The sequence below is a fragment of the Salvelinus fontinalis genome, chromosome 21 (genome assembly GCF_029448725.1).
Source record: "Salvelinus fontinalis isolate EN_2023a chromosome 21, ASM2944872v1, whole genome shotgun sequence".
NCBI classification, from domain to species: Eukaryota; Metazoa; Chordata; class Actinopteri; order Salmoniformes; family Salmonidae; genus Salvelinus; species Salvelinus fontinalis.
The window spans coordinates 27,171,503-27,243,591 of NC_074685.1; the positions used below are offsets into that span (position 1 = coordinate 27,171,503).

General features: G+C 43.1%; 2 protein-coding genes across 2 annotated transcripts; both read right to left on the reverse strand.

Moving 5' to 3' along the window:
- Nucleotides 1-278: 278 nt before the first annotated feature.
- On the reverse strand, nucleotides 279-12,635 carry bnip3lb (BCL2 interacting protein 3 like b). Its single transcript, XM_055874522.1, has 6 exons — nucleotides 12,348-12,635; nucleotides 4,516-4,768; nucleotides 3,731-3,818; nucleotides 3,230-3,333; nucleotides 2,903-3,052; nucleotides 279-1,920 (listed from the first exon to the last, which is right to left on the reverse strand). Exons 1-6 carry the CDS (start codon nucleotides 12,478-12,480, stop codon nucleotides 1,872-1,874), a joined length of 777 nt encoding a protein of 258 aa, XP_055730497.1. The 5' UTR covers nucleotides 12,481-12,635; the 3' UTR covers nucleotides 279-1,871.
- A 946-nt stretch (nucleotides 12,636-13,581) lies between these two features.
- On the reverse strand, nucleotides 13,582-27,285 carry ppp2r2ab (protein phosphatase 2, regulatory subunit B, alpha b). Its single transcript, XM_055874521.1, has 10 exons — nucleotides 27,107-27,285; nucleotides 24,867-24,944; nucleotides 18,588-18,685; nucleotides 18,247-18,412; nucleotides 18,031-18,143; nucleotides 17,559-17,736; nucleotides 17,258-17,422; nucleotides 16,855-17,024; nucleotides 16,417-16,508; nucleotides 13,582-16,318 (listed from the first exon to the last, which is right to left on the reverse strand). Exons 1-10 carry the CDS (start codon nucleotides 27,111-27,113, stop codon nucleotides 16,039-16,041), a joined length of 1,347 nt encoding a protein of 448 aa, XP_055730496.1. The 5' UTR covers nucleotides 27,114-27,285; the 3' UTR covers nucleotides 13,582-16,038.
- Nucleotides 27,286-72,089: the final 44,804 nt, after the last annotated feature.

Consider the following 72,089-nt stretch of genomic DNA (forward strand, 5'->3'; position numbering starts at 1 on the left):
ATTTTAGTCCGTGTGTGTTTCTAGGTAATCAGTCAAAAGTAGAACCAACGCAATACATCTTTTGGCCTTCTTCAGGTAAAAAACGCTGAAGGCCAGAAGCCTTTCATGTTGTTTCTACTTAATACACTTAAAGCATTCAGCAACTCTTGTCCTGCAAGAGTTGCTGAATCTCCTATCCACTTTTTTTCCTCAACTCATGCACCTTGGTGGGAAAGAGGTGATCCCTTCCCTTTGCATAGTTAAGTGAAACTAATACAAATAATTCTTAACAATTCAGCTTGATTGAGGAAATTTTAATGACAAAACCTTTTTCCATTTTACAATGAGGGGAAAAAACAAAATTAAATCAAAAGGATGTGTATGATTACAATAACTATTGTTATCATAGCAGTCTGAGGGGAATCATTTTTAATCTTTCCTTTTCAAAATGGGCCCTGCAAAGTGTATATTTCTAACAAAATCTTCATTAAATCTCTGATGAGTTCAGTCTTATCATAGCTATACCTCCTGCTCTGTGCATTCAGAATCCAACGTCACAATACAGACAATAAAACTCACTGAAACAAACCATAGAGTAGCCCCGGTGTCAGATCACAGACATACACTGACCAACAGAACCACAATGGAGTCTTGGGAACAGAGGTGAGGCACGTGGCTACTGAGAAGAGTTGAGGTTCAAGGTGGACCTCAGTTCCTTTTGGCAGTTGTGTAGAGGGAAATAAAGAGGTTGATATCAGCAATATCCAGCGGTGGAGTGTTAGTACAAACAGACCCATTTTAAGTTAATCTTAAATCTCAACTTTGAAACACTGCGGCCCCTCTTTAAGCACTGTGACGTACTGTAGGTCGGAGTGACATTCAGAGCATGCTTGAATTTGTCCATGTGGTTGTGCCTCTAAAACTAATCTGCCTCTGGACTCCAACTATCAGTGTGGTGAAACATCAGGGTTAATCTCCAGCTGGACTAACAACCTACATAAACGTCTGCGTGTATGCTGTACAAGTGTGTAAGGTGGTAAGATGACCTGTCACAGTTGCGCAGGCATATCAGAGGTTTACCCATTGAACCAGGCCTAAATGACTAGGCCCATGATATGTCGTGAAGACCTCAAGACAGAAACAAGACAATGACATGTACTGGATACATCTCATCTGGCAGGCCAAGCACTCTCTCCAATGCACAGCATCTGGTGGTTGTGGATTTGACATGGCCACAATGGTAACACCCTTAATCAAAACTCCGGCTTTATTATGGTGGTAAGAATATTTTTTTAAAGACCATAACATCTACAGTAAATTGTATTTATAGTTATAGACAAAATGATTACTTTCAAAGGCATGCTCACATTTTCAGGTTAGCTTCTTTCTTTCTGAAATTAGTTAGACCCTTTCAGGGTCAAGTGACGGGCTTGAGAGATTCACCCAACCACCGTTGTAGATGGCACAATCTTGGGCTACTTCTATCTTGTAAATCTGTGGGGCAGACAGCTCTTTCTTGTACCAGGCATGACAGAGTGCTGGAGATAGTATGTAGAAGAGTTTGGTTTGGTTTTATGCTTTGCCCACTTCCCCCCAAAACACCCTTTATAAACAATTACACCCAAAACAGGAGAAAAAGGGAACATGACCTCACTTTTTCCTTGAAAAGCTAATACAAATGAGGAAGGAGGGGGAGGGGGCTGGAGGCAACGAATCTGTCCTGAGAACACAGCACGTTTCAGGTCCGCGTAGGTTACAGGAGGAGGAAATGCTTTAGGTGGGAGAAAGCAGAGAGAGAAAGAGGGGGAAAAGGAGAGGTATAGTTTGAGGAGAGAGGGCATTCTTCATACAGCAGCGTAATTTTTCCCGCAGGCACTCGTTCAGCTTCTTGCTCAGAAAGAGCTCGTAGGGGGGGTGCTCAACCTCTTCCCAATGTACACCCTGAGGGGGAGAGAGAGCAGTTACACCCAGAGTCATTAACTAGTCGGCTGATAAGTGATAGATGGAGTTGTGGATTGTCCCTGCCGTGTCATGTGTGCTGTCAAAGTGTGTGTTAAGGGTGTGGTGCAGCAGGTGTCCATCCATCCCAGCAGCAGCTGTTCTACTATCTAGACCCAGGCATATACACAGGGCTCGGGCATTGCAGCTGCCCACTATATGCTGCCACCACAGAGCCTCTGCTGGTTTATACAGAAATATGCATGGAAGTGCGCGTATACACACACGTATATATACAGTGGGGAGAACAAGTATTTGATACACTGCCAATTTTGCAGGTTTTCCTACTTACAAAGCATGTAGAGGTCTGTAATTTTTTATCATAGGTACACTTCAACTGTGAGACGGAATCTAAAACAAAAATCCAGAAAATCACATTGTATGATTTTTAAGTAATTAATTTGCATTTTATTGCATTACATAAGTATTTGATCACCTACCAACCAGTAAGAATTCCGGCTCTCACAGACCTGTTAGTTTTTCTCGGCAGTGTATCCAATACTCGGCAGTGTATCCAATACTTGTTCTCCCCACTGTATATATATATAGTGGCTAATAATTTTCTGTACATGCAGTTTTGTTCCAGGGATATCTGATTCCCAGGAAACAAAACAACATGATGTATTGGATCTGATTGGGGTTCTTCTAATTGTATGTAAACAACTATAAACAGAAGGACATTGAGAGCTGTTCAGGAGATTCCATGTAGGAATTGTCTACATTAATCTGAGAAGGAAGTGTTTACTTAGCCAGCTAATGGCTAAATAATGGAAATGTGATTCTCAATGCAGGGTTGAAACAAGCCTTCCATAATGTCATCACCTGTCTTTTTCACTTCCATAAAAAAAGTGCTATTATCCTACTTATAACACAAATGATTGCCAAACTGAGGTTGATCGCAAATGTGTCCAAGGTTTGCTCTTACCCCAGTCCCAGGACCAGGATGTGTGATAGTAGCAGTGAGGGGATGAACACTTTGAGGAACTCCGCAGAGAAGACACCTCCTTTCTTCATCGCCCCGGTCTTTCTCATGCTGAGTGTATCTGAACGCCGGGGGTGGCGGAAATGGAACTCCCTACAGGCAAAGAAATGTGGATTCATTACAGTATTATTCATCTTCTCCTTATCATGTGGAAATATTTAGCCATAAGTAGTTTTACTAAATGCACAAACACACTAGGATTTACCTAGAAGACCAGATACACTAAGACTTGTATGTTTTAGGGGCAATGGGACTGTGTACATCACTCACTTAGGAGGAATGTTCTCGGGCCGACTGGACCAGTCTGCTACCCAGTCTGAGTCCTTCATCAGGATATCCATGTCCCTCTCCTTCTCCAGGGTATCCTCCTCTGACTGCAAGGGACACATGCTGCGCATTAGGACACTGATCTCAGTACAGACAACAGGGGGAGGCAGAGACAATATGGCTGACCGCCCATACAATACAATAAACTCTGTGTGAGGCTGCCATGGTTACAGACACAGAGTCAGTCGTCAACATAAAAATGTGGCTTTGCCATGTCATCCACTGACAGAGTTTGTGTGTGTGTGTGTAACGGAACCTAAAGCTGAGACTACTGCCGTGTCCATGGATTCAAACCCACCGGGTTAGTGTTTCCTGTCGCCATCGCCATTGTAACAAAGGTTATGGTTGTCATTCACAAGAGACTGAGAGAAGCAGCAGGTTATGTTATCATGGAAACATACATGTGACGTAGGTAGCTCAGGCACACTGAGTAATAACTCTTACTTGGCCATCTCTTCTGCTGCTCACGTCCACATCAAAGATGATCTGTCCATCATGATCATCCTCCTGGGGACTCGGAGGCCGGGGAGGACTGTGGGGAGGATCAAACAACAAAATAAAAACAGTCACAGCGAATCACTGCACTCCAAGTCTTCTCTCCCTTGGTGCATAGGAATGTACACTTGTATGCAGTAACCAGGTTGAAGATTTGGGGCTTGTTCAAATTCCCAATGCATTAATCAAGAGACCTCGCCTCTGATGGCTCAATGTGCACATGAATCATGCATCTATTAGGCTTTCACTTTGCCGTCAGCCTGCAACCTCAAAGTGGATGGATGAGTCTGTCTGTGAACTCTACCATTAGTAGGCTGTTGTAGAAACACTCCTGGTAAACATTCTCAGGTGACTCATTGACAGCTGACGGACTCAGCTGACCGGGCAACCAGATAAGCCTGTGTTTATGGCAGGCAACCTCATGGCTCAGAGGGTAGGGAAAGCAGAGGTGTGAGTGGATTTAAGTCCAATGACCTCACCCTGTGCACACACAGGTGATGAAGATGTTTACTATTGCAAACGGATTATATTTACAGCGCCATAACAGCATACAGTACTATATCAATCCAGAGATTAAATCTACATTGATTTTGGGCTAGTATGTGACCTCAACAGTGAATTGAAAAGAGTTACAGGTGATTTTTAAGAATGGTTCTAGATTTTTATTATTATATGTACCTAGTTTTTTCAAGGCCAAGCTGAACTGTGTTCTTCCTCATTGTAGCACCCCCTACCTGTCACAGGAAGAGTTGCTGCGGCTAGACTCATGCTGAGCGTCCAGTAGAATCTTTTCCATGTCTCCGTTATGGATGGAAGATGAGGAGGGCACATGCTCTAGGCCCCCCACAATGGCCTCCACCACCTCCTCCTCCACCACCTGAGGCAAGGGGAGCAGACCCAGAGCCTGGCCAACGGTGGAGGTAGACTGGGACAACCCCGCCGCAGCTGCGGCCGCAGCTCTGTTCATCTCCAACTCCACCCAGGACCCTGCAGGACACGTACATACAGTACATGACATTGGTCACATTTGTCAGTTGGGATACTTAGCGAATATATCAAACTTCACAACTTATTACATATACATGATTACTTTCCATGTTTTTGTATATATTGTATGCTTTCTGTCAAAATGTTTTGCAGACCATGGCAAATTGTGCCTCTATGCTGAACTAATAGCCTAATGATTAAAAAACATCCTTCAAAAGACATTATACCTAGAACGATATGACGAGGGGGATAAAGAAACACACAGTCAGAGAGACTGGCAGAGACACACAACCACAAAGTTTAAAAAGGCCCAGAGTAGTCAAAAACTTGATTATCCTGTTTTACAAAAATGTTATGTATATTTCCAGGTTAGAGTTATTGTGAATTATCACCATGAAAATGATAATGCCCTTTAAGTGTAAGAGCTGTTTGAAAAGACCACCTGAAATGTGTCTGTTTAGGTGGAATGGAGTTTTGGCCTGCCTGGTGACATCCCCTGGCGATATACACTAAAAGTATGTGGACACTTACTTGTCGAACATCTCATTACAAAATCATGGGCATTAATATGGAGTTGGTTTCCCCTTTTCTGCAATAACAGCCTCCACTCTTCTGGGAAGGCTTTCCACTAGATGTTGGAATATTGCTGCGGGGACATGCTTCCATTCAGCCACAAGCGCATTAGTGAGGTCAGGCACTGATGTTGGGCGATTAGGCCTGGCTCGCAGTCGGTGTTCCAATTCATCCCAAAGGTGTTCGATGGGGTTGAGGTCAGACTTTGTGCAGGCCAGTCAAGTTCTTCCACACCGATTTCGACAAACCATTTCTGTATGGACCTCGCTTTGTGCATGGTGGAAATGTCATGCTGAAACAGGAATGGGCCTTCACCAAACTGTTACCACAAAGTTAGAAGCACATAATCGTCTAGAATGTCATTGTATGCTGTAGCGTTAAGATTTCCCTTCACCGGAACCAAGGGGCCTAGCCAGAACCATAAAAATCAGCCCCAGATCATTATTTCTCCTCCACTAAACTTTACTGTTGGCACTATGCATTGGGGCAGGAAGCGTTCTCCTGGCTTCCGCCAAACCCAGATGGTGAAGCGTGATTAATCACTCCAGAGAACACGTTTCCACTGCTCCAGAGTCCAATAGCGGCTAGCTTTACACCACTCTAGCCGACACTTGGCATTGCGTATAGTGATCTTAGACTTGTTTGCGGCTGCTCGGCCATGGACACTCATTCATGAAGCTCCCGACGGACAGTTCTTGTGCTGACGTTGCTTCCAAAGGCAGTTTGCTGCAACACAACAGTTCCAGAGGACAGACGATTTTTACGCGCTTCGGCATTCGGTGGTCCCGTTCTGTGAGCTTGTGTGGCCTACCACTTCGCGGCAGACGTTTCCACTTCACAATAACAGCACTTACAGTTGACCGGGGGTAGCTCTAGCATGGCAGAAATTTGATGAACTGACTTGTTGGAAAGGTGGCATTCTATGACGGCGTCACGTTGAAAGTCACTGAGCCCTTCTGTACGGGCTATTCTAATACCAATGTTTGTCTATGGAGATTGCATCGCTGTGTGCTCAATTCTATACACCTGTCAGCAACGGGTGGCTGAAATAGCCGAATACACTAATTTGAAGGGCTGTCCACATACGTTACATGGCCACAAGTAAGTTAATAGACCAATAACAGAGTTTCAAACCTTTCTGCCCGAAAAACAGCTAGTTCAGGTTACATATCCCTCCCATTAAGCCCCTCATTCAGACTACTTCCAAACAGCTAGCAAAGTTCTTGCTTGAGAAATTGGTCCTTGCTATGAAGGTTTTTGTTTCTTTTTGACCATTTAAAAAAATTATAATAAATCACAGTAAGGTACTTAATTGTTACCCAGAAATGATTTCATATTAAGATAATGCATTGGACTTTTACCCCTGCCTAAGCCAGTGGTTCTGTTAGTCTCGATTACTGCATGATGACAGGATAGTGAATACCTCTTTGTGCTGTCAGTTTACAGCACCTGCTGTGATATACAAGCCATGGCCTAGCCTGGCTGATCCATGTTACTACATGAGCCCAGGCAGGGGAGACTGCCAATCACAACTAGGATACAAATTATAGGGAGTCACAGACACTGGAGAGACATCCAGTCTCTTTCTTGCTCTGGTTTCCCCATCTTAAAATGTCTCACATACTCCCAGAAGTTAGGAAGCTAGGGTTCACAAGCAGAGCATGTGATCTCATAGCAGAGAGAGTAATTACACTGGTCATGTGACTGTCAGCCTTGCTGACTTAGTCTCTGTCAGTTTCACTGGCCAGACATTGAATGACAGCAGCCCCTACCCCTCCCCCAAGTCCAACTCAGCACCCCAGACTCATCCCGAGGATTACACAGCAGCCTGAGCAAAGCCACTGTCGACAGTCCATTGTCAGTGCTCCATGGCCTAAACAAGGTTGTCATGACGCCAGCGGTGAGCCGAACATTCTGGCTGCTGCTCGCTCTGCTTTCGTGGAGCTGTTATCAGCTGTTGTATGGAAACAAATATCTTATAGTAATAAGAACCAGTATGTATAGCCTAACCAATGGCTCCAAAGACTCACATAATCACCAGAGAAGAGTAAGGTAAACTGAATATACCCATTGTGTGGATGGGACTGAGATATCCTATCCAAGACAATGACATTGCAGTAGACATAAAGCTTTCCTCAATTCTGAGAATTACACAGCAAAAATGGGTATCTACTTATTTATAGGCAGAGTGAGTAAGCTCTGTCTAACAATAACAAACCTTGTTCCCTCCCTGGCTCGCACTGCAGCTGGAATGTAACTGACTCAACATGTACGCTCAAACTTCCCAATGAAAGGCCCCTGATCCTCACCCTAACTTTCCTACTCCATCCTACTGTGTCCTGAAAATCGTTCTGCACTTTCCACATGTCACTGTGTCCAGAAATAGCACAGCATGCCAACTCACTCAGTTCAGGGCTTGGCAATGCTCTAGCACATCTGCCCATACCCAGCAGCCCCCATAAAGGGAGGTCAACACAGTGCTGACTGTGTACTTCCTCTAGAGGCATTGTATGTGTGACACTGATAAACATGCCTTTTGCTCCCCTTGCAACCCACGCACAAGGCCTTGCCTTGTCAAAGCAGAGGCTTTCACACTGGGTTGTGGATGTCACTGCTCAGGCCTACAAGGGTGTAGGGCTCCCTATCCCAGAAGTTTTGATAAGTCACTCGGTCCTCTGGGCCTCGCTGAGAGACATCCCCTTGAATGAGATATGTGCAGCTGCTACCTGGTCGTCACCACGCACATTCTCAAGATTTTACAAGGTCAACATCGTATCTAGTCATACCATGGGGTCTACCATTCTTCCAATGGCACTGGCGCATTCAGGTTAGTTGTGCTATTCCTCACGACCTTGTTGGTATGAGTCATCCATATTTTCAACCGTACTGACGGTCTGAAAGGTATGAATTAGAACGGAAGTTACGAATGTATAGTTGACGTCGGAAGTTTACATACACTTAGGTTGGAGTCATTAAAACTAGTTTTTTCAACCACTCCAAAAATTTCTTGTTAATAAACTATAGTTTTGGCAAGTCGGTTAGGACATCTACTGTGTGCATGACACAAGTAATTTTTCCAACAATTGTTTCACTGTATCTCAATTCCAGTGGGTCAGAAGTTTACATACACTAAGTTGACTGTGCCTTTAAACAGCTTGGAAAATTCCAGAAAATGATGTCATGGCTTTAGAAGCTTCTGATAGGCTAATTGACATCATTAGAGTCAATTGGAGGTGTACCTGTGGATGTATTTCAAGGCCTACGTTCAAACTCAGTGCCTCTTTGCTTGACATCATGGGAAAATCAAAAGAAATCAGCCAAGACCTCAGAAAAAAAAATGTAGACCACCACAAGTCTGGTTCATCCTTGGGAGCAATTTCCAAACGCCTGAAGGTACCATGTTTATCTGTACAAACAATAGTACGCAAGTATAAACACCATGGGACCACGCAGCCGTCATACCACTCAGGAAGGAGACGCTTTCTGTCTCCTAGAGATTAATGTACTTTGATGTGAAAAGTGCAACTCAATCCCAGAACAACAGCAAAGGACCTTGTGAAGATGCTGGAGGAAACGGGTACAAAAGTTGCTGTCCACGCGCTGAGGTGTTATACATGCCCTCATAGTGCAGGTGTTCAAAGCCAAGCCAATAAAAGGTGACCTTTTAGCTTGGTGTGAAGTTGCTCTGTTCGTTGTTCACGTTAAGACCCAGTGTGGTGACGTGTGTCAGTGTCAACGTTGTGCCACCGGCCGCACTCTCTCGAGAGAGGGAGTGCAGATCCCCTGCAGGTGAGGGCTGCGCTCACACATCTTGTGAAGATGCAAGGAGCCAGGGAAAGGCCAAAGGATAATACCACAAACTGGTATGTCTGGCCTTGGAAGGCAAACCACAAAAAATGCCTGTGTTCCTTTAACACAGGAATGTGAACATAAGTATCCTTTAAAATTGAGGGACGTGAACCATTCCCCTGCGGCTACGGTCTGGAAAGCATAAACCATCCGCAACATGTGAAAGAACTTTTAGGAAAACATTGACCAGTTTTAAATCCAGAACCAGGAAATAGGTTGAGAAAAAGCCATCTTCCTGTTCTGATACTTTTACTTTTCTGATCATGCCCTTCTCCAGGAGAGATGTCATCTCCTGGTTGAGGATGCAACCTTTCAGGAGGTCTGTGACTGAAGACATTCTGACCTCTGAGAATGGTGGGGGTCGGTTGTCGGAACTGCAGCCTGTACCCTTGTGAGAGGGTCATCACCACCCATGGGTCTGAGGAGTAGGATGCCCAGTAGGTCAAGTGCTGCTGGGTAAATCGGCAGACAGCCGACCCCCGCCAGTGGGGAAACGCCACAGCCGTTTCCCCACGCCTGTTTGTGGTGTTGGGGGTTGGCTGCATTGCCGTCTGGGGCTGGCAAGCACGTGTTAGGCTGGTGGTAGGGCCAAAGGCGTGAGTCGGGAAGAGCGGCGAGGTTCACACGCGTCAGGCCTCCCTCTGCCATGACTCTGTGATGCCTGGTTTCTGGGTTCCACAGCAGTGTAGCCTGACTCAACTGTTTTCTATGTTTGATGGCCCACTCTGCCGCAGGGTCAAAGAGCAGTCCCGGGACCACTGGGAGCTTTCTCATAGTCCGTCTGGAGTTATTGGACATTGGGGCTTGGGCAAGCCAGACCTGGTGACGAGTCACAACTAGGGTGAACATCAGTCTGCCTAGCTCTCTGGTCATGAACTCAAAAGCTTGATGCAATGCATCATTCAGGTTGCAGAGATTCAGGTCTGCATGGTCTAGCTGGAGCATCCTGTTCTGTACTAGCATGAACACAGAGAGAGTTCCCAATGTGGGCAGCTGTGTCGTAGACCCATGACAGTAGCTTTTTGCGTCGCACAAGGCAGATAGCATCCTACTAGCTTTGGTGTGGTGGGCGAGAGCCCACGGGTTGGCCCAGCATCTCTGAAGGTCTGTAAGAAAAGCCGGTGAAGGTGGCACACTGAACGGTGTAGATGCCTCAACTCTGCCTAGCCGCGCTTCCCTCACAGGCAGGATGGCACAGTTAATGCAGAGGTCTGAAAGGGCCTCATGCAGGTGGCCAACGCCTAGGCAGCAGGGCACAGGTCATGACCATCTTCTACTTGTAGTTCAGCTCCACAAGAGGAACAGCCATGAATGCTCAGCATCATGGTGATGCGGTGTTCTCTCAGCTCAGAACGTGACGGTTAAAAAGGACATAAATATAACATATTTCTTATGCAATATACAGATTAATCAAATTAACTAACAATAGTAACTGGAGAATGCATTAAAACAGCTACCACAATACACAGTAAAAGTAGAGAGCTACAATAATCTGGCGGGAGTTGTACAGCACCCGCAAATAATTTCAGGTGAGCCTAACTATGACCACAGGGCTGGAGCAGGAAAATGATGTTTAAACGTAGGCTTATTTATGGTAAACCAAGCTGACAACACACAGTGGCATGTAGGTGGAGTTGGTAAACAAGCTAGGGGAAAGGGATGCAATCTGAATCTCATGTTTTATAGCTGGCTAGGCTAACAACCTTCTTAGACACGGTTATCTAGGGAAGTGACCCGGTTGAGTTTTAAATAGTTGAAGGATGACTAGCGCCTGGTGGGCATTGATAACGAGCAAAGCAGTGGCGGATATCTTGAAAAGGTTAGCGCCAGGCTACGGTGGCCAACACACACACATTAGCTGGTGGGCTAAATCAGCACAAGACAAGGAATCCCAATATCCTCCGATAAAAGGGATAGGTAGAGGAGAGCTGGGCGAATTTTGCACTCTGACCCATAGGTCACAGGCTGTTGGGTGACAGACTGACAGTACACACAACTCAGAGTTTTGCTTACCCTACCAGGACCTGGGAAGATGCAACCCGAAAAACAGGAGTAGCGGCACATTTAACTTACAGCTAATCTAACTTTCCAAGAAGAAATAAGAGACTATTTTGTTTCATTGTAATTTCATATTTTTCTATCGATGTCTACCTAATGTGGACCTGACAGAGGCAATGGAATAGTTGTAATGTTCTGGTAATTGAATGCTCATTATTTTGTTCTTTGGCATTTCCATTATTTCATAATACATAGAATGTATAAAAAATCAAAATCGAAAACCATGATTATGTTTTAATAACTGAACTACCCCCCAAAATATCACTAAAATGTTCAGCACTAAATTGTGTTTAAATTGTTGTTAGGGGTTGATAGTGAATACACCTATAATCAAGCAAATGACCATATACCTGGTATAATAAGTTCATTAGACTGATCATATTGTATTATTATTTTCACAGTAGCAGGCTACCCAGAAGTATCAGGCTGCTACATACAAATTGACCAGACTGAGTGCAGCAGGTGTGCTTAGAGGTGCACGTGTAGTTTTATCAGCTACTCTTTGCTGGTCTATATTTAAACCCATAGTCAGATTAACTAGGCCAGTTTGCTATGTTTACATCCACGGCAAGAAGACATATCTATTACACTGTTACACAATTAGCTGACTATGTATTTAATAAAAACACTTAATATATTCCAAGTATGTTTCGTTAGGTTTTCGTAATACTTTCCTCAAAACTCGGGTATGTGCACTAAAATGTTAATTTAGGAACATCTAACGTTAACCTAACTCCATTTTTTGAGCTCTCAGACATATTCCATCTCGTCTTGTTGACATCCACTTTATCCCGCCTATTCAGCACCGCGTGCATCAACGATTGGTTTTACTGTTAATCAATCTTACGGTTTATACCGCCTCTTAAAATCACATTGGTCCATGCAACTGTCAATACAGAAAACAGGAATAGCACAATGTAGGTCCTTCCACAACCCTTCTCCATGACTACGTAGAAAACCAACCCAAAACTCACTAGATATTGTTTATACACTCAAAGTCAAATAGTAAAGTATCAAAAGACAATGATTCAAATTACCTGACAAGTTTTCTAATAAACAATAACAGTAAAATATAGCTAAGCATTTCGACGAATCATACCATTTATTCCAGCGTCTCCGTTATTCTCCGCTACAGCAGCAGCTTCAGACATCGTGCCTATGAGCAGGGTGGCTTGCATATGACAGTCAATCGAACACGCACACTCCCTCCAAACATTCGGACGTGCGCGCATCCGCGTACCAAAACTGACCTGAGTCGCCTTTACTTTGTTGCAGAATAGCTACCGCCAACACAGTTAAAATAGGTGTTCTGTTAGCTGATCTGGAACCAGTGGTTATGAGCACTGCAATCTTCCTGGAGCTCTGTGATGACGTCAGATGAGCCAGTTCTTTAGTAACAAAGGCAGGCAAAAAGCATAGGCAGACTAACATTACGTAACGTGCTGGAAATTGACTATCCACCTTCGTATTATACCTCTGACACCACATCGTGAGAAAATAACAGGAATAAATTATAAAATTGTAGTTCACTACTTTCACAACTCTGTAAAGGCATCATCTGTATATTTACAAGACGTGAAAGAAAATCTTCATTTGAGAACGCGCACATCGGCACGCACCCCAAGATGCCAATGCCATCCCTCAATACCCAGTTGTTAGTAGATCAAAGGATACTCCTATGCATGGGGATATAATGTTGCATTGTGCAATAAGACCCTCAAAACAACGTAAATAAGTATGAGGTGAACTTAAGTTTGGCACTTGTTTATATATAAAAAAAATGTTTTAAGAACTTTATGTACCTGGTGCATAAATAGCCAGCACTCCTACTTCAAAGTGGGTGTTATCAGAGTGATGTCAACATTGGACTAAACGAGGGCATGAATATGGTCCAATCTGAAGTGGCATCGAGTTTCTCAGTTTATAGTCCTAAAAAACGGAAATAAGTTAGCTCTGCTCGTTCGGCCATTCCTATGGGGGAGGTGGGGAATTAATCGGGAAAGAATAGGGTTTTGGGATAACCTTTTAGACCTTATTTCAGTGTTTAACTCAGGTTTAGGCGATCTTATATGTTATGTTCTAGAAGATATGTTAACGTGATCTTTATGAATTAGGAAAGCCTTTGTGTGCTTGTTTTGATTACATAAACAGTTGAAGATCCTCATAGAACAAAACATGATCTCCAAAGCCTGTGTTTACCATAGACCTCATTTTCAGCGTTTATCCAAAACACAGACGAGCCCTGGCAGAGTTAGTTACTACAAAAAGACGCCATTACTATTGATATCTATTAAAATGTAAAGACCAGGGCATGACACATTAGTAAAAAAATATATATTAAAAAAAGTACTTTATTCCTGTCATTGTCACTATAGATTTACAACAGCTGTATTATATTTGTAATTATTGTCAAACATGATTGGAGGCATGATTTCAACTGTCAAATTGCAATGTGTGTAGACATAAGTTGACGAGCAAAATCATAGAGCATGGTATTGATGAGTGAGTTCCACTTCACTCCGATTCAGTTTTTTTTTTTTTTTTTTTTTTTACATTGCCACTTTCATGGCAGTTCTTCATGAAATGCTACACACATCTTTAGCGTTTCACTATGTAATTTGCTGTATAATATTGGGAGTACTATGACACAGATCAAGTATGACACTGTATAGCACTTGGAATGACTGAGGTTTTCCTATAATGAAGTATTGCTTTTCTGCAATAGAAAGATCACTAAGCGAGGTATGAAAAGGGGATACTCCCGACAATATAAAACGCATCAAGAGATTTCACTTTACCTTAAAGAAAACAAATAAAATGGAAATTACATTTGTTCCATTTATAAATATGACAAATCTCAGAATGTGTGTCTCTTTGACAACAGAAAACCAAGATTTTTCATTTATTTTTTAAAGAGACACAGCAAGAACTCCTTGGTTGCAAGACTTAGTAAAGTCTCTCCCAAGCAGATGTAAGGAGTCCTCACTGGGCCACAGACTGGTTATAGATCTAGTAGTGTGTGCAGACACACACAAAAGTATGTGGACATCCCTTCAAATAAGCAAATTCACCTATTTCAGCCACAGCCGTTGCTGACGGGTATATAAAAATCGAGCACACAGCGAGCAAATCTCCATAGACAAACATTGGCCTTACCGAAGAGCTCAGTGATTTAACGTGGCACCCATCATAGGATGCCACCTTTTCAACAAGTCAGTTCTTCAAATTTCTGCCTTGTTAGAGATGCCCCAGTCAACTGTAAGTGCTGTTACTGCGAAGTGGAAACGTCTAGGAGCAACAACGGTTCAGCCGAAGTGGCAGGTCACACAAGCTCACAGAACGTGACTGCCGAGTGCTGAAGCACGTAAATATCGTATGTCCACAGTTGCAACACTCACTACCATGTTCCAAACTGTGTCTGAAAGCAAGGTCAGCACAATAACTTTTCGTCGGGAGCTTCATGAAATGGGTTTCCATGGCCAAGCACCTGCACACAAGCCTAAGAACACCATGTGCAATGCTGGAGTGGTGTAAAGCTTGCCACCATTGGACGCTGTAGCAGTGGAAACGTGTTCTCTGGAGTATTAATCACGCTTTACCTGCTGGCAGTCCGATGGACAACCCTGGGTTTGGCAGATGCCAGGAGAATGTTACCTGCCCTAACGCGTGGAGGAATAATGGACTGGGGCTGTTTTCATGGTTCGGGCTAGGCCCCTTAGTTCCAGTGAAGGGAAACCTTGACGCTACGGCGTACAATGACACTCAAGACGATTCTGTGCGTCCAACTTGTGGCAACAGTCTGGGGAAGGCCCTATCCTGTTTGAGAACGACTATGCCGCTGTGCACAAAGCGAGGTCCATTCAGTTGCGGTTTGTCGAGATCGGTGAGGAAAAACTTGACAGGCCGGCAGAGCCCTGATCTCAACACCATCAAACATCTTTGGGATAAATTGGAACGCCGACTGCGAGCTAGGCGTAAACAGCCAACATCAGTGCCCGACCTCACTAATGCTCGTGGCTGAATGTTCCAACATCTAGTGGAAAGTCTTCCCAGAAGAGCAGAGGCCGTTATAGCACCAACTCCATAATAATGCCCATGATTTTGGAATGAGAAGTTTGACAAGCAGGTGTCCACATACTTTTGGTCATGTAGTGTAGGACCAGTCATACTACAAACATGCTCTGAGTAGATTTTTTATACTGTTCCTGAGGTGCAGCAGTACACCAACAGCTAGGCTCTTTGATAAATGTGTCTGAATTTTTGTGTGTGTGTAAGTAAGAGATGGAGGCTCTTGGAGAAGTATGTGGTATGAGAAACAATAGAAACAGAACACCAGTTCTTGTAATTGAATTAAAACAGAACAGTTTGGCAGTTGACTAATAAAAAAACATGACTATGGCACCAGACAATGAGAGGTGCTGAAGGAGCAGGGATGGTTCTCGATGGTTCTCTAGCCCTCGACCCCCCCTTCAAAGAAATTGTGCATGTCAGACATACATATAAATTAAACGAGTTTCCCATGTTGCCCTGGGGCTGGGCGATACTGGGCAGGCGACGCACAGATTGGCACATCACCACCAAAACAATATCATGGTGAGTGACGCATCACTGTGCCACAGAGGCTGATGGTGGGCAATAATATGGTTTCAGTTTTCCACACCTGGAAACATTGCAAAGTCTGTTTTGTCCAATGACAGGTTAGTTGTTGTTGACGGCGATGTTGTCACACATTTTGTTCTTGACTAAAATTAAAGGCTGAAGGTAGTGGAGTCTGCCTTCACAGAAAACATCTAGTTCACTTTGTCCTGGAATATGTAGAGGTTGTTGGTGGTTGCCACGGCAATGATGTTGTCCTGAGGGTGCCAGGCAGTGTGGAGGATTTTCTTGTTGAAGTCCAGGCTGTCTACACTGATCTCATCCTTTTTCCGCTTCCCGTCGGCACACACCTTGCGGGGCTTCAGGACCTGCTGTGGCTTACTGCCCTCCCGGGACGCCTCCAGGGTCACGTCACGCCTCTGGCCCCGGTCAAACATCCGGAAGAAATTGTTGTATGAGCCCGTCATCACCACACTGGAAAGGAAAATGAGAGGATTAAAACAAGGAAATTAAGAACCTTGGGCGTGTTACTTTTATGAATACAATTTGAGAACATGGCAATGAATGTTAACCTGTCATTTCCGTTCCAGCAGCACTCAAACTTGTCGAAGATGCAGTCATTTTCATAGAGCGAGCACAGCTTACTCCTGAGGTACTCGTGAACCTGCCATGAGGGAAAAAAACAGACCAGAGCTAATCAACATGGTGTAACATACACTAACCTCAGCGGTCAACTCGGTATTCATGAGTCATTTTGGGTAAAATATTCTGAATAGGAGGGTTAATATGATTGAAATGGCCTACAACATAAGTTCAAAGTAAAACTTCTCATTTCAGGGTGTGATAGCACAGCAGTCTGGCAAGAACAGACTTAGAGTCCCCCTAGTGGACATTATCTGAAGCTACATGCAGGAAATGAGGTGTGGTCAGTCCCCGATAAAAACGTGCACTAAAACAGCCTGTTGACTTTCTCAAACTTCAAGTCCCCACACTCCCTCTGCCAGTCTCACCTGGTACGTCTCCACGGGCCTGTTCTCCATGTTGAGGTCCCAAATCTTGACAGACAGGTAGTCACGGATCATCATGTAGCGCCCGTTGTGGCTGAACTTGACGTCTGAGATGGAAGAGATTATCTCAGAGAAGAAGGAGCGGTTGCTGGGGTCCTCCGGCTCCTCAAACACTGGAGAGGTCAAGTTAGTTCAAGTTAACTGCTATTAGAGATAATAAGGTGCTTGTTGCTGTGCTAGCTAGCCCCCCCCCCCCCCACATCTAATGTGAAAACAAGATATTCCCACATCTCTAACTATGCAGCGATGTGAATTCCGTCAAGCCATTTTATAATGGTCAAACGTGAAAACCCCTTATACAGAGGTTGCAGTGGCCACTAGGTGCCTGTTGATCATAGGTACTCACATTTGGAGTGCGTGTCACATAGTGCTGATGCCCGCATGTCACAGAGGCGGATGGTGCCCTTGCTGCTGCTGTAGACAAAGGTGTTGCACTGGTGTGGATGGAACTCAGCTGCTGTAATCACCTCTGTCAGCTCCTCCATGTTGGCTGGCTTTATATCCACAATGTCTGGGAGGGGCTAGAGTCAAGGGGGACTAGCACACCTACTGAGAAGAGATTTGGGACACATCGGGGGTAAACGTACACACACACCCCTCTGTCCCTTCCCTCAACCATCCTATAATTAACAGCTGGTCGAGGATACTGAAGCTGCGGTCGGTGATCTCCTGGTGCCAGAGATTGATGCGCAGGTCGTCTGCGGATAGATACGTCTCATGGTCACTGTTTATGGAGATGGAGTTGATGTGGTAGGTGTGCGCGTTGGCAAACACCCTGCGAGGGCTCGCCTCCACCATGAGGTCCATGGGTCTAAACACAGGCACCTGCAAGGGTACAGAGGGTAGTCAGCGGGTGAGGCGCTAAGGGTATACGCTACACCCACAGTGACTAGTGTTTCTCTATACTATAACTAGGGCCCTGTTTTTTTTTTTAATAGCAATTACTGTTCCCCTTTTATCTGTGTCAGCTGGTCCAGCACCATCCTCAGATTTTTTTTGTTGGTGTGTGCAATAGTTTCTAGAGAGCTTAAAATACAGAATAAAAAATGCACTGTCCCATGATTGCACAGAACACGGCCCCAAATTTAGCCCCTGGCATGTGATCAGCTAAGCACGTACTCGAAGTGCAGTGACAGTGTTGGGGTCTATGTAGCGTCCATCCTCCTCTTTCAGGTTGTAGCCCTCTGGTCGCTTGTCTCGTTCACTGATCTTCCACAACTTTATGGTTTTGTCTGCCAATTAGAACACAGGACTGGATAAATACATTTAACAGATAAACAAAGCTCAGTGATGTGATGGCATGCACGTGTGAAAGTTCAGTGAAAACCGACTGACCGTTTGTGGACAACAGGAACTGAGCTGCGTTCTTCTGGGGCAGCCAGCGGATTTTGTTGATTTTCTCCTCAATCTCTAAACTCTTCAAGTAGTCAAACTCGGGCTCATGGCTCTGGAAAGTACTGTAAACATTGTACTCACTACGGCACTGTGGCTGACTCTTATTCTGTTGGAGAGAGGGAATAGATGAAGAGAAAGAAAAAGGTGTAAGGAATGGAGGAGGCAGAGGGGAGGGTCAAAAATGTTAGCTTAATTTGTTTTCCACATCAACTCCTTTCCATTCAAAAGCAAATAAAAATGTTGATTTTAAAAACTCCAAACTTCCGGACTTCCAGTCTTACCTCTATTTCCTGCTGAAAGATGACGACTCTGCCACCCTTGTCTCCTGTGGCTAGCAGCTCACCTGAGTGGTTGAACTCCACGGTAGATATGATGTCGGCTGAACACAAAACAGATGCAATTCATTTAGATTTGACTTCTATAAGTCATGAGAAAATCTAAATATGGTAGCCTAGTGGTTAGAGCGTTGGGCCAGTAACTGAAAGGTTGCTAGATCAAATCCCCAAGCTGACAAGGTAAAAATCTGTCGTTCTGCCCCTGAACAAGGCAGTTAACCCACTGTTCCTAGGCCGTCATTGTAAATAAGAATTTGTTAACTGACTTGCCTAGTTAAATAAAATACTAATTCTACCCAACACAACATATATTCAGAGATTGTCAGTTGTATCCATGAGACAGCAGTTAGCATTTAACGTAACTAGCACTGAATTTGTTTAGAGGTCTATCGGCTATCCGGGAGCTGGAGTCTTAGGGCTGGATGAGTATCTGGGTGGATGTAGGCCATAGCATTCCACTGAGGTTGTGATGGCATCCAAAGCAGACAATGATCAGTAACCAAGTTCCTACAGGCTGCAGCACATTCCCCCAACAGCAGTATGGAGGCTTTGTAGACAAAAGCTGACACTTTAACCCATTGTTGCCCATTTTCTCAGCATTGTCTTTCTGCTCAATGTTGCAGCAGGAGGCCATAGCGTGGGCTAAACACCCAGGGGCGTGTGTGTATCGTGTTTAAGGAGGCCATGGACACACCGCGTTGTCAATGCCCCGAACCCCCACATGTTTTCAGCACCTATTTCCATGACTGATCAAAACTTGTTTTCTAATTAGACACTAGTTCCTCTGAGCAATGTTTGGAATATCGAATCACAATACATATAGAACCACAATGGTAAAAATGGATAATATCACCACCAGTGATTTTATTTGGTAGCTCCGATTTTTTGGTTGGTGTTAGATTGACTAAAAAACACCAGCAAATCAGCTCCAAGTGATTTTAATTGGAAATCCATTCAAACTATTCCCACGCCTAATAGAGATGTGATCAAATCAAATGTTAATCACGTGCGCAGAATACATGCTTACTTACATGCCCCCACCCACAATGCAGTTTCAGAAAAATACAGATCAAATGTCAAAAGTAATTAAAGAGCAGCAGTAAAATAACAATAGCGAGACTATATACAGGGGGTCGATATGTATGGGGAAACCGGTTAGTTGAGGTAATATGTACATGTAGGTAGAGATATTAAAGTGACTATGCATAGATGACAACAGAGTGTAACAGTGGTGTAAAGAGGGGGTGAGGCAATGCAAATAGTCTGGGTAACCATTTGACTAGATGTTCAGGAGTCTTATGACTTGGGGGTAGAAGGTGTTTAAAAGCCCATTGGACCTAGACTTGGCGCTCCGGTACCGCTTGCCGTGCGGCAGCAGAGAGAACAGTCTGACTAGGGTGGCTGGAGCCTCTGGCAATTTTTATGACCTTCTGACACCGCCTGGTATAGAGGTCTTGGATGGCAGGAAGCTTGGCCCCAGTGATGTTTTGGTCCGTTCGCACCACCCTCTGTAGTAGGGCTTGGCGATATGGCCAAAATCTCATATCCCGATAACGATACATAGCACATTTTCTGTAAATTCAATGAATAAATACTTTATATAAAATGACCACATGTAAAGGCCTATTTCTTATTACTTCGAATGACTCAACAAATAAAATAATCAAATGAGTAAGTACATTATTTAGAACCTTTGCAAATCTTTCAATTAAGCACGTAACAAAATTTATAAAATCTAAAAAAAGGTAAATAGAAAACAAACACTTCAACTATAGTTAAAAATAATGATATTTTTTAAACCATTTTGCATGTTATTTTGGCATTGTGTGCCACATATCAATTTGCATTTGGTACCTTGGGTTGAGTGTTAGCACCAACTCATGAAACCCCTGTTTCTCGACCATGTAAATTGTGGCCATGTCTTTGCAGATGTAAGTTGTAACGGCAGCTGTCATCTCCTTCCATCTTCGTGATTCTTTGCCATATGGTGTGCTGCGGGCAAAAGGAACTTGCAAATTCTGATTAGGGGGTTTGTTTTGAGCAGTCGTCTATACATTTTTGGGTCTCATCTGTAGACTCTCTCCGTACTGTTTGACATGATTCTCGCATAGGTGGTAAAAGAGGTTAGTGGTGTTTGAGCCTTTTGTCGGGACCGGCCTGCGACATATTTTGCAGTGGACGGTTTTCTGGTCCGTGTCAGACTTTTCATACCCAAACCACGTCCATGAGACCGAAGTTGCCCCTCTTTAGGTACGAGCTCTGTCTCCGTGCTCTGTCACTCCTCCATGTTTGTTTCGCAAATTGTCTTCCACATGGCTCTGTAGTGCCCTGCGGTCAGGCCGAGCAGTTGCCATACCAGGCAGTGATGCAACCAGTCAGGATGCTCTCAATTGTGCAGTTGTATAACCTTTTGAAGATCTGAGGACCCATGCCAAACATTGTCAGTCTCCTGAGGGGGAAGAGGTTTTGTCATGCCATCTTCACAACTGTCTTGGTGTGCATGGACCATGTTAGTTTGTTGGTGATGTGGACGTAACTTGAAGCCCTCAACCTGCTCCACTGCAGCCCCGTCGATGAGAATGGGGGCGTGCTCAATCCTCTTTCTCAACAATCATCTCCTTTGTCTTGATCATGTTGAGGAAGAGGTTGTCGTCCTGGCACCACACGGCCAGGTCTGACCTCCTCCCTATAGGCTGTCTCGTCGTAGTCTGTGCTTAGGCCTACATCTGTTGTGTTGTCGGCAAATGTAATGGTGTTGGAGTCGTGCAGTCATGAGTGAACAGGGAGTACAGGAGGGGACTGAGCATGCACCCCTAAGGGGCCCCTGTGTTGAGGATCAGCGTGGCGGTAGTGTTACCTACCCTTACCACCTGGGGGCAGCCCGTCAGGAAGTCCAGGATCCCGTTACTGAAGGTGGTGTTTAGTCCCAGGGTCCTAAGCTTATTGATGAGCTTTGAGGGCATTTTGTTGTTGAACGCTGAGCTGTAGTCAATGAAAAGCATTCTCACATAGGTGTTCCTTTTGTCCAGGTGGGAAAGGGCAGTGTGGAGTACAATCGCGATTGCATCATCTGTGGATCTGCTGGGGTGGTATGCAAATTGAAGTGGGTCTAGGGTTTCTGGGATGATGGTGTTGATGTGAGTCATGACCAGATTTTCAAAGCACTTCATGGCCACAGATGTAAATGCTACAGGCCTGTAGTCATTTAGGCAGGTTACCTTAGTGTTCTTGGGCACAGGGAATGCGATGGTCTGCTTAAAACATGTTGGTATTACGGACTCCGTCAGGGAGAGGTTGAAAAATATCAGTGAAGACACTTGCCAGTTGGTCAGCGCATGCTCGCAGTACACGTCCTGGTAATCTGTCTGGCACTGTGGCCTTGGAATGTAACTGTTTAAAGGTCTTACTCACATCGGCTGCAAGAGAGCACAATAACATAGACATCCGGAACAGCTGGTGCTCTGATGCATGTTTGTGTTATTTGCCTCAAAGCGAGCATAGAAGCAAATTTAGCTGTTCTGGCAGGCTCGTGTCACTGGGCAGCTCTCAGCTGTGCTTCCCCTTGTAGTCTGTAATTGTTTGCAAGCCCTGCCACATCAGACGAGCGTCGGAGCCGGTGTAGTATGATTCGAACTTAGTCCTGTATTGACAGTTTGCCTGTATGATGGTTCGTCGGAAGGCATAGCCGGATTTCTTATAAGCTTCCGGGTTAGAGTCCCGCTCCTTGAAAGCGGCAGCTCTAGTGTTTACCTCAGTGCGGATGCTGCCTGTAAATCCATGGCTTCTGGTTGGGGTATGTACGTACGGTCACTGTGGGGACAACGTCATCGATGCACTTATTGATGAAGCCAATGACTGATGTGGTGTATTCCTCAATGCCATAGGAAGAATCCCGGAACATATTCCAGTATGTGCTAGCAAAACAGTCCTGTAGCTTAGCATCTGCTTAATCTGACCACTTTATATTTTTATTGATCTAGTCACTGGTGCTAATGATTTGTAAATCATGTTCCGCCCCCCTGACCAGTGAAAATTTTACCCTGTGGCTAATCTAGTTGTTGATTCCTGCCATCCATTTGCCCAGTGCCTCTATTTTTAGTATTTTCTACATTGTAGAATAACAGTGAAGACATCAACACCTTGAAATAACATGGAATCACATAGTAACAGAAAAGTAAAAAAAATAAAAAAGTGTTCAACAAATCAAACTATATTTTATATTTGACATTCTTCTAAGTAGCCACCCTTTGCCTTCGCACACTCTTGGCATTCTCTCAACCAGCTTCATGATGAATGCTTTTCCAACAGTCTTGAAGGAGTTCCCACATGCTGAGCACTTATTGGATGCCTTTCCTTCACTGCGGTCCAACTCATCCCAATTGGGTTGCAGTCAGGTGATTGTCGAGGCCAGGTCAACTGATGCAGCACACCATCACTCTCTTTCTTGGTCAAATAGCCCTTACACTGCCTGGAGGTATGTTTTGGGTCATTGTCCTGTTGAAAAACAAATGATAAACGCAAAACAGATGGGATGGCATATCGCTGCAGAACACTGTGGTAGCCATGCTGGTTAAATGTGCCTTAATCTAAATAAATCAAAGACAGTGTCACCAGAAAAGCACCCCCACACCACCGCCTCCATGCGTCACATTGGGAACCACACACGCGGAGAGCATCCATTCACCTACTCTGCATCTCACAAAGACACAGCGGTTGGAACCAAAAATCTCAAATTTGGACTCCAGACCAAAGGACAGATTTCCACTGGTCTAATGTCCATTGCTTGTGTTTCTTGGCCCAAGCAAATCTCTTCTTATTGGTGTCCTTAAATAATGGTTTCTTTGCAGCAAGTCGACAATGAAGGCCTGATTCAGTCTCCTCTGAACAGTTGATGTTGAGATGCGTCTGGAACGCCGTGAAGCATTTATTATTTGGGCTGCAATTTCTGAGGCCAGTACCGCTCATGAACTTATCCTCTGCAGCAGAGGTACCTCTGGGTCTTCGTTTCCTGCGGCGGTCATCATGAGAGCCAGTTTCATCATAGCTCTTGATGGTTTTTGCGACTGCACTTGGAGAAACTTTCAAAGTTCTTCAGATGTTCCGCATTGACTGACCTTCATGTCTTAAAGTAATGGACTGTCGTTTCTCTTTGCTTATTTGAGCTGTTCTTGCCATAATATGGACTCGGTCTTTTACCAAATCGGGCTCTTCTGAATACCACCCCTACCTTGTCACAACACAACTGAATGGCTCAAACTTATTAAGGAAAGAAGATCCACAAATGAACAAGGCACACCTGTTAACTGAAATGCATTCCAGGTGACTACTTTATGAAGCTGGTTGAGAGAATGCCAAGAGTGTGCAAAGCTGTCAAGGCAAAGGGTGGCTACTTTGAAGAATCTCAAATAAAACATATTTTGACGTGTTTAACACTTTTTTGGTTACTACATGATTCCATGTGTGCTATTTCATAGTTTTGATGTCTTCATTATCATTCTACAATGTAGAAAATAGTAAAAATAAAGAAACCCTGGAATGTATAGACGTGTCGAAACTTTTGACTGGTACTTCTGTGTGTGTGCCTCGGTTATTATTTGACAATATATCGTATCATTTTGATAATGTCGTAATGTTATTTTTTCACTACTTGGCTGTGCCTACACTAAAACGCCAGCGTTTTCCCCTTCATAGCTTGTTCTCCATCTTCTTTTTAAATAGGGAGCCAATTTGTTTTCAGCACTTATTTCCATGACTTATCAAAACCCATTTTCTCAAGGCTCTCGTCCCTCTGCAGCAGACATACAGAATCGCAATACATATCCTATCGGCACCTAAGTATCATGATAATATCGCATTGTAAGGTCCCTGGCAATTTCCAGCCCTAGCGTGCAGTGCACCATACTGGATGTTCAGACAGACTGTGTCAGCATGAGGCCACAGGACAAAAGACAAGAGAAAGCAGCAAGCAAGCCATTGTGTGTCAGAAATGGACTATGCAGTCACTCTTACACATAGCACTGGACTGTCTGCGAGGCTAGCAGTGTAAAATTAAGGGAGATGAGAAGTCCTGGGTGACCGCCAGGGAATGAAAGATAACTGGACAAGCGTGTTGCATTGAGTACCATTTATCCAGCACAACATAATTTGTGAAATATGAATAAATACTAGGAAGCCATGATGATTCTGCAACAACTACTGCCACTATGACCTGTGAAGAGCCCTTACCTTCGGCAACGTCATCATCAATGGCCCCCTTCACCTGTGAGAAGCACCACTGCACGTCATTGCTCCCACCTCCAGCTCCTGAATGGCAGAATGACAGTTACTGATCAAGATATTGCATGACTGGTTATGTTACAAATCTGACAGTGACCTGACTATTGCCACGAAAAATTCTGTGTACAGACACAAAATGACCTGTCTTGGTCCCATCTTGTGCATTAAGCTCATTTGTCTTTGATAACATCTGATACTACATGGACTGACAACAGTCAAAATGAACACCAACGACCTCAGGAGTCCTTGGAGACCTATGACTGTACTTCCACAGTCTCTTGATAATACACTTGTTAAGAGAGACCCCTCTGGCACAGCTTAAGATAATAAATAATTAGGTGGGTGCTTATTTGCCCTACTGGAAATGTGTTTTTTGCATATCCCAACTTCCCCTGAGACACCCTCAGAGAGTGGGGTCAAGGCCTGAGTCTGCCATTATCAACAGCAACACCGGAGCAATTAGGGTTAAGTGCCTTGCTCAAGAGCACATTGACAGCTTTTTCACTTTGTCGTTTCGGATATCTGAACTTGCGACCTTTCGGTTACTGGCCCAACACTGTAACCACAGGCTACCTGCCACCCTCAACAGCTGTTAACGTCAAACATCATACACTAGGTCAAGGCTGGGGAAATACTACTACAGTATTATATAATGGATAAGGAATAGACATTTCCCACAGATATGTATAAATAACCACTGAAACAGGTCAACTAGTTCTAGCCCAGCTCTCTGGCTGGGTTATTACAGGTATAGTATCCCGACAGGTTCTCCATAATAATAAACAGACATTGCACAATGAAACAGGTTGAGTTGTACATTTCCACAAGTAATGATTTATGTTATTGCACAATGGAACTGGTTAGATTTGTTGATTAAAACATGTCTGGGATGTGTTGGGTGTGTTTTAACTGCAGGAGGAGCAGGTATGACTAGAATGTTGTCAATGTAGAGTGAAGCCTAAATGTCCCATCAATAAAAGACAATGGGAAACCTCATACATCTAGCATGTAACTTGGCTGACTACAAGTGATCACAATTGTAAGAGGGCTAAACTAGGTTGTCATCTGCCTCTGCAAAAAGTGATACAAGCACCATGGAGCCCTCTGTCAACAAGTAATACCTTATCGCATCATTAGGGCTCCCGAGAGGCGCAGCGGTCTAAGGCACTGCATCTCAGAGCTAGAGGCGTTACTACAGACCCTGGTTCAATTCCTGGCTGTACCACAACCAGGCATGATTGGGAGTCCCTTAAGGCTGCGCACAATTGGCCCAGCGTCGTTAGGGTTTGGACTTCATTGTAAATATGAATTTGTTCTTAACTGACTTGCTTAGTTAAATAAAATAAATCAGACAACCACTGCAATAGAAGCTGGAAGACAATTCTATATTTAGAGCGCTGTATACTTTCGGCAGACACTGAATCTCATGCATAAACTGAGTCATAGATGGTTAGCATTGATTTCAGCCAAGTCATTATTGGCCCACCTAGCAATGCAATCCCAGCCTGAGGGAAATGGCACGGTAATCTTCATGTTCAAGCACACATAAATATTAAAGCAACGCCCACATCCAGCAATAGAACCGTGACTCCTGGCTAAATCGATGATGGTGGTGGTGTGGCATTAAAGGTGGACATCGTTGTGTTACAGGTGCAAAGTGTCGTTCGGAAGAAGCCAGTCACCATCCACCCACCCCACCATCTTTCACATCAAGACTCCCGCTCAACTCGCCGGTCATGCTAGCGCGACAGTGCCACATTAGGGATAATTTAGCTACCAGTAGTACTACCAGAAATACTACTTGGCTGGCTGGCTAGCTCACTAAAAAGTAAAGTATGGCCTTTGGCATTGTTAGGTAGCTAACGTTACAGTTTCAAACTAACAGTTTGCATGAAATAACAGCGATGAATAGTATGTGATTGAGAGGAACGTGGGGCTAACTATAACTTAGCCACATCTAGCTAACGTTAGCCTGTAAAGTTGTACGTCCCCAGCGAAGATGATTGGTGAGGCCCAGTGACACATGAGTTAGTTAGCTTTAGCAATGAGTTAGCTAGACGTACATATACGTCTAAATACAGCATTGTATATAACTAGCAAGCTAGCTGGTTAAGGTCGCTAGCTAACGTTATTACCGCCGGTAGATTTACTAGCAGCTATTTAGCTAACATGTTACTATTTCAATTTACCTGCCATGACTAGAGGGATTCCCGGGCTTGTTTGTCAGGTTATGACTCGTGCAAGCGGTCTCTCAAATGAAGAAACTGAATCGTGAGACCGAGACGTTCTGGCTTGTTCATTCACACACCCTCCCCGACAAGTCTTCCCACCCTTCCGACACCCACCATCCACAGACAGTCAAAATGGCGCTACCGCATCCCACATGACATCATCATCACCCGCCTCTTCTTGAGTGGAAACGGTGGGCGTATAACCAAGGGGGACACACCCACTGATGGGACGCACCGTTCTTATTATCCTGTATATTATTCAGCATCCTGGTGACGTCCATAACCTTACCCATTGCCCCAATCTCTAATGAGCCTTTGGCTGATCAGTGGGCAACGGCCGGCCCCTTACCAAGATGGGCAAGCCCGGTTTTCTGATAGGTTGAATTGAGGTCGGGCAAAATCAGATTCAAAGTGATTATTATATATGTTCTTAAAATATATGATAATATATGATCATATATTTTAATATGTATGTCACGTTTACATATGTTTTTTAAATATATGATCATATTTTCAAAGTTCATCCAACTCACAATTCCAAGTCGGAAACTCAGGCCACTCTCTAGAGCTCCACTTTCCAACCTGAGAATCACTGATGTCATGATTTGACCTCGTTTTTTCCCCCAGAGTTCTTAGTTGTCTTGAAGCACCATAAATCATCAGTTAGACAGACAAGATCATGGATTGTAAAAAACAGAAAGGGTGCATATAAAAATAAAAATAGCACATTTTACATTGTCACTTCATTCAAAACGTCCTATTTTGGAGGTGGCTAAAACCATTATTTGGTCAAAATACTTATGTAAATAAGGTATTTATGTTTTTTAATATTTATACATTTACAAACATTTACAAAAACCTGTTTTTGCTTTGTCATTATGGGGTTTTCTAGAGCAATGGGCCAGTAGCCGTAAGTTTGCTGGATCGAATCCCCGAGCTGACAAGGTAATAATCTGTCTTTCTGCCCCTGAGCAAGGCAGTTAATCACCGTTCCCCCGGCGCCAAAGACGTGGATGTGGATTAAGGCAGCCCCCCATACCTCTGATTCACAGACACATTTCAGTTGAAGTCATTCAGTTGTACAACTGACTAGGTATACCCCTTTTCCTGTCCCTTTCCCTATTGTGTGTACATTGATGAGGATTTTTTTGTTGATCCATTTTAGAATAAGACTAACGTAACAAAATGTGGAAAAAGTCAAGGGGTCAGGATACTTTGCGAATGCATCAATTGATTCTTGAAGAATATAACTTATAAATGCCTCATGAGCTTAGTTCAACTGTCACACCCCATGGGAACCCAAAATATAAGCTTATTTTTATCCAATGTTTGTAAACATTGTAAATGTAAACAAATACTATATACTCTGAGTAGATATTCACATAATAAGGAATGACCTCGACCACCATATGGGGAAAACAAACATTATTTCTCATTGACCTCCAGTGTAAAAGAGGCAACTTTGTCATTGATATACAGATATATATGTTCAATATACATGTAACCAGGTAATAAATCCTGATCTACAGTTTCAAATGCTCCCACATAGGGAAATAGAGCCTGCAAGAAGAGCCCTGTGGTTTCAGGCTATTTGGCATGGGAGAGATGGAAATTGTGGGGAGCCAGTGTACAAGTAGGCTACACAAGCTGTAGCTGCAGCTCTATGTGTGTGGAAAACATTTAAATCACAGGTAGGACATTTAACTTGATTAGTATATTCTGGGAACATAGACGAGTACAAACAGTCCAGCTATGCCCTCCAGGCAATGAAACCGGCAAAATGACAGTACAGGGACAAAGTCGTCAGTCGTGTTGCAATTCAATGCCTTAGACATAAAAACGTATGTGGCAGGGACTCCAGACAATCCTGGGTTATAAAGGGAAAGTCAGCCAGGTCGTGGGCGCCGCTACCTTGCTCCCAGACAAGCTAAACGCTTCTTCTTCTTCCTCTATGATATAATGGTGGTCCGCAACCAAATGTCAAAGGTGCTTGCCGTCACCTACTGCTTTTGAAGTTTGTGGTCAATCACGGTCTACAACATTAGTTCCACATTTCTAAATCCTCCTACTTAACTCAGTACTTGTGTAAGGACAGACGCTGGGAAATGAGAAGCAAGTACAGGTAGTGAACATGTAATAAATAACTAAAAAGAAAAAAAAACAAGGACAGCATCTGAACAGGGGAAAACATAACGACAATAATGCTGACAGTGAACAAACTGAAGAACAGACAGATATAGAAGGGGAAATCAACAAAGTGAAGGAGTCTAGGTGAGTCCAATGAGCGCGGATGCACGTAATGATGGTGACAGGTGTGCGTAATGATGGACAGCCTGGCGCCGCTCGGGAGCGGGAGCAGGCGTGACAGTACCCCACCCGGCGTCCCACCTGGGCGAGCCTGATAGGCTGGCCCGAGACATGGCAGTCGGACATGGAGCCTGCCAAAGCAACCGAGGAAAGGAAACCTCTTGAGCCAGCTAAGGTGTGGAACCCCTCCAAGCCAGCTGAGGCACCCCCGGTTCTTTTGGGAGCGGCACCCAGACCCGACGTAACCAACAAAACAAAAAACTCCCTGATGCTTCAAATTGGGGAAAACAACAACAATAATGCTGACATGGGGAACAAACTGAGGAACAGACATATAGAAGGGGCAATCAACAAAGTAAAGGAGTCCAGGTGAGTCCAATAAGCACAGATACGTGTAATGGTGACAGGTGTGCGTAATGATGGGCAGCCTGGCGCCCTCTGTTAAGCACGCCTCTAAGAAGAGGGAACGCCACACCCTGCTACAACTCAACTTCCCGTGAAGTGAAAGAGGTATGGGACTGTAGGTGCGAGTAAGGATGACAAAAGACAGAGAATTTACCACTTACTAGGAATTTATTCCTTCACACGGTAATAATATGGGGAAAAGGGGCTGGACGGAACCAAAGCAAAAAAAGTAAATATCAAAGCCCCCTCTCCTACCTTACCTGCCTACCCACTACTTACCTAACTTAGCACCACCTGGTTCGCTAACTAAAATACAGGGGGTGGTCTGCCCAGGTCTTTCCTAGTGTGCCTAGACAGTAAAAAAAACTACGGGTATATGTATGCCCACGGGCCTCTTGCCTAAGCACTCCCTAGGTGCCTTCCCCTTCCCCCCTGGGAACAAATGAAACAGAATTATCCAAACAATTTGAATAATCAAAACACTGCATCCTATTGACACACAAAAGACATAACTAATCAGCTCTCTCACGCAACCAATGCAGGACACACTAATAATCTCCCTCTGAGAACAACCAACACAGTATATCAGCCTCCTCTCTCAGCAATCATCTCTCAGTTATGATCTCCCTCTCTCTGCATTCTTTTCTCCTGAACAGAACACTGGCTTTGAAAAAGCTTCAGAAGGAGTCTAATCGGATACAGCTGTAACTTGACGAGGGGGCAGGGTCAGCTATAATCATCAATGGGGCTGACCAATCAGTTGCTTGGGGAGAATTCAGGAAGCCATCTCCTGAAACACACACACTCAAATACAAACTACAACACAGAAACTGGGGAACGTAACACCCTCAAGTGCTAGAGAGGGGGTGCGAGAGCAGGCGTGACATTTTCTGAAAAAAAGAGCCCGACCTACTTCTAATTGAATCTTGGTTCACCGACCTTTCTTTGGAGAGCATATAAATGCCAGCCCTTGGGCTAAGAGTCCCATCTCTTCTGCCACACATCTATCAAAATGGCTCTGATCTTACATTTGACCTCACCTCTACCCAGTGGTACATTAATATCAAATTGATCTCATTTTAAAAGCTCTTTTGGCTATTTGGTCTACAATTTCATTGCCTTCCACACCAGAATGGGCTTGGACCCAGCAGAATCTCAGTACTACACCCAATCTCTCAATTCTCCATAATAATATTAATGTTTCCAATAGTAGGTTACTCCTATTAGATTTGCCAGATGATAAACTAGTCAATACAGACAGGGAATCTGAGCATACTATCATTCTGACAGGTTGAATGTCCTCCACCCATTGGAGGGCAACTACTATCACCATCTTCTCAACTGAGTATACTGACAGTTCCTCTGTTAGTCTTCTACATACTGTATCTGCACATCAAATTGATAAATTTAAACGTCTGCTCCTGTGCACCCACTATCTGGGTCCTGCTTAACGCCGTCATCGCCTGCTTCGAGCAAAACACAGTGCTGCCGACACGGGCCACCGCCACCCACGAAGACTGTGACCTCTTGTCCTCCGTGGCCGACGTGAGTAAGACATTTAAGTGTGTTAACCCTCGCAGGGCTGCTGGGCCAGATGGTATCCCAAGCCGCGTCCTTAGAGCATGTACAGACCAGCTGGCTGGAGTGGTGACGGGCATATTCAATCTCTCCCTATCCCAGTCTGCTGTTCCCACTTGCTTCAAGATGTCCACCATAGTTCCAGTACCCAAACGAATGTATTATCCTCAATCATTTTCCATCCAAGTTGTCAGACCCAGGTGGCTTATCATTGTTGATAGACAACAATATGTTTTTTTATGTCTTCCACACTGACTTTTCGGAATTAAAAATTACAGTGCTTGTCTTTCATAATTTGGTTAGTTATACTTGGATGTGTAATTTCAGCGTTTGTTGCTGGCATGTCATGCCTAAGTTTTCTAATCTTGCAGATTAAAAAATCATTAAAGTAGTTGGCAATATCAGTGGGTTTTGTGATAAAAATGAGCCATCTGAATCAATGAATGATGGAGCTGAGTTTGCCTTTTTGTCCAAAATGTCATTTAAGGTGCTCCAAAATTTTTACTTTCATTCTTTATATAATTTATCTTTGTTTCATAGTATAGTTTCTTCTTCTTTTTATTCAGTTTAGTCACATGATTTCTCAATTGCAGTTCGTTTGCCAATCGGTTGTGCAGCCAGACTTACTTGACATTCCTTTGGCCTCATCCCTCTCCATCATACATTTTTTACATTTCTCATCAATTCACGGAGATTTAAGTTTTTATAGTCATTTTCTTAATGGGTGCATGGTTATTAGTAACTGGAATAAGCAATTTCATAAATGTGTCAAGTGCAGCGCCTGGTTGCTCCTCATTACACACCACAGACCAGCAAATATTATTTACATCATCAACATAGGAATCACTACACAACTTATTGTATGACCTCTTATACACTATATTAGGCCCAGCCATTGGAACTTTGGTTTTCCTAGATATGGCTACTAGTGTATATTGTGATAACTACATCCGATGGATTTGGATACTGCTTTAAAGCAGATTTCTGCTGCATTAGTGAAGATGTGATCAATACATGTTGATGATTTCATTCCTGTGCTGTTTGTACATGCCCTGGTAGGTTGACTAATAACCTGAACCAGGTTTCAGGCCCTGGTTACAGTTTGAAGCTTTTTCTTGAGTGGGCAGATTGATGAAAGCCAGCCGATATTAAGGTCACCTATAAAATATACCTCTCTGTTGATATCACATACATTATCAAGCATTTCACAAATAGTATTCAGATACTGACTGTTAGCACTTGGTGGTCTATAGCAGCTTCCCATAAGAATGGGCTTTAGGTGAGGCAGATTAACCTGTAGCCATATTACTTCAACGTTATTTAACATGAGATCCGCTCTAAGCTTTACAGGAATGTGGCTCTGAATATAGGCATTTCTGTCTTTTCTGTAGATGTTATTGCTACAACTGTATCATCATATGTATTATCTATCTGTTACTAGCAAGTTATTGATTTCATGAACCTTGTTTCTTAAGCAAAATATGTAAATGTGTTCTATTTTTAGCACTTTTCTGGGATTGTTTTTATTGCTTTACTGAGAAGTTTATCAGAAGTAGACATGACAATATTATTTATGTTTTAGCTGACAGTGCAGGGTGAGCCGCATACAGTGGACTTCCTACTAGAGCACACCGCCTCAGTGATAACAGTGTAACTCTGGTTCATCGGCACATGATTACTCTATACAATAGCTATAGGATCGACAGGGGCATTCAGGGGAGTTAGAGGGACAAATATTAGGTTACTTACATTGTGAATTTCAACGCCCCTGGGATAATGTACATTTGCTGCAGCATTACGACAACTCCGAGACACAATGAGTAAAGCCAGTGTGTCTATGTATGCGGATGACTCAACACTATACATGTCAGCTACTACAGTGACTGAAATTACTGCAAAATTTAAAAAAGAGCTGCAGTCAGTTTCAGAATAGGTAGCGAGAAATAAGTTAGTCCTAAATATTTCAAACACATCCCAAAGGTGTTCGATGGGGTTGAGTTCTGGGCTCAGTGCAGGTCAGTCAACCATTTCAGTATGGACCTCGCTTTGTGCACAGGGAAATTGTCATGCTGAAACAGGTAAGGGCCTTCCCCAAACTGTTGCCACAAAATTGGAAGCACAGAATCGTCTAGAACGTCATTGTATACTGTAGCATTAAGATTTCTCTTCACTGAAACTAAGGGGCCTAGCTCGAACATGAAAAGAAGTCCAAGACCATTATTCCTCCTCCACCAAACTTTACAGTTTGCACTATGCAAACGGGCAGGTAGTGTTCTCCTGGCATCCGCCAAACCCAGATTCGTCCTTCAGATTGCTAGATGGTGAGGCGTGATTCATCACTCTAGAGAACACGTTTCCACTGCTCCAGAGTCCAATGGCGGCAAGCTTTATACCACTCCAGCTGACGCTCGGCCATGGAAACACTTTTCACGGAGCTCCTGACGAACAGTTATTTTGCTGAAGTTGCAGTTTGGAACTTGGTCGTGAGACAATTTTTAAGGATGCTTCAGCACTCAGCGGCCCCATTCTGTGAGCTTGTGTGGCCTACCACTTTGCGGCTGAGCCGTTGTTGCTCCTACATGTTTCCACTTCACAATAACAGCACTTACAGTTGACCGGAGCAGCTATAACAGGGCATACATTTGATGAACTGACTTAGGTGGCATCCTATGACGGTGCCAAGTTGAAAGTCACTGAGCTCTTCCGGCCATTTTACGTCCAATGTTTGTCTATGGAGATTGCATCGCTGCGTTCTCGATTTTATACACCTGTCAGCAACAGGTATGGCTTTGACTATGCGTGCTCTTCCTGGTACAAAAGCGCCCCCCAAGATAGACATTTTAGTCAGGATTATACTGAAACTTCCAGCACTTACGCATTTTGACCATTCCCACTTTGAAAGCCTTAGATGGCTCAAAGTGGAGGAGAGAGTCTCTCAGATTAACTTGTGTCTTGTACATAAGATTGTCCCCAGGTACTGTAAGTACTTTAACTTGGTACAGGATAACCGTAACTATTCCACTAGAAGGAGTGAAACTGACGTTGTTCCTTTTAGATTCAAAAGTGGTATGGGGAAATATACTTTTTTATACTCAGCTGCCATTCTTTGGAATAGTCTTCCGAAGAATTTGAATCTTATAACCTCCATAGGTAGTTTCAAGTTCTCCCAGAAAAAATAGTAGCATGTCTCAAAAGTGAGTCGTAAGATTATATTACGTGGATGAGAAGGAAATGCCTTTTGGTGTCTGTTGTTTATCATATTGTGATTGTCTTGTATATATTAGGGATTGATTGTTTATATATTAAGGGTATGTGAGACAAGGGAGATGTACCTTTCCATAGTTGTTTATTAGGAAAGGGAATTGTACTAATTATCTCATGTTATGTAGGTCCAGCCGTCCGGCTAGCCAAATAGATATAGGTAGGTTCTGCCGGCCAGAAGGGTGGGTCCGGCCGACGAGATAGCTAGGTCCAGCAGGCCATCCAGCAGGCCATCCAGCCAGATAGGTATGTCCGGCAGGCCAGAAAGGTAGGTCCAGTCAGTCAGACAAATAGGTAGGTTTGGCAGGCAGGTCAGATATGTAGGTCCAGCCGGCCAGATAGGTATGTCCGGTAAAGCCTGCCGGCTAGATAGTTAGGTAGCTCCCGTCTGGCCGGCGGGCCAAAGAGTTAGGTAGGTCTGGTTCAGCCGGTCGGCCAGATAGGTAGGTAGGTAGGTAGGTATGGTCCTGCCAGCCGACCAGATAGGTAGGTCCGGCCAGCCGGCTAGTTAGATAGGCCCGGCTGGTCGGTCTTATAGGTCCGGCTAGAGAGCTAGGTAGGTCTGGTCCGGCCAGATAGGTAGGTCCGGTCTGGCTGGCCGGCCAGATAGACAGGTCTGGTCCTCCTGAACGGCCAGATAGATAGGTAGGTCCGGTCCTCCCCCGCTGTCCAGATGGATAGGTAGGTCTGTTCCTCCCAGCCGGCCAGATAGCTTCCAGTGGCTAATGCCACTGCAGATGGTATCCGCTATGGCTTTAAGCACCAAGTTGTAGAACAAGCGATAACGACCCTCGCCTATGGCTTTTTAGCAACAGCTGAGGATGTACTCAAGTGTTCCTCCTTTTAGACACAGAGAGCATGATGGTGAATCGACCTTGCCCCAGCAGAACAGGTCAGATGGACTTGGTAGGACATCATAGACTATACCCTGATGAAGACAACTTGGCTGTTGAAACGTTGGTTAATGAACTATTGCATCTGAGGTCCTAGACCGGCTCTCCTTTTCTTTTTCAGGACATCGTAGACTGCCTGGATCAAGAACTTGATGCGATAGGGCTCGGCCTTCCATAGCTCGGACCATCTTGTTGCCTTGTTGCCACATTCCGACCGTCCTGCTGGCCCCCTCCTCCTTGACTACTGCTCACACTTCCTCCTGCACCAGCTTCCGCCTGTCTTTCACTTGGGCCTTGTCGTAGCGTGGTGTTGTAATGCTACCAAGGCCTGCTCTTCCGGGAGTCACTGTACACACCGTAGCCGTGACTCAGCCTGCTCACTGCATCCTGAGCTCTCCACTTCCTTCCTGTCCTCACCGCTGTACTGGCCTAGGAGACTTTCGGTTTTGCTATACTCCGTGTATTGCAGCAGCTCCTTGTGCTTCTGCCTTATGAGCTGTTTGGTGAATCCAAATGGATTTGTGAAAAAGGCAGGCCACTTCCTGGCCCTCTCTTTCCTGCGCCTTCTATGCCAGTCAGCTCTCTGCAAGGTCCTGAGGATGTAACGTAACTCTGACATAGCTGGTCTTTCTCCCTCACTCGCATCCTTGAACTGTTCTCAACTCCTGCCTTATCTGGTGCTTCTTTGCTGCTCTGTTGTTCATGGAGCCTTCACTTTTATCTTCTCCTCCATGCCAAACTTCTATGCAGCCAGGAAAACAATGATTCTTGTCATTGTCTGGAGATGTCTATCTGCTTCACGTTTTGGCTGATGCTTCAAGGATGTTTTCAGCATCTTCATCAAACTGGAGCCACTCGTTGAAGTTTGCAGCACTTGGAGGTTCCGGGCATTGTGGGGTAGTAGTGGAAAAAGTACCCAAATGTCATAATTGAGTAAAAGTAAAGATACCTTCATAGAAAATGACTCCAGTAAGAGTGAAAGTCACCCATTAAAATACTACTTGAGTAAAAGTCTAAAAGTATTTGGTTTTAAATATACTTAAGTATCAAACGTAAATGTAATTGCTAAAATATACTTAAGTATTGAAAGTAAAAGTATAAATCCTTTCAAATTCCAATTTCAAATTATATTCAGCAACCCAGACTGCACAATTGTCTTGTTTTTTTTAATTTACGGATAGCCAGGGGCACACTCCAACACTCAGACATAATTTACAAACAAAGCATTTGTGTTTAGTGAGTCCGCCAGATCAGAGGCAATAGGGATGACCAGGGATGTTCTCTTGATAAGTGCATGAATTTGACGACTTTTCTGTCCTGCTAGCCAATCAAAATGTAATAAGTACTTTTGGGTGTCAGAGAAAATGTATGGATTAAAAAGTACATTATTTTCTTTATGAATGCAGTGAAGTAAAAGTAAAGGTTGTCAAAAAATATAAATAGTAGAGTAAAAATAATGAATAGTAAAGTACAAATATCCCCAAAAACTACTTAAGTAGTACTTTAAAGTATTTTCACTCAAGTACTTTCCACCACTGCTGTGGGGTAACTCCGGGCCATGACTCCTCCTGCATCTCACCAGGAGTGGTTCCTGTGCACTGTCTCATGCACCACCTACACACATTTCATCCTAGCCTGGTGTATCTTGAGGCCACGCGGGTTCTTGCAGTCTTTCCCGCAAACACATTCTGTACTCGTAGTCATTATTCTTTTGCCAAGTGTCGGTGTCCTTTGGTCCATCAAGCTGGGGTGCTCATCCTACCCCCTCAAGGGCACCACTGGGGATTTATCTCTGTAAGTCGATCTTTAGCTTGGTGTCGGTCTTTTCTTCTCAGAAAATGCAGATTCGTCTGCCAAACCTTGCTGCCCCTGTTGCCTTCTTGTCTCTCCAGCCATCACAACTCTATTCTTGATAGTCAACCAGTCTGTTCCTGGTCGTCACTGGTTGGGCCTGCTCGAAGGTTTGAAAAATACATCTTCTGATCATCAGCGATGTAACCTGAGGTCATCGGGTGTTTTGGGTCTTTCAACATCATACACCCTTGCCTAGGTGACACAGCAACCCAGCAACTTGGTATAAAGTATTACTGGCCGACTATACCCAGTTGGTTAACCAAGCAGTCTATGGCCTATGGGGCTTCAAGAAGGAGTATTCTCCTTTTGACAACTCTCTGCTCTCACTAATTGACATTGGCCTACTGTTTACTATATGTCACTTTATTCTTGTACATATCTACATAAATTAACTCGTACCCTTGTGTAACGAATGTGAACTGTTGACCCGGATCACTGGTTGCTGTGGAAAAGGAGGAGGTTGAAAGGGGGGTGAGTGTAACGGATGTGAAATGGCTAGCTAGTTAGCGGGTACGCGCTAGTAGCGTTTCAATCAGTTACGTCACTTGCTCTGAAACCTAGAAGTAGTGTTGCACCTTGCTCTGCTAGGGCCGCGGCCTTTGTGGCACGATGGGTAACGATGCTTCGTGGGCGACCGTTGATGATGTGTGCAGAAGGTCCCTGGTTGCCGCCCGTGTTGGGGCGAGGGGACGGTTTAAAGTTATACTGTTACACTTGCACATCAACTCAGTACTGGTACCCCTTGTATATAGCCAAGTTATCATTACTCCTTGTGTATTACTACTTTTACCATTACGTGTTTTACTTTTCTATTATTTCTATATTTTCTTCCGCTCTGCAGTGTTGGGAAGGGCCCGTAAAGGCATCAGCATGCTTTGGTTTGGCTGCCGAACTCATCTAGGCGAACTGAACGAGTGTGTATGCATTCTCACTAGGATTATGAACCATCAGTTGTTCAATTCACTCTCAGACTGCTCTGTCTCCATCTTAATGTTGTTCTGACTGCAGGTCAGCCTGGCTGCAGGTCATCAGTTTGACCGGGATGTTGAGCTGTTGTTGTATTGCGCCCATCAGCCTATAGCACAGACTTCTGCCAAGCCCAGTGAGGGGAGGCTGGGTGTAGTCTGTTGTAGATTTGTGTATGTGAGATCATTTGTGGATCTGTTGGGGCGGTATGTGAATAGGAGATTTGCCAAATGGAGCTTTGTAAAGGTGTAAATGTGATCTAGAGTTTTTTCTCTCTAGTTGCACACTGGTAGAAATGAGGTAAAATGGATTTCAGTTTTTCTGCATTAAAATCCCCAGCCACTAGGAGCATTTTATTGTTTGCTTATGGCCCTCTACAGCTCGTTGAGTGCAGTCAGTGCCAGCATTGGTTTGTGGTGGTAAATAGACAGGTACAAAAAGATCTGGAGCACATCCAGTTTATTCTCCAGTGATTGTACGTTTGCCAATAGAATTGAGGGTAAATGCGGATTATCCCGCTCGCCAGCCTCTTCTTACAAATGACGTGGATTTGGGCCTGTTCTGTGAAGAGCAGTATGTTCGGCAGCCAAGCATCGATTATCATATCACCAGAATAAGACACTCGATATTTGTTGGAAAGGAGCATCAAGCTCATCACTTTGCACTTTCACCACCCTGTGAAATTCATCATCGATTATCATATCACCAGAATAAGACACTCGATATTTGTTGGAAAGGAGCATCAAGCTCATCACTTTGCACTTTCACCACCCTGTGAAATTCATCATCATTTATTTAATCTGTAGGCTAGGAAACTGCATGCTTTTCTGACGAGTTGTCGTGGGAGGACCACACAACATGTCATCGCGTGACTCCCAAGTTAACTTCAATATGATGGTTATTACAGTATATCAATCTTTGCGCATAAAAGCGTTTCCACTGGCGTTTCTCTCATAATTAATTTTACAGACACAAAAAGAGCCCACCTTCTCTAGATTATTTTGTTTGGTCAACATTTGGATAGTTTGCCGAAAAATGTTCTGTTTCCATCATGCGCGTCATGAAATGTTTTATTCTACATGTACTTTACTCCCATAAAAAGGTTGAATGGAAATCTGGTTACTAGCTAGATTTTCATGCGATTCTTCTAGAATCCGCATAACGAAAATATGCTCATTTTCCCAACACTGCTGTTTCCACCAAATGGATTTAAATCAGTGCGTGATGACACAGTGCACACAAAATGTACTTTTTTTGCTTACGTTTTCATGTACCCAATAAAAATCTAAAGTTCAACGTGCTTCTGTTGCATTTTTAACTCTACCGATAGTTGTGTCACAAAAACTGTTGCTTTAAATAAGAAAATGTGCAGTTTGGCTAGTCTACACGATGAGATTATTATGGATAAGAGCAAAAATATTTTTATTTGTCAAACGGCATTCAAGCATCGATCATCATGTCACCAGAAGAAGATCCTTGATATTTATTGGAAAGGAGCATCAAGCTCATCACCATGCATTTAAACCATGCTGTCAAACTCCTCATAATAAACTGCATGGTTTCCTGAGTTGTAGTGGAAGGACCACACATCATATCATCGCGTGACTCCAAATTTATGTTGACATGGTGCGATTATTCTGGTGACATGATGATTGATGCTTACAAACAATATTGCTCTTATCTGCGAGCTGTTGGCTAGAGAGCATGTGTCAAGACCACAATGGGAACATTTGCTATATAACCCAACAGTTTTTGTGACAAAACCATCAGTAGAGTTGAAAAAACTCAGTTTGATGGAAACACATCTCTGGTGGGAAAATGCGTGTATTGTTTTATGCAGATTTTTGAATATTCACATGAAAATCTGGTTGGAAGGGAATTGGGTGATGGGGGACGGTTTGTTAGAAGTTAGTAGAGCTCTTTTCTTAGTTGTACAGGATTAGGTAGGAGAGTTTAGTTTTTCTTCATGCTTGTTTCTTTCTTCATTTAGTCTGTAAACTGTGATTGACTATACACTCCAGTACAGTACATGGCAGCTTCACCGTCATGCACCTCTATCATTTGTTTTCTGACCGCAATAATACCATAGAAGAAGAAGCAGTTCGGCTGATTTTAGCGTGTATTGATGGTGTAATGAGAGATCAGCTGCCGTTAATCTGCTCATCGATGGTTGCAATAGGCCCATACATTTCCAATTGAGCAAATATACGACACATTTTAAATACTAAAAGTTCTGTGCTTGAAACACAAAACCTTTAGTATTTAAAATGTGTTATATTCTTGAATCAAGACATACGCCATATTTTAGAGCACACTATAAGGAGTACAATAACACCAAGTTGTTGTCTGTATCATGTACGGTTCACAGATCATAGGGTCTTACAGGAGACATGCATAGGTCTAAAAAGGTTCTAAAATGTCCACTTTCATCATGATTTTCTCAAATTGTTTGTGATACAAATGTAAAGATTATTTCAAACATCCTTCCTCCTAATTCAGTTTTTATGTGAGAATTGCCAAAACAATCTGACATAACAAAAATATTTTAATCTTCCATGGAATCGCCCATACACAAGTTCACCGGGTTAGCAGAAGTGCATTGGTTTTGTAACTGGGTGGCCTCCCAGGCATAAGCGCATACACTAATGTGCACAAATCATCTTGTTTCGGGCAAATTCTTCGCTAGCTGTAATGTGCCTCTGACTGGGGGTACGTGATTCCATTTTTTAGGGGCGTGCTGACAATCAGTGGTGTTTGTTGTTTAGTGCTCCGAGCAGTCAGCGATCAAAATAGGTCTAGTTCCCCCACCTGCTGGCTGTGGTATGTAGGCTAAGCATTTGGACAACCTTTCATCTCACTGTCAGAAATCACAACATTGCTCATTAAAACTCAGTGGTTTATAGAGTAGATTAATCAATTGACAGTGAACCAAAATATCACTCAATGAACAATGTTTTAATTTGCACAATGTAAATAGATTAAGACTGATTAACACTGGGTATTACCAGTTCTGACATAGGCCCATCTGTCTGTGTGTGTGAGAGATTAGGTGAAAATGTATTGAATAAGACTGTATATGTGGGAGGAAGGCAGAGAGCCATGTGAGTCAGAGTCCAAATAGAAGAGATATGGTGAGAAGGAGAATAAAGAGAAGACCAATGGAACCACTGTGTGAGAGTGTCTGCCTTCAGGTGTACCTGTGTGAGTGAGCTGCTGTTAAGAAAAATCAGGAACAGCACTGACAGTCTAAAAACAGAGTGAGATGGGGGTGGAGGGAGTCTTGCAGCTACAGTTATAATAAGATGCACATGTTTTACAGATTAGGCTAATTACAGATAAATTAAGTAAGTGGCCTGTATTGTATGAAAAAAATATAATAATGTACAGCAAATATTCCATAAAAAGCAATGTAATTATCATATTTGAATCACATCCATGTCAAGTTTGTTGCAACAATATATCTACAGGCAATGAAACATGCCCCATGAAGACAGACATTGTGTAGCTATAGGAAAGTATTTAACACAAGCAGAGCGACTAAATGTTTTTTTTTTCAATTGAAATGACTAGCTACTTTTTTTTGTCACATTTTAATGCAGCAGGTGGCAGTGTTGTCCTACCTTACTGACGCCATATCGCAAAGAGAAAAGCTCAGAAACATCCAGAGGATACTAAAGACAGTAGATGGCAGTCTTTCTCCATGACACAGTTGGCTCCACCTAACTAAAGACACACAGGGACTGCAGCACGGAGGGGGGATGGACTGACAAGCGAGAGGAAAGAAGGAAACCAATGTTATGACTAGAGGGCAGTCTTGCCCAACTATACCAGACCGGGAGAAGGAACGAGATAATGCAGAGGGCTGTTGGGGTGTGGGCAGAAGAGAGGGAGAGATGGAAGTTGGGCTTGGGGGGTGTTGAGCGTGGGAACGACAGCGATTGAGGGGTTGGCAGAGGAGAGTAGTTAGGGAAGAGAGCTGGAGAGAAGAGGATGCAACATAGCTAGGCTCACTGAGGGAGGGGTTATTTATCTGGCACCCATATGATCTCTTAGACAGCTTCCCTATTCGACAGGATTCCAAGGGAATGTCTTTTAATTACACTGTGAGAGTCACCCGGTGGTGTGTTAGCTAAGGGTGTAGTCACAGTTTAGCCAAGTGCCTGACTTTGTTATTTATCATAAGCAGGTCAGTTGATGTGACGATTTTTTGCAGAAGTCCCTTACTACTTTTCTTCCAACACTCGTTACACAGGAATACATCTCTTTCAAAGCTTAAGTGCTATGCCAACAGACATTTTCTCATGTACATTAAGCAGAATACAGAAATGAAGACAGAGGAGACAGAAAACAAAAGGCTAAAAGCAATCATAAGTTGTTGTGCTTGCTTTTTATGTACCTCGTATGTATTACCATGCCCATGGTGTCCATTCAATCCAAGGATGATTGGCAAGTTAAGTCACAATTAACCAAATGACCCCCCCCAATCGTGTCATTTTTCAGTCTGTTTATGTCTGATGGAAATAAGCAAATTTAATCATAGCACTCATTCTGGCTGATATGCCTAATGCAAAATATAATAATGGAAAACTAATGAAGTGTTGGAGATGCCCTTATTGTCTCTACTACAGTCCCATTAAAGAAAGCCCTTCTCCAGCACACTGTGGTACAATTGAAAACTCAAAAAGGAAAGGAAGCCCTGTGTGCCTAGGACCTACTATTTGATTCCCCTGTGGTTCCATAGTAATCTGATCATTCTGTTTGTGTTAGGCCTAATTCCCTTGAGTGTAAAAAGGGATTACTTAAACATGAAAACAAGGTGAAACACGTAGTGATGGAGAATCTCTTCCTTCCTTGTGTGTAGTCTTTCAGCCCTCCATTTATTTTCATTAAGTGCTGTCAGTAAGGACCATTAACCAGGCTAGAGTATAATAGGTAGGTAGCTTAGAGGTTAAGAGCATTAGGCTGGTTACTGGTTCGAATCCCCGAGCTGGCTAGGTGGAAAAATCTGCCGTTCTGGCCTTAAGCAAGGCATTTAACCCCCAACAACAACTGCTCCCCGGGCACTGTGACGTGGAAATTGATTAATAATAGTTTGTATTTCAAACCGTTCGGACACTACAGAGGATTTTGTGAGAAGACCGATTTTCGTGATGTCTCATAGTCTGACAAACACAGATCTAGCTCTGACACCTTTCACAGCAGATACGGAAGTGTGACATAAGCTGATGCGATGGATTGGGACTCATCCATTGCAAGAAAAGCATTTACATTTTTTTTAAACCTTTATTTAACTAGGCAAGTCAGTTAAAACCTCTTAAGGATCGGACAAATTCTTATTTACAATGACGGCCTACCCCGGCACCACCCTATGGGACTCCCAATCACGTCCGGTTGTGAAACAGCCTGGAATCGAACCAGGGTCTGTAGTGACACATCTAGCACTGAGATGCAGTGCCTTAGACCGCTGTGCCACTCAGGAGCCCCCCCCAAAATATATCTCTATCTTAAACGGACAGATTTTTATGGGGATTTGTTTAGTATGCTAATTAGGTTTCCGTGCGGGTGCGGACATCAACCTTAGGGGGTTAAAGCAGCCCCCTCTCTGGTTCAGAGGGGTTGGGTTAAATGCGGAAGACACATTTCGGTTGAATGCATTCAGTTGTACAACTGACTAGGTATCCCCCTTTCCCTTCCCCTTTCCCTAATCACCTCCCCTGAGTGGTGACCCGTTTGTGGTGACGCGTTTATGGCACTGGACGAGGTTAACGAAAACAGCCCACCTTACATGTACCGACACAAGACTGAAAACACAACACAATAGGCATTCTGGAACAGCCCATATTAGATGTACCTACCAGAGATTTAAATGGTACTGGCCACAAGATTCTGAGCACAACACACACAATAAGCATTCTAGAATAGGCAGCTCGCCTTGTTGTCTCGAGAGCATCGGCTCAAGAGTGAGAGTATAGTTCAAACAGTTCACCGATATGTAGTAGATCACACAACCCATAATTAGCAATTTACTGTAAACATAGAAGCACTCTTTGTGTTCTCTCTTTACTCGTGAAGGCAAGATGAAAACATGACTGTATAAATAGCTTGTTCGCAACGGCCAGCATATACCCAAATGGGCATTTCAGTCTTGGTTAATACTTTTTGTATGCATGAATGATATAAACTTACAGGAATTCTTAACACGTCTTAATCTACAGAGACCCTCTATAGAGCTATTCCTGTGAGGACATTTTCCCTTAAGGGTGAAGTGATTAGTTGACTGTCAGGATCTAGAGGGTTACAGAGAATATTCTGTGGATCAGATTTGTGTGTTTATGATAATTTATTTTTGGCTGTATAAAATCTATGGGATAAGGCACTGTCTATGACATGCATCTCCAGTCCCTTGGTGAGGGATGTAAATCCCTCATCCTTCAATGCTGTGAATACAGCTAAAGTATAAATATCTTCATTATCTATCCTACATGTATTTCAGGTTGTCAAAACTTGTATGTGAGGGAGCATTTGTCTACATGTAGCCTAACAGTGTTATTAACATACCGTAAAATCACACCACGGCTAGCTTGAAATGTCGCCGATGGAGGTCCTGGATTCAATCCTCTGTGAGCCGAATCAGGAAGAAAGCGGTACTCACTAAGCAAACAGTGTGACGTCTGTTACACATAGAAGGGAAGCCAATTGGTGTGACACAGATGAAGAGTCATATACTGTAGGATTCTCTCAGCCATCTCTGAGCCCACTCTTTCCATGTCATTTGATGAGTTTTGGCCTAGGGATACCAGACAGAGAAGAACAAACCTTAATGCTTTCATTCTCTGAGGGTCTTTCTGCAACCAACATCTACCCATGCTGCTTATTTCTCAGGCAGTGATCTGCTTTCTGCAGGGGGGAGAGTATGGAAGAGGCCTATTAGATTGTAACCCCCAGCTCTATATGCCATTTTGAGCTTTCCTGCAGAAATCCAATTGTCACTGATCCCACGTTCTGATGCTGAAGAGCTCTCTGTGGCGTCAGAGTTCTTCAACTCTGTGCCTAGTCATTTGATCTCATCAACTGCAACATACAGATCATTCAAGTTGGACAAGCTGGACACATGGTTTTAATGGTGTTGCACTTAAAAGAAGATAAGGCAAATCACCTAAAAGAGGAGGATAGCCAGTTTAGCCACATGCTACAAAATAATGTGCAACACTGGTAGAGATTCATCCCACTATTTGACTAGGCTATTCCTAATTGCTTCAAATGCATCTAGTTGTATATTTTATGCATTGTTTGTTTACTGTTCAGTAGATATCACAGTTCTAATGCTTGTTTTCCCCTATCAAAACGGCATTTATTATAAACTGTATAATTTGTCTAAATTGAACATTGTGCTGCACATTTGTTAAATTATACAGTTGCAAGGGACTCTTCAGTTACAGATGCATAAACTAGACTGATTATCAAGGATTTGTGTCTTGCCTTCTGGACATACATTTGAAGGCAGCACAAAGTGTGTGTGTGTGTGTTTGTTATATGTGAACTGTGTTTTCTTAGTGGTAAACAAACAATTGTCAGGGAACAATGGCGCACGCGCAGACACACACTATGCTATGGTGCAGTTCATATAAGATTGTCAGGGACATCAATCATATTAAGAGGGTATGCCATCCAATTTCAGTGGGTAAGATTGGGATGGAGAATAGAAAGGAAACCATTTGGGGACTATGAGATTTGCAACATTTCAGATACTGTCAGCGTGGTGAAAATGTTTTATTTGCCATCACGTAGACATGGAGATTTGGCAGGCGATTTGGCAGGCCGCCCCTCATAACCTCATTAACACAACAGAGCCAATCAGGTGGCACACATACCAGCAAACACATAGCTCTGGAAAAGACACAGCATTTCTAAACCAAGGAGAAAATCATAATTACAACCACAACTTACAAGCCACACAACTGTCTTTTCCCTCTGTTTGATTTGAGACATGCAATTTTTGCAGTCTTGTGACTTTATTGTAGTCAATGATGACTGATCTATGTTTTTACACATGACTAAATCCAGCACATCACTGACAGTCATTATGCACATCATGCCGTTGATAAGAGGTGTCATTGGTTATGCAAGACGGGGTTGAAGAACTTCACCTCTACGCTCATATTAGGAACCATCATTTCCCATCCAACATAAAGAGACGGTTCTTCTTAATATGGCTCTTCGCCTTGCATCAAATATGACGTGCTATTAGACAAGACATCAAAAGTGCATTAAGCATCTTTTATACACTTTCTGCTGCGAAAATTTGATTTGTTTAATCTATTCCATGCAATCATAGGCATAGGCTATTTAGACAAACACAATGGAATCTTATTTTTTCACCACATGCACAGATGTTATTTTCCATCATGGGTTTTATTTTTCATCAGTCATAAGGGAACAATAAAGCAGAGAGCGTAGGATTGCTTGTATTGTGTACAGAATGTTCTGTGTTTGGACAAGATGTAATTTCACTCTATCAGTTGCTATGGCACTGAGCAGAAAATATCTTACAGTTTGGGAATGAGGGTCTGGTTCTTTTGACACTTTTTACTCTGTTCCAAACCACTCTGTTCCAGAGTGAAAGTGGAAATCATCTATGCCCTCCACGTCAGTACAGTACAGAGACAAAGTGGAGTCGCAACTCAACGGCTCAGACACAAGACTTATGACAATCACCAGTCTCAACGTCAACAGTGAAGAGGCGACTCCGGGATGCTGGCCTTCTAGGCAGAGATGCAAAGAAAAAGCCATATCTCAGTCTGGCCAATAAAAATAAAAGATTAAGATGGGCAAAAGAACACAGACACTGGACAGATGAACTCTGCCTAGAAAGCTAGCATCCTGGAGTTGCCACTTCACTGTTGACGTTGAGACTGGTGTTATGCGTGTACTATTTAATGAAGCTGCCAGTTGAGGACTTGTGAGGAATCTGTTTCTCAAACTAGACACTCTACTGTACTTGTCCTCTTGCTCAGTTGTGCATCGGGGCTTCCCACTCCTCTTTCTATTCTGGTTAGAGACAGTTTGCGCTGTTCTGTGAAGGGAGTAGTACACAGCGTTGTACGAGATCTTCAGTTTCTTGGCAATTTCTCGCATGGAATAGCCTTTATTTCTCAAAACAAGAATAGACTGATGAGTTTCAGAAGAAAGTCTTTGTTTCTGGCCATTTTGAGCCTGTAATCGAACCCACAAATGCTGATGTTCCAGATAGTCAACTAGTCTAAAGAAGGCCAGTTTTATTGCTTCTTTAATCAGAACAACAGTTTTCATCTGTGCTAACATAATTGCAAAAGGGTTTTCTAATTATAAATTAGCCTTTTAAAATGATAAACTTGGATTAGCTAACACAACGTGCCATTGGAACACAGGAGTGATGGTTGCTGATAATGGGCATCTGTAGGCCTATGCAGATAAACAATAAACAATCAGCCGTTTCCAGCTACAATAGCGATTTACAACATTAACAATGTCTAGACTGTATTTCTGATCAATTTGATGATATTTTAATGGACAAAAAAAATTGATTTTTTTTCAAAAACAAGGACATTTCTAAGTGACCCCAAACTTTTGAATGGTAGTATATATATATATACACACACACTACCGGTCAAAAGCTATAGAATACCTACTCACTCAAGAGTTTTTCTTTATTTTTACTATTTTCTACGTTGTAGAATTGCCAAATAGGGCTATCTTCTGTATACCCACCCCACTCCCCACCTTGTCACAGCACAACTGATTGTCTCAAACGAAATTAAGAATGAAAGAAATTCCACAAATGGACTTTAAGAAGGCACATCTGTTAATTGAAATGCATTACAGGTGACTACCTCATGAAGCTGGTTGAGAGAATGCCAAGAGTGTGCAAAACTATCATCAAGGCAAAGGGTGGCTATTTGAAGAATCTTGTCCCGCGCCAGAGCCGCCACCGCAGAAAGATGCTCACCCAGACCCTCCCCTATGGGTTTAGGTTTTGCGGGGGGGTACTGTCATGTCCTGACAGTAGTTCCTTTTTTATGTCTCTATTTTAGTTTGGTCAGGGTGTGAGTTGGGGTGGACATTCTATGTTTTGTTCTGTGTGTTTCTATTTTATGTTGTAGGTCTAGGGTTTCTGTTTCTATGTGTTTGGCCTGGTATGGTTCTCAATCAGAGGCAGCTGTCTATCATTGTCTCTGAGAGGCATACTTAGGTTGCCTGTTTTCCCATTATGATTTGTGTGTAGTTGTTTTCTGTCTTTGTATTAGTTACCAGACGGAACTGTTTCGGTTGTTCTTTGTTTGTTTATTTTGTATTTTAGTGTTCAGTGCATTTAAATAAAATGACGAACACTTACCACGCTGCACATTGGTCCGATCCTTCCTACTCCTCCTCAGACAAAGAGGAGATCCGTTACAGAACTACCCACCACCAACGGACCAAGCAGCGTGGTAACAAGGAGCAGAGGGTTCTGGACTCCTGGACTTGGGAGGAGATATTGGACGGTAAGGGACCCTGGAGTCAGGCTGGGGAATATCGCCGCCCCATAGAAGAACTGGAGGCAGCGAAAGCTGAGCGGCGGAGATATGAGGTAAGGCACGAGAGGCAGACAGGGAGATTGGCGGTGTCAGGCGATAGACCTAAGCCAACTCCCCGTGCTTACCGAAAGCAGTGCTGTACTGGTCAGGCACCGTGTTATGCGGTTGAGCGCACGGTGTCGCCATTACGCGCTCATAGCCCAGAGCGCTATAGGCCAGCCACCCGCAAGTGCCATGCGAGAGTGGGCATCAAGCCAGGGCGTATTGTGCCGGCTCAGCGTGTTTGGTCTCCGGTACGCCGTTTCGGCCCAGGGTATCCTGCGCCGGCTCTGCGTGCTGTGTCTCCGGTGCGCTGGGAGGGTGCAGTGCGTCCTATGCCTGCGCTCCGCCCGTGCCGGGCGAATGTGGGCATTGAGCCTAAGGGAGAGGTGCGAGTGGTATGCACCAGACCTCCAGTGCTCCCCCACAGCCCGGTTCAACCTGTGCCTGCACTCTGGAGGGTCCGGGCTAAAGTGGTCATCCAGCCTAGAAGAGCTGGATACAGGACTGTTGATACAGGACTTTCTGAACTAATCATAATGGCAAGCAATCAACTTTGTATCCTTTCATACGCTATATATGCAAAAGTATGTGGACACCTCTTCAAATTAGTGGATTTGTTTAGTTCAGCCACACGTGTTGCTGACAGGTGTATAAAATCAAGCACATTGGCAGTGAAATGGCCTTTACTGAAGAGCTCAGTGACTTTCAACGTGGCATCGTCATAGGATGCCACCTTTCTAGCAAGTTAGTTCATCAAATTTATGCCCTGCTAGAGCTGCCCCCGGACAACTGTAATTGCTGTTATTGTGAAGTGGAAACGTGTAGGAGTAATAACGGCTCAGCCGCGAAGTGGTAGGCCACATAAGTTCACAGAACGGGACCGCCGAGTGCTGAAGCATGTAGCTAGTAAAAATGATCTGTCCTCAGTTGCAACACTCACTAATGAGTTCCAAACTACCCCTGGAAGCAATGTCTGCACAAGAACTGTTAACAGCCGCACACAAGCCTAAGATCACCCCCCACAATGCCAAGGATCGGCTGGAGTGGTGTAAAGCCATTGGACCCTGGATAATGGAATAATGGTCTGGGGCTGTTTTTCATGGTAACAGAACAGCATACAATGACATTCTAGACGATTCTGTGCTTCCAACTTTGTGGCAACAGTTTGGGGAAGGCCCTTTCCTGTTTCAGCATGACAATGCCCCCAAGTACAAAGCGAGGTCCATTCAGAAATGATTTGTCAAGATTGGTGTGGAAGAACTTGACAGAGCCCTGACCTCAACCCCATCAAACACCTTTGGGATGAATTGCAAAGGGAGGGACCAGCGCAGACTGCAAGCCAGGCCTAATCACCCAACATCAGTGCCCGACCTCATTAATGCTCTTGTGACTGAATGGAAGCAAGTCCCCGCCACAATGTTCCAATATCAAGAGTGGAGGCTGTTAGAGTAATAAAGGGGAGGACCAACTGTATGTGAATTGTAAAGTCTTTTGTCTGTAATGTCTTTTTTGTAATATGTCGGACCCCAGTAAGGCTAGCTGTCACCATTGGCATTGGCTAATGGGGATCCTAATAAATCAAAACTCAAATCCATATGAATGCTGATGATTTTGGAATGAGATGTTCGACGAGCAGCTGTCCACATACTTTTGGTCATGTAGTGTATCAGAACGAAACATTGTTGATACAGTAGAGATATCTTTTTGCCTGTTGTGAATCTTCCTGAAACGATGTTGGAGTTTACTCATTAGGGGTATAGTACCTGCTGCTTTAAGATGAAACGTTCAGGGTGTCTAACCCATATGTTGCTCAACCCTGAGGCAGCTCAGATAATGTAGATATTTGGCCAATATCTTGGAGAAGGCTTTCACTGAGAGGGAATAACTTAAATCTTACTAAAGCATGCTGGATGTTGTCAGGCCTAAGGGTGCATGACGAACAGTAGTCTGAGGCCCCTTTGATCAATACTTACTCTACATTACACAACTGACATTAAATAGCCTCACTCCAAAGACTACTCCTAGTCCTATTAACAGAGTCCAAATATATACATCAGAGCATGAATACCTTCTTAATTATCAATTACAATACATCTACACGCATGCTATAGTATAACTGTTGCTTCCAAGGTCCTGTATTTCTCTGACTTTGTAAAAGTAGCAAGAGAAGGTGTGGAAGTGACGGAGGCATTTTGTGTGAGAGGAAGAGTTTTGGCCTCTCTGAGGAGGAGCTTATGAAAAGGGATCTAGCAAATGGCTGTTGACAGGGCAGGAGGTATTCATCAAAGAAACAAGTATCGAGAACGCTGAGACCAGAGTTGGGGCTTGAATGAATCTCATAGAAACAAATCTAATCTAAACTCAGCCAGAGAAGCCATTTATAACCCTATAACATCACAACGTGCATCCACAGAGAGGAGAGGGGAGAGAGAGAGGAGGGAGGTGGAAGGAAGGAAATGTCCTCCCCTCATGACCAACTGATCAATTATTTTTCTCATGCGGTAGTTAGGCTACCCGTTCTCATAGTACAGCCTAATTTAACATAATGTTTATTGGATTAACAAAATAATAAATACATACAGTTGAAGTCGAAAGTTTACATACACTTAGGTTGGAGTCATTAAAACTTGTTTTTCAACCACTCCACAAATTTCTTGTTAACAAACTATAGTTTTGGCAAGTCGGTTAGGACATCTACTTTGTGCATGACAAGTCAATTTTCCAACAATTATTTACAGACAGATTATTTCAGTTATAATTCACTGTATCACAATTCCAGTGGGTCAGAAGTTGACTGTGCCTTTAAACAGCTTGGGAAATTCCAGAAAATTATGTAATGGCTTTAGAAGCTTCTGATAGGAAAATTGACATCATTTGAGTCAATTGGAGGTGTACCTGTGGATGTACACTGCTGAAAAAAATAAAGGGAACACTTAAACAACACAATGTAACTCCAAGTCAATCACACTTCTGTGAAATCAAACTGTCCACTTAGGAAGCAACACTGATTGACAATATATTTCACAGGCTGTTGTGCAAATGGAATAGACAAAAGGTGGAAATTATAGGAAATTAGCAAGACACCCCCAATAAAGAAGTGATTCTGCAGGTGGTGACCACAGACCACTTCGGTTCCTATGCTTCCTGGCTGATGTTTTTGTCACTTTTGAATGCTGGCGGTGCTCTCACTCTAGTGGTAGCATGAGACGGAGTCTACAACCCACACAAGTGGCTCAGGTAGTGCAGCTCATCCAGGATGGCACATCAATGCGAGCTGTGGCAAGAAGGTTTGCTGTGTCTGTCAATGTAGTGTCCAGAGCATGGAGGCGCTACCAGGAGACAGGCCAGTACATCAGGAGACGTGGAGAAGGCCGTAGGAGGGCAACAACCCAGCAGCAGGACCGCTACCTCCGCCTTTGTGCAAGGAGGAGCACTGCCAGAGCCCTGCAAAATGACATCCAGCAGGCCACAAATGTGCATGTGTCAGCATATGGTCTCACAAGGGCTCTGAGGATCTCATCTCACCACCTAATGGCAGTCAGGCTACCTCTGGCGAGCACATGGAGGGCTGTGCGGCCCCACAAAGAAATGCCACCCCACACCATGACTGACCCACCGTCAAACCGGTCATGCTGGAGGATGTTGCAGGCAGCAGAACGTTCTCCACGGCGTCTCCAGACTCTGTCACGTCTGTCACATGTGCTCATGTGCTCAGTGTGAACCTGCTTCCATCTGTGAAGAGCACAGGGCGCCAGTGGCGAATTTGCCAATCTTGGTGTTCTCTGGCAAATGCCAAACGTTCTGCACGGCTTTGGGCTGTAAGCACAACCCCCACCTGTGGACGTCGGGCCCTCATACCACCCTCATGGAGTCTGTTTCTGACCGTTTGAGCAGACACATGCACATTTGTGGCCTGCTGGAGGTAATTTTGCAGGGCTCTGGCAGTGCTCCTCCTTGCACAAAGGCGGAGGTAGCGGTCCTGCTGCTGGGTTGTTGCCCTCCTACGGCCTTCTCCACGTCTCCTGATGTACTGGCCTGTCTCCTGGTAGCCCATCCATGCGCTGGACTCTACGCTGACAGACACAGCAAACCTTCTTGCCACAGCTCGCATTGATGTGCCATCCTGGATGAGCTGCACCACCTGAGCCACTTGTGTGGGTTGTAGACTCCGTCTCATGCTACCACTAGAGTGAAAGCACCACGAGCATTCAAAAGTGACAAAAACATCAGCCAGGAAGCATAGGAACTGAGAAGTGGTCTGTGGTCACCACCTGCAGAATCACTCCTTTATTGGGAGTGTCTTGCTAATTGCCTATAATTTCCACCTTTTGTCTATTCCATTTGCACAACAGCATGTGAAATTTATTGTCAATCAGTGTTGCTTCCTAAGTGGACAGTTTGATTTCACAGAAGTTCGATTGACTTGGAGTTACTTTGGGTTGTTTAAGTGTTCCCTTTATTTTTTTGATTAGTGTATTTCAAAGCCTACCTTCAAACTCAGTGCCTCTTTGCTTGACATCATGGGAAAATCAAAATACATCAGCCAAGACCTAAGAAAAAAAATGGTAGACCTCCACAAGTCTGGTTCATCCTTGGGAGCTATTTCCAAAAACCTGAAGGTACCACGTTCATCTATACAATAGTACGCAAGTATAAACACCATGGGACCACGTCATACAGCTCAGGAAGGAGACGCGCTCCGTCTCCTAGAGATGAACGTATTTTGGTGCAAAAAGTGCAAATCAATCCCAGAACAACAGCAAAGGACCTTGTGAAGATGCTGGAGGAAACAGGTACAAAGTATCTATATCCACAGTAAAACGAGTCCTATAGCAACATAACCTGAAAGGCCGCTCAGCAAGGAAGAAGCCACTGCTCCAAAACCGCCATAAAAAAGGCAGACTATGTTTTGCAACTGCACATGGGGACAAAGATCGTACTTTTTGGAGAAATGTCAATTGGTCTGATGAAGCAAAAATAGAACTGTTTGGCCATAATGACCATTATTATGTTTGGAGGAAAAAGGGGAGGCTTGCAAGCCGAAGTACACCATCCCAACCGTGCAGCACGAGGGTGGCAGCATCATGTTGTGGGGGTGCTTTGCTGCAGTAGGGACTGGTGCACTTCACAAAATAGATGGCATCATGAGGGAGGAAAATTATGTGGATATATTGAAGTTACCTCTCAAAACATAAGTCAGGAAGTTAAATCTTGGTCGCAAACGGGTCTTCCAAATGAAAAACGACCCCAGCATACTTCCAAAGTTGTGGCAAATGGCTTAAGGACAACAAAGTCAAGGTACTGGTGTGGCCATCACGAAGCCTTGACCTCGATCCTATAGAAAATTTGTTGGCATAACTGAAAAAGCGTGTGTGAGCAAGGAGGCCTACAAACCTGACTCAGTTACACCAGCTCTGTCAAGAGGAATGGGCCACAATTCACCCAACTTATTGTGGGAAGCTTGTGGAAGGCTACCCGAAGCTTTTGACCCAAGTTAAACAATTTAAAGGCAATGCTACCAAATACTAATTGAGTGTATGTAAACTTCTGATCCACTGGGAATGTGATGAAAGAAATAAAAGCTGAACTAATTCATTCTCTCTACTATTATTCTGACATTTCACATTCTTAAAATGAAGTGGTGATCCTTACTGACCTAAGACAGGGAATTTTTAATTGGATTAAATGTCAGGAATTGTGAAAAACTGAGTTTAAATGTATTTGGCGAAGGTGTATGTAAACTTCCGACTTCAACTGTACATACACAGACATTGTCGTTCGAGTGTAGGATTTCATGGAGTAACACAGTACATGTGGAAGCATTCAAACACTGTAGTTTTTACTGTCATACCTTAAATTCACAAGTGCCTGTGGGCCAGTGGAAATCCATCCATCTCCAAAGCACTACAGACCTAATGGTTAACCTTTTTAATTCGGACACTTGTGTTCCCTTTACCTCTTTGACTGCAGACAAGTCTTCTCCTGGGATGTGCTGGATAATACAGAGGAATATAGAGGCAGGCTTTGGTTACTATGTTGGTCTACGTTAGAGTATTGTCTTCTGGCTGCTGTTCAATACACTTGTCTCTGATAGCGGTGAATACAATAGATCGCAGATCTTGTGTGGGATTCATCACCTAAACCTAGTTTTGTTGTCTGTTGCTGTCAGAGTCAAGGGACTAATAGTAAACAAACACATAAGAAATCACCAGAAACTCACAGTAAACACTGCATTTCTAGAAGAATAGAGGAGAAACAGCTTAATGAGAAAAGTTGTTATATTTGTTCTAAGAGCCAAGCTACCAATAGTTCATTCAAGAGATTAAGGAAATGTAATAGAAAATCTCTTCTAGCATCAGTGGGTTATTACCAGAGAAATTGGAGTTTACTGCGTTTTCTGCCAACCCAAGAAAGTTAGCAATCATTTAATGATCCACTAACGTGAGTGCTGGCCCTGACTGGTTCACAGTGGACGTTACACTGTTCACTTCAGAGGCTTTGACAGTGCACCTCAGGCACCTCCATGAGCTTTCCCAGGCCAAACAATGAGCTCCATCCTCACCACGCTCCCTGTGTAATCCCTGATCAAAGGTCCCAGGGAAATGAGGATGGATTCTCCGCTCTAACAACCACACTTTTTCTGATGGGAAAAATTGAAGCCATTTCTTTATCTTCATTCTGCAGGTTAGCGCTCAGTGGTTTGGAGAGATAGACCTTGCCATGATAGTACGGCCTGGCACAATGCAGAACACACAGGCAGACGTGACTGAACGCTTCTCAGTGCGTTTGATGTCTGTTTTCACCCCCTGCATTTATGTTCCCCCCTGAGCAACACCATTTACGATAAGTAAAATGAGAAACAGCAGTCCAGTGCCCCCCCCCCCCCCCCCCCCAAAAACAACGAGTTCAACAGAATGTCTCTAGCAATTATTCCTCCAGACTTTGAATTTTATGCCTGATTGATGATGTGTTATTCTCCAAATATCATTTGAAATATCAAAATATTTGTCACGTTAATCAATAAAAGAGACTGATTGCTTTACTGTGTATGGGGGATTCTGAGGACATCATATTTTTACAAATCTTTTATCTTTAACTCTGCATTGTTGGAAAATGACTTGTAAGTAAGCATTTCACTGTTAGTCTACACCTGCTGTTTACGAAGCATGTGACAAATAACATTTGATTTAGTTAGTATTTGCTCCTGACACATCGCAGCATCATTACGATCCCTCTTCATAACAGGTTCTACCCATTTTTTTTGTAGTGGTTAAATTTCACTCCCATTCTTTATTAGCCTATGCTGCTGCAGTGTTGAAGATGAATATCAATTCTGCTCTCCTTTTGAGTTCATATTTATGTCACTCTGTCCCATCTCAACACGCTCTGTGTTTGGTGATCCGTGGTTCTGGTGGTGACAGCAGAGTGAGATGGGAGACTGGCGGCCTGAACTATATGCCATTCTAACCGTTTGTGTGTGTGTGTGTGTGTGTGTGTGTGTGTGTGTGTGTGTGTGTGTGTGTGTGTGTGTGTGTGTGTGTGTGTGTGTGCGCGTGCGTGCGTGGGCGGATAGGGGAGTAAAACATATAGCTAATATGGGTGAGTAGTATCTATCTTCAACCATATGACTAGAAAACTGGAGATAGAGGAAGAGTGGGGAACAGAGGGAGATCAGAGGGTGCAAACTAGACGGATGTCCAGATGCCCAGACTGACTGATTCATGCTCTGGAGCCTCCAAGACAAAGAGGGGGTGATTGGCAGACACATCTGAGGCTTCAGGGGGAGAAACTGTGAGGACAGAAAGAAACACACCAGGAAACGGCTTGGATGGAGTCAAACAGAGTCAATAATACATCAGTCGGACTGCTCATGTTTTATGGTTCTGGGAAACAACCCAGAAAGATAAACCAGACACGGAATAAAGACATACGTCAAAAAGCTGCCTGAATTACAACAGTAGATTTCTGAAACTGAAGCCCCTCATGTTAAATAAGGAAAATTATGCAACAAATTGAATACCCCCGCCCAACCACACAAAAGGGCAAAATTATGCATTGAAATCTGAAAGCTGCAGATCGTTTTGAAAAAAACGATGTTTACAAACCTTTGAACCTCTGGCATACTTTTATCATGTTAAAGAACCTTGCTTGAACCTTAAACAAAATAACTGATCTCTCTGACATCAAATATGAGGTTGTAATTCAGGTAACTTTGAACTTGCATTTTGTCCTTTGATAATGGCTCCGTATACCACAATGTGTAAATGCATTATTTTCTGGAAATATCAGTCTGTATGAACAGTGTTTTGAGCTCAGTGTAACACGGAATTTGCAGTCTTTCTGTAAATACCACAGTGGTAAACTGCTGTCTTAAGTACAGCAGGTGGTATCACATTCAGCAGCTTGTTGACAGCTCAGAGCGACAGTGTGAACTATAACAGACAAACAGGCCCCCATTAGAGCTGAGATAATGTATTCGGACCAGTTGACTTTTTCCACATTTTGTTACATTAGCCTTTTTCTAAAATTGATTAAATAGTTTTTCCCCCTCATAAATCTGCATACAATCGAACAATGACAAAGCAAAAAACAGGTTTTTAGAAAGAAAATTTAAAAATGTAAATATTACATTTAAACAAGTATTCAGACCCTTTACTCAGTACTTTGTTGAAGCACCTTTGACAGCAATTACAACCTCGAGTATTTTTGGGTTTGACGCTACAAGTTTGGCACACCGGTATTTGGGGAATTTCTCCCATTCTTCTCTGCAGATCCTCTTAAGCTCTGTCAGGCTGGATGGGGAGCATTGCTGCACAGCTATTTTCAGGTCTCACCAGACATGTTAGATCGGGTTCAAGTCTGGGCTCTGGCTGGACCCCTCAAAGACATTCAGAGCCAATCCTACGTTGTCTTGGCTGTGTGCTTAGGGTTGTTGTCCTGTTGGAAGGTGAACCTTCGCCCATAATCTGAGCTCCTGAGCGCTCTGGAGCAGGTTTTCATCAAGGATGTCTCTGTACTTTTCTCCGTTCATCTTTCCCTCAATCCTGACTAGTCTCCCAGTCCCTGCCTCTGAAAAACATCCCCACAAAATGATGCTGCCACCACCATGCTTCACCGTAGGGATGGTGCCAGGTTTCCTCCAGATGTGACACTTGGCATTCAGGCCAAAGAGTTCAATCTTGGTTTCATCAGACCAGAGAATCTTGTTTCTCATGGTCTGAGAGTTCTTTAGGTTCCCTTTGGCAAACTCCAAGAGGGTTGTCATGTGACTTTTACTGAAGATAGGCTTCCTTCTGTCCACTCTACCATAAAGGCCTGATTGGTGGAATGTTGCAGATATGGTTGTCCTTCTGGAATGTTCTCTAATCGCCACAGAGGAACTCTGGAGCTCTGTCAGAGTGACCATCGGGTTCTTGGTCACCTCCCTTACCAAGGCCCTTTTCCCCCGATTGCTCAGTTTGGCTGGGCGTCCAGCTCTAGGAAGAGTCTTGGTGGTTCCAAATTTCTTCCATTTAAGAATGATGGAGGCCACTGTGTTGTTGGGGACCTTCAATGCTGCAGAAATGTTTTGTTACCCTTCCCTAGATCTGTGCCTTGACACAATCCTGTCTCGCAGCTCTACGGACAATTCCTTTGACCTCATGGCTTGGTTTTTGCTCTGACATGCACTGTCAACTGTGGGACCTTATATAGACAGGTGTGTTCCTTTCCAAGTCATGTCCAATCAATTTAATTTACCACAGGTGGAATCCAAGTTGTAGAAACATCTCAAGGATGATTAATGTAAACACGAGCTCAAGTTTGAGTCTCATATTAAAGGGTCTGAATACATATGTAAATAAGGTACTTCTGTTTGTTTTTTTAGATAAATTTGCAAACATTTCTTAAAACCTGTTTTTGCTTTGTCATTCTGGGGAATAAAATCATTTAATACATCAAGTTGTAGAAAAATCTCAAGGATGATCAATGGAAACAGAATGCACCTGAGCTTAATTTCGAGTATCATAACAAAGGGTCTGAATACTTAGGTAAACAAGGAATTTCTGTTTTATTGTTTCTACATTTGCAAAATTGTCTAATCCTGTCGTCGCTTTGTCATTACGGGGTATTGTGTGTAGATTGATGAGGGCCAAAAATGTATTTAGTCTATTTTAGAATAAGGCTGTAACGTAACACAATGTGGAAAAAGTGAAGGGGTCTGAATACTTTCCGAAGGCACTGTACATGTGTGGTTACATAAGACTATCTGGAAAACATTCAAAAATAAATAACTGTTTATGACAATGATATCAGCATATATTTTTGAGTAAGCAGCACTCTCCATGTTTCTCTAAGTAGAGACACCTTGCATTGCTTCATTTTCAACATCCTTTATTCTCCAGTGCAGTGCAGCGGTGGTCATGGCAGTTTCACCACGCATGAGCGTAGTGTGTTGTCTTGTAATTGACAACTGGACAGTGAGAAGTCATACTTTATCAGAGAGCTACCTCACTGAGATATACAACTACGTAATCTTACATGGACAGATGCACGTAACATAAATGGTAGTAGCATCTGTCAACAGAGACTGGGATGTCATGACTCACAAGGAACTTTGTTCCGGTATGCTTAATGTTCATCACTGATCATTTGGATAAATCATGATTTCTCAGGTGCTCGCATTTCTTTTGAATTTAGGAAGGGGAGGGAGATTTTGGCCCATGGACTTCGGAAACTGGCTGAGTGTTTTCGTTGAGAGGGGTGGAGACTTTGATACTGACTTTAGTACATTATCTAACATGTTTTCCACAATAACTAAATGCATCATATATTGCAATTACGTGAGATTTTATTTCTGGGTGTCCGAGATTAACCACTGAGAACCACATTGACATGTGGATGGACACCAGACATGATAAAATAAGAATTATGTTGGACCACTACTTTGTGCAAATCAAAAGGTTTAAATGTATAGTACAGCTGTTCAACCAAATGGACACTGGTAGCCTGCCAACTGTATAATAATCTTTCATAAAGTGTTAATACATGCAGGATTGAAAGCCTTCCTTGCTATTCAGTGCAACTGCCAAGGCAGAACGCTTTCTCTCTCTCGCAAAGAACTGTCTCGCGCTCTCTGTCCTGATGAATGTAAACAGGCGCAGAATTGCACTCCAGAGCCTGTCTTTGTGGCCTGCTGTGTAGGAGGAAACCAATCAGTAGGACAAAATGCTACTCCCACACAGAGCAGTGTAAATGGTTGGGTTGGTTGAAAGTCAACACTGTGCTGCCATAGCATAAACAGACAACTGTACTCAGAAACGTTCACAGCATTGCAGAAAGAAAAACGGGCAGGTATAATTCTTATAATGCAACTAACACATTGTAAGATTTATTATAAGCATGTATTACTCCCTTACAATGTCTACATTAATCTCAAAATGATCCTGACTAGATTACAGCTATTTCACTAAATCTTCTTGGCCATGGTGGAATATTGTGTGCTCTATATAGGGCTGTTGCGGTGACCGTATTACCACCACACCAAAAGTCACCAGTCATGACCACAGTCAAATTCCCAGTTGGTCACCGCAATCCCATCCAGAAATGGTGTTGATGGGTAGCCTACCAAACTTGCTAAAGTCCCTCGCTAACGGCTCTAGTGTCCCTCTAATCATTCTCTTAACACTTCATGATTGAATTTGACCAATCTGAATGATGAGGACAAATGGTGATGGGAGTTGGAGCTCCCTTACTGAAATGGACACCAGAAAGATCCGTAAATTGGTCTGAATACTCTCCGAATGCACTGTATCATCCCATCCGATTACATACAGTGCCTTCAGAAAGTATTCACACCCTTTGACTTTTCCACATTTTTTGTTAGTCTGAATTTAAAATTGATCACATGTATACTTTTTTGTCACTGGAGTACAAACAATAGTGGAATTATGTTTTTAGAAATGTTTACAAATTCATAAAATCTTTAAATCTGAAATGTCTTGAGTCTAAGTATTCAACTCCTTTGTAATGGCAAGCCTAAATAAGTTCAGGAGTAAAAATGTTCTTAACAAGTAACATAATAAGTTGCATGGACTCACTCTGTGTGCAGTAATAGTGTTTAACCATTTACTGCAGTGGGCTAAATCAGGGTCACACAGTGTTTCTTGGTAGTCTTAAATAAATCACCTTTGAAACAGAAGTATACACTTCACCCACATGGTAATGGGCTTTAAAAAATATGATGCCTGTGCCATGTCAGGTACAGAGTTGAAATCTATTACATTTTGAGTTTCCCTATCATTATTACACTTTACATGCATCACAAAGACTGAAATAAAACAAAACTGTTTTACATAGAAATGGGATGTTTATTAATTATGAAAAATATTAACATTCCAACCATGAGACTACTAGGTAATTTGACTGCAGGAAGAGCTACCATGATTTTCCAATGACTACCTCACCTCTGTATCCCACACATACAATTATCTGTAAGGTCAGTTAATTTCAAACACAGATTCAACCAATTCAAAACCAGGGAGTTTTTCCATTGCCACTCAAAGAATGGCACCTATTGGTAGATTGGTAAACATCAAAACACAAAGATACAGGTGTCCTTCCTTACTCAGTTGTCGGAGAGGAAGGAAACCGCTCAGGGATTTCACCAACAGGCCAATGGTGACTGAAAAAGGTTGCGGAGTTTAATGACTGTGATAGGATAAAACTGTGTGGATCAATAAAATTGTAGTTACTCCACAATGCTAACATAATGACAGAGTGAAAAGGAGTTAGCCTGTATAAAATATTCAAAAACATGCATCCTTTTTGAAATAAGGCACTAAAGTAAAACTGCAAAAAACACAACACATCACTGACTACCATTCTTCATATTTTCAAGCATGGTGGTGGCTGCATCATGTTTTGGGTATGGTTGTCATCGGCAAAGACTAGGAAGTTTTCTTAAGATAAAAATAAACTAAGCACAGCTAAGCTGAGCTAAGCACAGTTAAAATCCTAGAGGAAAACCTGGTTCAGTCTGCTTTCCATCAGACACTGGGAGACAAATTCACCTTTCATCAGGACAATAACCTAAAACACAAAGCCACATTTACCAAGATGAAATTGAATGTTCCTGAGTACATTGAAAATCTATGGCTGTCTAGCAATGATCACCAACCAATTTGACAGTGCTTGAATCATTTTAAAATGAATAATGTGCAAATATTGTACAATTCAGGTGTGCAAAGCTCTTAGAGACGTACCCAGAAAGACATACAGCTGTAATTGTCACGCCCTGGCCTTAGTATTCTTTGTTTTCTTTATTATTTTAGTTAGGTCAGGGTGTGACATGGGGAATGTTTGTGTTTTGTTGGTTTTGGGTGATTCTATGGTAAAGGGGTTGTTGGGTGTAGTATATGGGTTTGTGTTGAGTACATGTGTCTAGCGTTGTCTATGTATGTTTAGTTGTCTAGGAGAGTCTATGGTTACCTGAATGAGTTCCCAATTAGAGACAGCTGATTTCGGTTGTCTCTGATTGGGAGCCTTATTTAGGGTAGCCATAGGCTTTCATTTGTTGTGAGTAGTTGTCTATGTGATACGTTTGTAGCCAGTGTGTGCACATCGTTGTTTAGCTTCACGATCGTTTTGTTTAGTGTTTAAGTGTTTTTGTTTCGTTTGCCTTCTTCGTTAATAAAAAGGAGATGGCTTATTTTCCTAAAGCTGCGTTTTGGTCCGTCAATCCTCCACACGATCGTGACAGTAATAGCTGCCAAAGGTGATTCTAATTGACCCAGGGGTGTGAACAGTTACATAAATTAGATATGTTTTCACTTTGTTATTATGGGGTATTGTGTGTAGATGGGTGAGGAAAAAAATATATTTAATCAATTTTGAATTCAGGCTCTAACACAAGACAGGAAATATAGAAAACGGAAGTTCCAAGTGTGGTATTTAACGATATGTCTAGCTGTTAGCTTGTGCACTTGACATGGGAATATAATTGTTGTGATTTGAAGTTGTATTGAAGAACATTGAATATAAGTAATATCAAGACACCAAGCTTGAATATTCATGTACAGTTGAAGTCTGAAGTTTACATACACTTAGGTTGGAGTCAATTAAACTCGTTTTTCAACCCCTCCACAAATTTCTTGTTAACAAACTATAGTTTTGGCAAGTCGGTTAGGACATCTACTTTGTGCATGACACAAGTAATTTTTCAAACAATTGTTTACAGACAGATTATTTCACTGTATCACAATTCCAGTTGGTCAGAAGTTTACATACACAAAGTTGACTGTGCCTTTAACAGCTTGGAAAATTCCAGAAAATGATGACATGGCTTTAAAAGCTTCTGATAGGCTAATTGACATCAGAGTCAATTGGAGTATCTATATCCACAGTAAAACGAGTCCTATATCGACATAACATGAAAGGCTGCTCAGCAAGGAAGAAGCCACTGCTCCAAAACCGCCATAAAAAAGCCAGACTACGGTTAGCAACTGCACATGGGGACAAAGATCATACTTTTTGGAAATATATCCTCTGGTCTGATGAAACAAAAATAGAACTGTTTGGCCATAATGACCATTGTTATGTTTGGAGGAAAAAAGGGAATGCTTGCAAGCCGAAGTACACCATCCCAACCGCGAAGCACGGGTGTGGCAGCGTCATGTTGTGGGGGTGCTTTGCTGCAGGAGGGACTGGTGCACTTCACAAAATAGATGGCATCATGAGGGAGGAAAATTATGTGGATATATTGAAGCAACATCTCAAGACATCAGTCAGGAAGTTAAAGCTTGGTCGCAAATGGGTCTTCCAAATGGACAATGACATACTTCCAAAGTTGTGGCAAAATGGCTTAAGGACAACAAAGTCAAGGTATTGGAGTGGCCATCACAAAGCCCTGACCTCGATCCTATAGAAAATATGTTGGCATAACTGAAAAGCGTGTGCGAGCAAGGTGGCCGAATATTAATTGAGTGTATGTAAACTTCTGACACACTGGGAACGTGATGAAAGAAATAAAAGCTGAAATAAATCATTCTCTCTACTATTATTCTGGCATTTCACATTCTTAAAATGAAGTGGTGATCCAAACTGACCTAAAATAGGGAATCTTTCCTAGGATTAAATGTCAGGAATTGTGAAAAACTGAGTTTACATGTATTTGGCTAAGGTGCATGTAAACTTCCGACTTCAACTGTAACACACTAACAGTGTTATACTGATGGCAACGGTGTTTTCTGTGGGGGGGGGGGGGGGGGGGGGTCTCATTGATTTGCTAGCTCCCGGAATAACATTTCATTTATAGACTTTGGACTATAACCTTCACGGTTAACCCCTTTAGCTATTGGACTTGAAAGCAAGTAATGGCAACATTTACCCGACATAATGCCTGTTGAGCAACAGCAGCCAGAGGAGATACTAGAAAATCCTTTACCCGTCATACATCACCCGCATCCTGTGAGAGACATGATGTTTCGAGTGGAGCTACCTCCCCTTTACTGGGGATGGTAATTCATATTTTTTGTTATTGATTCTCAGGTTGATTCTCAGGTTGATTCTCAGGTTGATTCTCAGGTTTGAAGTAGCCTTGGATGTATCCTTATCTGTCATATATAACATTTTACTTTTGCCAGTTAGATTGTCTATCCAGCAGCATACCACCCTGCATACCACTGCTGGCTTGCTTCTGAAGCTAAGCAGGGTTGGTCCTGGTCAGTCCCTGGATGGGAGACCAGATGCTGCTGGAAGTGGTGTTGGAGGGCCAGTAGGAGGCACTCTTTCCTCTGGTCTAAAAAAAAATATCCCAATGCCCCAGGGCAGTGATACTGCCCTGTGTAGGGTGCCGTCTTTCAGATGGGACGTTAAACGGGTGTCCTGACTCTCTGAGGTCATTAAAGATCCCATGGCACTTATCGTAAGAGTAGGGGTGTTAACCCCAATGTCCTGGCTAAATTCCCAATCTGGCCCTCAAACCATCATGGTCACCTAATAATCCCCAGTTTACAATTGGCTCATTCATCCTGCTCCTCTCCCCTGTAACTATTCCCCAGGTCGGTGCTGCAAATGAGAACGTGTTCTCAGTCAACTTACCTGGTAAAATAAAATAAATAAATAAAATCCCTGCATTTGCCTACTGGCAGACCCTTTCAGATACTACCAAAGATGATTGTAACCAAATAAAGAAACGTCTTGGCGACACTTTTGGGCGCTCTCAGTTTTTGTCAACGTTGCAGACCTACATCACTGCCCGTCCCCAGAAACCAAACAAGCCATTGAAGCTGAACGCTCGACCTTAGTTATAGAGGCTTTGCCCAGTTATGGTAATGAAGCAAAACAATGAGAACATTTCAGGTGATTTGTTGATGAACTGGATTCAGCCCTGCAGCTTAAGGTATATGAACATGGTGCAACAACAGTGGAAGCTGTATATAAAATTGCATCAGACTTCGAGCATCATCTTCAACATCTCAGGGCAGTGTTCGACAGCATCAGAGAAGCTGGTTTGAAGTTGAAACCTTCCAAATGCCACTTACATTTTTTTTGGACCTTTTATTTAACTAGGCAAGTCAGTTAAGAACAAATTCTTATTTTCAATGATGGCCTACGAACAGTGGGTTAGCTGCCTTGTTCCTTGGCAGAACGACAGATTTTTACCTTGTCAGCTCGGGGATTCAATCTTTCGGTTACTAGTCCAACGCTCTAACCACTAGGCACCCTGCCGCCCTGACCTCTGACTGGCCCATGAACACCTTTCTAAAGCCTCTCACCTTCCTGGGATTCCTTGTCTCCAAAGATGGGGTGCGACCTAACCCCTCCTACACAGAGAAGCTACATTCATGGCCAGTCCCAACATCACCCACAGAGGTCTGAGTGTTCATGGGCCAGTCAGAGGTCTGAGTGTTCATGGGCCAGTCAGAGGTCTGAGTGTTCATGAGCCAGTCAGATCACCTCCATACGGATACAGTCTACCTCTGAGTTGGCTCCTGTGCCCTCCTCAATGTTGCAGTACCCCACCGAGGGTTCCTCCAACACCCATGGCACTCCGCTGTGGAGGACCTTAACCTGTTGGGGATGGGGGCGCTGTTTAGACTATTTATGCTAATGTGGCTAATTTTTTAAACGGCTTCCCACAAAATCCTTGATCGTACAATATGCATATTATTATTATTATTGGATAGAAAACAGTCTATAGTTTCTATAGGAGTTGAAATTTTGTCTCTAAGTGGAACAGAGCCCATTCTACAGCAATTTCCCTGACATGGAGTCAGATTTGAGAAATGTTGGCCACTTTCTGAAGTCAGTTAAAAGGGCACTGTCGTTGCTATGACTATACGGACACTTCTTACGTCTTCCCCTGGATGCCTTTACGTGATGACGATTCCAACGGGGTCGATTGCTCGTTCACAGGCCCTACAAATGAAAAAAACCTTTAGCTAGCAAGTCTTTTCTTGCTGCGTAACGCGCGTGGAAGACACCGACCCTCTCCTGTTCCAAGCGTTAGTTTAGCCTGTTATATTTCTCCGGTCATCTTTTCACTCGTTATAGGAGTTACAAACATCATGAAGTAGTTAATTTAAAGCGTTTTATAGCAATTTATATCCGTTTAGTGCGATTTTGGGACATTTATTTTTGCAACGATGTGAAAAGTTGGGCACGCTTTTCAGTTCATCCCGAACGCAGTTGACATTTCCACATGGCAAGAGGACAGCTTTCCACCAAAAGACGATTTCTCCCAAGAAAGGATCCTTTGCCCAAGATACTGATGGAAGAACAGCTCAAGGTAGGACATTTTTATTATGATAAATCGTGTTTCTGTCGAAACATTTTAGTGGCTTAGGACGCCATGTTTTTTGACGTAGCTTCGCTTGGCGCAAACTGTATTGAAAAGTAAGGATAAATTAAAAAATGTAATAACGCAATTGTATTAAGAATTAAATTGTCTATCAATCCCTGTCCACCCTATATTTTTTAGTCACGTTTATGAGTATTTATGTATAAGAGTAGATCACTGTCTAAGTGGCGCAAGGACAAATTCTGACCAGCTGAGTTACATTTCACATTGTCTAACCATGATTTTGGTGGCTAAATATAAACATTTTCGATCAAACTGTATATGCATGTTGTAATGTGATGTTACAGGAGTGTCATCGGAAGAATTCTGAGAAGGTTAGTGAAAAAATTAATATCTTTTGGCGATGTTGACTTTTATCGCTCACTTTGGCTAGAATCAATGCTGGGCTGCTAATTGCTATGTGCTAAGCTAATATAACGATTTATTGTGTTTTCGCTGTAAGACACTTAGAAAATCTGAAATATTGTCTGTATTCACAGGATCTGTGTCTTTCGATTCGTGTATGCTGTGTATTTTTACGAAATGTTTGATGATTAGTAGTTAGGTAAACACGTTGCTCATTGTAATTATTCTAGTCCATTTGTGATGGTGGGTGCAATTGTAAACTATGAAGTCTACCTGAAATATGCACTTTTTTCTAACAAAACCTATCCCATACCATAAATATGTTATCAGACTGTCATCTAATGAGTTTTTTTGTTGGTTAGGGGCTATAAATATCTTAGTTTAGCCGAATTGGTGATGGCTACTGGTGTTGGTGGACAAATAAAAGATGGTGGATTATGCTAATGTGTTTTTAGGTAATAGATGTACATCTTTACATATTGTGTCTTCCCTGTAAAACATTTTAAAAATCGGAAATGTTGACTGGATTCACAAGATCTGTGTCTTTCATTAGCTGTATTGGACTTTAATGTGTGAAAGTTAAATATTTTAAAAATATATTTTTTTTGAATTTCGCGGCACTGGTTTTTCAGTGGGGGGGGGGGGGGGGTGCCGCTAGCGCCACGCTGATCCTAGACAGGTTAACCTCATCCATATCCAAGACTGATGACTGGGGCGTATGGGAAGCACAATGGGCAGAACCTGAGCTACAGATTGTTTTCCAGTGGCTAACAAATGGACAGAAATCACCTCACAGGGAGATTCACAATGCTTCCTCATACATACAAGTTATGGACTCTGTTCATTCGCCTTGTGGTTCAGGATGGCCTCCTTTGCCGCAGGGTTCGTCACAGATCCACACACAATACTCAGCTTCAGGTTGTGGTCCCACGAGTGTTAATCCCGCGTGTTCTAGAACATGTTCATGGTCACCCATCAGTAGGACATTATGGGTACTTTAAATCACAGTCAGGACGTCCTGTCCTACTGGCCCCATATGTCAGCTGATATATGTGCCTTTTGTCAAGACTGGCGCATGTGCCACGTGAGCAGGCACACTTGGTCCCAATCTAACCCTCGCAAACCTTCCAGATGATTGCTGCCGACATCACAAAGCTGCCCCACTATGAAACTCTTTGGCCTACTGCCTGTTTGAACAAAGCATATGGCTACATGGTGTGCCCCATACTGTGTTAAGCAATCAGGCCTGGCAATTCGAGTCAGATTTGGTAAAGTCAGTCTATCTCCTCAGTCTTTAGAGGGGGAATAGGTTTTGTCATGCCCTCTTCACGACTGTCTTGGTGTGCTTGGCCCATGTTAGTTTGTTGGTGATGTGGACACCAAGGAACATGAAGCTTTCAACCTGCTCCACTACACTACGAAAGCAATCTAAGCTTTTGTGAGTGTATCAATCAATGCTAGAACAGTTAGCCTTATATTAGCTTGGTTAGCTTGGTCATGAAAGTCAGAAAAGCAATAAAATTAATCGCTTACCTTTGATAATCTTTGGATGTTTGCACTCACGAGACTCCCAGTTACACAACAAATGTTCTTTTTGTTCGATAAATATTACTTTTATAACAAAAAAACACCATTTGGGTTGGGCGTTATGTTCAGAAAACCAAAGCCTCGTTCCGTTCGACGAAAATTCCAAAAAGTATCCGTAATGGTCGTAGAAACATGTCAAATGTTTTTTATAATCAATCCTCAGGTTGTTTTTAACAAACATAATCGATAATATTTCAACCGGACCGTAACCTACTCAATAAGAGAGAAAAAGAAAATGGAGCGCTACCCTCTCGCGCGCAGGAACTAATCTGAGGACACCTGACTACTTTGGAAAAATCTCGCTCATTTTTCAAAATAAAAGCCTGAAACTATGTCTAAAGCCTGGTCACAGCCTGAGGAAGCCATTGGAAAATGAATCTGGTTGATACCCCTTTAAAAATGGAAGAAAGACGGGCCAGGAAACACAGATTTTTTTTTAAAATCACTTCCGCGTTAGATTTTCTCAGGTTTTCGCCTGCAGAATCAGTTTTGTTATACTCACAGACAATATTTTGACAGTTTTGGAAACTTTGGAGTGTTTTCTATCCTAATCTGTAAATTATATGCATATTCTATGATCTGGACCTGAGAAATAGTCTGTTTACCTTGGGAACGTTATTTTAAAAAATTATAATAATCTGACCCCTAGCGTCAAGAGGTTTTAAGCAGGGGGACACGTCTGGCACTGCAGGTTTTGAGTCCCTGGCGGCGTAGTGTGTTACTGATGGTAGGCTTTGTTACTTTGGTCACTAGGTCCCCCCGCGTGGTTTTGGGATTTTTGCTCACCGTTCTTGTGATCATTTTGAGTGAGATCTTGCGTGGAGCCCCAGATCGAGGGAGATTATCAGTGGTCTTGTATGTCTTCCATTTCCTAATAATTGCTCCCACAGTTGATTTCTTCAAACCAAGCTGCTTACCTATTGCAGATTCAGTCTTCCCAGCCTGGTGCAGGTCTACAATTTTGTTTCTGGTGTCCTTTGACAGCTCTTTGGTCTTGGCCATAGTGGAGTTTGGAGTGTGACTGTTTGAGGTTGTGGACAGGTGTCTTTTATACTGATAACAATTTCAAACAGGTGCCATTAATACAGGTAACGAGTGGAGGACAGAGGAGCCTCTTAAAGAAGTTGTTACAGGTCTGTGAGAGCCAGAAATCTTGCTTGTTTGTAGGTGACCAAATACTTATTTTCCATCATAATTTGCAAACAAATTCATAAAAAATCCTACAATGTGATTTTCTGGATTTTTTTTTCTAATTTTGTCTGTCATAGTTGAAGTGTACCTATAATGAAAATTACAGGCCTCTCTCATATTTGTAAGTGGGAGAACTTGCACAATTGGTGGCTGACTAAATACTTTTTTGCCCCACTGTATATAAAACCAAAAAATGAAAAATATATATATATTTATATGATAGGCTAAACTGAGGTCATGCAAACTCACATTCAAAGTCAAACGCGACATCAGCAAAGAGACCTACTCCAATTCTGTAATCAGTATATATATATATATATATATATATAAAACATCTTTTTGTGTGTATACATTTTTGACCAGACCACCCAACCAAAAAATTGTCCAGCCCATCTGGCAATCTGAATTGCCAGATGGCCAATCTACCCCTGATAAGGTCCCTGAACCTGATTCCGTTAGATAGATTGTAAAAAACTGGTAGAAGTCACACTGGAGATCACGTATTACAGCCATGGCAAGATTTGAGATCTCATCAAGCGACACGGCAGAGCATAATTATTCCCAGGGTATCTCCTTCCCCCAGGGACTACAGTTCTGTGGAAAGAAGAAGAAAGGGAATTGATAACCCAATGCTGGGTTAATGTGACACAGCCAAAGTAATATGATAGCTCTTGGTTTTAGCAAGATATATTGCACCAAAGAAAGATGAATAAGTAAACCTAATGCTATTCCCTGGCAGAGTCCTGATGACACTGTATTTCATCCAAGTGGCTGTTCTGCACACATTTCTATTGGCCATTTTGTAAATTGAATGGAACACATGGTTTGGATTTTGATAAGAATGCAAGGCTAATTAATTTCTTATTCATTCCCTGTCACAACACAACTATGTAGAGAAGACTATGTATGCCTATACGGTGACACGCACAGACACAAGCACACACTCAGTTAGGCAGGCAGGCTTGCATGCACACTTGCAACACACAGACATTAAATGTACAAGCAAACACAGCTCATGACATTTAGTGTAGCACACACCCCATAGAGGACTCCTGATATCTCCAGGAGTGATAAGTATAATTTTTGTCTTGTACTGTATTTTTGCTATCTAGGGCCATCTACTTTAAGTGCTGCCTGTCTTCCTAGTAGCCGACTTGGTGTGTGAACTGCTGACTGCTCATATCTTGCAGTTGATTGTTGACACGTCAACCAGGATTAAGGGGCAGGGCAATTTGTTATTGTTGCTTTGGTAATCAGTGGCTTTATGAGAGGGGGCGTCGTTTCTCCTCTCCTAGCCAATTAGTACCTGTAGGTGTGCTCTTTACCTCTGCTAGGCAATTATCAATTAGTGCTAGTACTTCAGTCTCCCCTGCTGTGTCAGCGGCAGTCGTGTCAGCGGAGGTCTCGTCGCCAAAACTAAGACTGTTTTGACGAGTTGTTCTGCTGAGTTATTTGAGGAAGGAAAGAGAGGAAGGCTCCACACCCCTCTCTCACTTAAATATCTTACCTAGTTGTTTTCAGATCTAATTTAACTTTCTTGTAGCTTTGTCAACTATGTTTGTTCTATACCTGTTTGCTCCTCTCCATGTAGGCTTTACAGACACTCCCCACCCCTTGGCTGCAACCCTTCTAATTTAATATACCCTGCGCACACAACCCATGTGGAATTATTGGTCTCCGTCAGTGCTTGGCACGGCCGATCTGCAGTCAAGATCGGCATGTTCATATCATCCTATGCTGCCCTTCAGTGCCTAGACTTGTTAACCCTAATGGAAACATGGATCACTCCAGAGAACACTGCTACTCCCACTGCTCTTTCTTTCCCCTCTATGCCTCTTTTGACCTCACCCTTTCCTACTCCTCTCCCACTCACAAGGTAGGCAATACACTTGTCCTCATCTTTACTCGAGGCTGTCTGCCTACTTATCTCACTGCAACCCCCTCCCTCCCTCCAGGTCTCTGATCATTACTTTGTTTGCTTTTTGGTCTCCCTCTCCTCCAACCCTACCCACTCAGCCTCTACTCAGATGGTCAATCGCCATAGCAATCTTCACTCTCTCTCTCTCCCCCACTACTCTTTCCTCTTCTATCCTATCATCTCTCCCTTCTGCTAAATCCTT

Coding starts and splice junctions, on each gene's coding strand:
- bnip3lb (XM_055874522.1), bottom strand. CDS start 12,480: ATGCGCGCACGTCCGAATGTTTGGAGGGAGTGTGCGTGTTCGATTGAC. Junction 4,769..12,347: donor CGGAGACGCTGGAATAAATG/GTATGATTCGTC, acceptor CGTGTCCTGCAG/GGTCCTGGGTGGAGTTGGAG. Junction 1,921..2,902: donor ATCCTGGTCCTGGGACTGGG/GTAAGAGCAAAC, acceptor TCTCCCCCTCAG/GGTGTACATTGGGAAGAGGT.
- ppp2r2ab (XM_055874521.1), bottom strand. Junction 17,737..18,030: donor ACACTGTCACTGCACTTCGA/GTACGTGCTTAG, acceptor GTACCCTTGCAG/GTGCCTGTGTTTAGACCCAT. Junction 17,423..17,558: donor GATCACCGACCGCAGCTTCA/GTATCCTCGACC, acceptor AGCCCCTCCCAG/ACATTGTGGATATAAAGCCA.